General features: G+C 42.1%; 2 protein-coding genes across 2 annotated transcripts; both read left to right on the forward strand.

Annotated features, from left to right (window-relative positions):
* The first annotated feature begins 27,520 nt into the window (after positions 1–27,520).
* CHI3L2 (chitinase 3 like 2) lies at positions 27,521–42,839 on the forward strand. The gene is made up of 10 exons (XM_043962505.1): positions 27,521–27,587; positions 30,610–30,639; positions 32,620–32,821; positions 34,710–34,766; positions 36,291–36,441; positions 36,929–37,053; positions 37,668–37,797; positions 40,500–40,688; positions 41,547–41,663; positions 42,516–42,839. Exons 1-10 carry the CDS (start codon positions 27,521–27,523, stop codon positions 42,681–42,683), a joined length of 1,236 nt encoding a protein of 411 aa, XP_043818440.1. The 3' UTR covers positions 42,684–42,839.
* Positions 42,840–49,459: 6,620 nt separating this feature from the next.
* On the forward strand, positions 49,460–59,688 carry LOC122756139 (acidic mammalian chitinase-like). The gene is made up of 11 exons (XM_044005267.1): positions 49,460–49,484; positions 50,999–51,028; positions 51,126–51,327; positions 52,387–52,443; positions 52,815–52,980; positions 53,797–53,921; positions 55,312–55,435; positions 56,665–56,850; positions 57,393–57,509; positions 58,229–58,370; positions 59,453–59,688. Exons 1-11 carry the CDS (start codon positions 49,460–49,462, stop codon positions 59,686–59,688), a joined length of 1,410 nt encoding a protein of 469 aa, XP_043861202.1.
* The last annotated feature ends 12,206 nt before the right edge of the window (positions 59,689–71,894 follow it).

The raw sequence follows: 71,894 nt of genomic DNA on the forward strand, positions 1-71,894 counted from the left end.
CAATTAACTTGCTCATACAAGAGCATCATGTTAGATGGTAGCTCCCATCACCGTGGCATCAGCACAGCCCATGATTCAGGATGAAGGAGAAGCACCAGGATGAACTATAAATGATGGTGTACTCACAGCTATTACTATTACCTTCCCCACATGCCCCTGGGTAAGGTTTTTTGTTTGTTTGTTGTTTTGCCTTTATGAGCCTCAGTTCCTGCACCTCCCAGATTCCTTTTCTTATGTTTTATTGTATTTTAATTATTTTGTCAAATATTTCCCAATTACATTTTTAAAACAATTATTTAAAAACTTTTTGAGTTCTAAATTCTCTCTTTCCCTCTTCCCCTCCCTCACTTATTGAAAAGGCAAAGGACTATCACATTCATTTTACATGTAAAGTCATACCAAATAAATTTCTATATTAGCCATGTTACAAAAAAAAAAAGAAAGAAAATTAAAGAAAGTGAAGAACAATCTGCTCCAATCTGTATTTAGAGTTTATCAGTTCTCTCTCTGGAGGTAGATAGCATTTGTCATCATGAATCCTTTGAAATTGTTGGGTTATTGTATTAATTAGAGTCACTAGGTCTTTCATAGTTAATCATCATTATAATATTGTTGTTACTATGAGTAATGTTCTCCTGGATCTGCTGACTTCACTTTGTATCATATAAGTCTTTCCAGTTTTTTCTGAAACCACGCACTTCATCATTTCTTATAGCAAGATACTATCCCATCACTGTCATATACCGAAACTTGTTCAGCCATTCTCCAGTTGATGGGCATCCCCTCAATTTCCAATTCTTTGCCATCACAAAGAGCTACTACAAATATTTTTGTACATATAGGTTCTTTTCCTTTGATCTCTTTGGGATACAGACCTATGTGCTCACTACCCTTAGCTTCCAGTATTTGAATGCAAATGTCCTTTCCAACACAGCCTTGGAGAGGAAAAAGAGTCAAAATATGGTATCCTGAGGAGATGTGGGTAAGGTTAAAAATGCATCCAGGAAGTCTCAGCTTTGTGTAATTTGAAGGTAGAGAGAGGATTACGGGTCACTATATGCGTGCCTTGGGCTGCTTCCTCCCCTTCTGGGATCTGACTCACTGCCTGGTCCTCAGCAGCAGTGGCCTAGAAAGGATAGAGGTCCTAACTCAGGTGTCCCCCTTGGGTTCTGTGGTTACAGTGGTCATCGGAGACTGGGTACAAGCCTAGAAATGATCTTTGTTGAAACAAAGGTGCTTTCAGGTCTCTAGATAGGCTAGGAAGGTAAGAGGCCCCCCCAGATACCAGCCCACATCCTGTATGAGTGTGTTAGGTTCCCACGTTGGGTTTTTACCTCATAGCCACCTTATACAACATCTTTCTTATTCACAGTCTGCTCAGGAACCACCAAATCACTAACCCCAATAGGTCATCTAGGCAAGCTCCCCACTATTAACAAGTCAATGCTAGCTGTGTGGCTTTGAATGAGTCACTTGCAGCTTCTTGGCCTCAACTTTTCATCGGTCAATGAGGGGCATTGACCTAGATGAACTGCAATGCCTTTTCTACTACTGAATAGATTTGGTCTTGCTTTGAATTTATGCCTTTTCTGAAATAGTTGTTTCTTGCTGCTGCCCAGCTAATCTCTGGTGTATGTTCAAGATGCACGAGTTTACTTTAATAGGATTCTTAGCAAAGCACTCGAAGGAAGGCAAGTCTCCTTGGGGGGAAAATCTTTCTTTCCAAAGCCAACAAGAAATTCTTTGGATTATCTGCTGTTGAGGATAGTCATTGTCACTTTTCCCTCTTTTTAATTTTCCCTTTTACTTTATTTTGGATATTCTCTCCCCCTTCCAGAACCTTAGACCTTGTGCTTTTTCCTCTAGAAGTCAATTTCAGAACTGGAAGGAGGTGCGAGGATTATCTAGTACACACATAACTAACTATCCAGATGAAGATCCAGGGGCCCAAAGAATTTCTTAAAGCCACATTGCCTAAAGCACTGACCCTGGATTCAGGAGGACCTGAGTTCAAATCTGGCCTCAGACACTTGACGCATACTAGCTGTGTGACCCTGGGCAAGTCACATTGCCATTCCCTTCAGTTCGTCTTTATCCTTATTCAGGGTTGGATAACCAACATAATTCAGGTGCTGAGCCTTCCACAAACCACCAGAGGGTGTCACATCCTTCTGTTGTTAGACCTAGCGTCCCTCCCCCCACCCCCACTCCCAAACAATCGCTCTGGCTCACACTGGACAAAACCTTGGAAGACACAAGAACTTTATGGGAATTTTAAGGCAGAGGAATCCATGACCTGGCCCTGACCCTTACTCCTGGAAAGCTCTATCTAAAATCTGTGTCTGATCATACCACGGTTACTAGAATTGTGGGAAGAACACTCGGTAGAGGTGCAGGATGAGAGATATATTTTCACATGTAGCCAATATGTTACTTAAACTATTTGAATTTGTTACAAGGGAGGGTTCTTTTGGTAGAGAGCAAATTAGTGCATAGTGATAAAGATGCAAAAAAGGAAAAGGAAAAAAGTATCAATAAAACAAAAATATGCAAAGGAAAACCAAAAAATTCAAAGAGGGTCACAAAATGGAGCAATTTAGTTTACTACTATGTTGAATTTTATATATAATCTAAAAAACACACTTTATACCAGTTCTTGGTTTCATATACAATCCTAATTTTTGTTCTTTGTATACTGAAATGTTTGTGTTTGCTGATTACTATTAGGTTCACAATAATGGAAAAGAAGAAAAGAGAAAGAGGGAGGGAGGGAGGAAAGGAGGGAAGGAGGAAGGAAGGAAGGAAGGAAGAGAGGGAGGGAGGGAGGGAGGGAGGGAAGGAGGGGGGGCGGGGAGAACGAATAAGAAGAAAAAAGATAAAAGATAAAGAGGAGGAAGGGAGGAAAAGAAGCAAAAGCAAAAAACAAAGAGCTAATAATGAAGAGTCCAGGGACCTAAGTTTGATTCCTAACCCTGACACTAACTAGCAGTGTGACTGTGAGAACGTTTCTTCCCTTTGCTGACTCTCAGTGTGCTCATTGATAGAATAAGGGGGTAGGACTGGATGATGTCCAAAGTTCCTTCATGCTCTAAATCCTTTGATCCTATGTATGAGTGTCAATCTCCCCCCAAAGATACTGTGTCTTTTGTATCTCCCAACAACCCTCTCTAGAGCACTCTCCTGAGGAGCCAGGCTTCAGGGGCATAAACAGTGTTCTCTTGCCAGACTTCTCTTGCACCTTACCACAGGAGAAGCTCTCCTAGGCCTTGAGTTCTGGATGACCCAACCTAGCTACTGGTAGCCCAAAAGCAGTGAGTACTGAGTGGGACGGGGGAGGAGATGGAAATTAAAACAAAATTTTTCTTGGGTTGCCTCTGGGCTTAGATGATGCAAATCTTACACCCAGAGTAGGAAACGGGAAATTCTCTGAAAGAAATTGGAAAGTTGAGCACGAAAGGCAGCCAAACAATGGTCACTACCATGACATAATCAGGCACTGAAGTAGTTTTTCTTTTATTTCTATGTTAAAAATAAATAAATAAACACACCTGAATGAGCACACCTTACACACTTAAATCCTCTCTTTGAATTTTACTCTGTCCTTGAAGTCAGTGTTGTTGTTCAGTCATATCCAACTCTCTGTGACCTTCTAATAACCTCCAAAAAAGACTAAGCTAATCTATGGGGCTTCAGTGCAAGGAAAGAAAAATTACAGAGAGTCAGGAGATTAGTTCTAGTTTTGGCTCTGTCTCTAACCTCCTGCATCACCTTGAGCAACTTGTTTCATCTCTTGGGGGCCTCAGTATTCTTACCTGTATAATGAGGCAGGTTACACTACACGACCTTGTCTACCTCTAACTTTGCGATCCTGTAAGGATAGTTGACAATTCAGACTAGTCATTGATTTATTTCTTTTTGGGACAGCTTTGTTGGGCAGCAGATAGAGTACTGGGCCTAGAGTCAAGAAGACATGGTGGTACAGTGGATAAATTGCTGAGCCTGAAGTCAAGAAGAGTTCAAATCTGGCCTCAGACACTTACTAGCTGTGTGACCCTGGGCAAGCCACTTAACCCTGTTTGCCTCAGTTTCTTCATTTATAAAATGATCTGGAGGAGGAAATGGCAAACCATTCCAGTATCTCTGCTTAAGAAAACCCTGAAAGGGGTGACAGAGTCAGACACAACTAAACAACAATTTACTGATAGTAATTCCCTACTTTCTGATATTAAAACAAGTGGGTCTTTTACCAATGCATATATATGCTTGTATGTGTGTACCTATATTATATATACACGTACAGTGGCAAAAGATCATCTGTAGTGCAGGCCCTTCCTCAGCACTTTACAGGGTCCCTGGGTTATGCACAGCTCTCCAAGGACTTCTGATGACTTATCTGGGCCACATTACAAAGGAAAAGTGTTAGAGTATGGGATGATGGGTAAACAAGTGTATATATGTTGATGAATATATGGAAGTTTATAAACACACACACACACACACACACACACACACATATATATATATATATATATATATATATATATGTACCTTGGTTGGCTCTCTAAGACTGTCAGTTATTGATGGAAGGCTATCTGCATCATTGGAGAGGGAAATCAAAGAAATCCCAGGTCCTTGTGGCATTGATGAATTTATAGATGGAAGTGCATGGCTATCTAAGTACTTGACTCGAAGTTAGAAGCATGTAAAGTAAAGCAAAACAAATTCCTGCATTGGTTACATAAAAAAAAGGTCTTGACCTGCTCTCTGACTCAATCACCTATGAAGAGATGGGTACCATGCTTCATCCTGTCTACTCAGAGATCATTGAGCAAGTTACTCCTCCTCTCTGGGACTCAGGTTCCTCATAAATTAAGTGAGAGGTTTGGATTAAGTGTTCTCTTAAGTCCATTTTAACTCTAAATTCTATGAATCTATTACTATTAATAAGAAATTAGGAGTAAAAATAAAGCTAACTGTAGGTCCAGTAGAAATAAAAATAAAAGAATAAGAATAGAAATAAAATTAACTTTAGGTCCAATAGAGGTAAAGCATTTTTTTAAAAATCCGAGTTCATCAAAGAACTTATGCAGCTATATCTCTCTTTCTTCTGAATTATTATCATTTATAATTACATAGTCAAAATTTATTTTTGATTAAATCAAATCCTTTCACATCCTCTGATTACCATCTCATCTTTTCTGTAACAGCATGACAACCTTTAAAATGTTTTAAATTGTTTTTTAAGTATGAATGTCACTTCTTAGTGTCTACCCCCTCCCCCCATAAATAGAACTCTCCCTTTTAACAATTAAGTTATTGCTGTCTAGGGGAGGGGGGGAGGAAGGGAGAAAAATTTGAAGTTGGAAATCTTATGTGAACAAATGTTGAAGATTGTCCCTGCATGTAACTGGAAAATAATAAAATACTTTTATTTAATTAAAAAAATCAAATAAAAAACAATTAAGTATAGTTAAGAAGAATAAATAAATTAGCCATCTTAGACAACATACCCCTTATTCAGTATTCCAGTCAACTATTTCTTTTCTTACTTTAGATACATGGAGCTATTTTAGTTCATACAAAAAACAAACAAACAAACACTTCCATTTGATGTAATCAAAATGGCATTAATGTACAATGCAAATTAATTATGGGACAGGTATTATATTCCCATAGGATAAACAGAGAAATATTAGTATAAAAGACTCAGAATATACATTGATAGAACGTCTTAAAACAAGAGTTAGTAACTTAATAATGTTTGTTTTCATTCTGCTGGGAGGCTGTTATATAAAACTCAACAAAACACAAAGCAGTTTACAGTACTGCTGAGTAAGTGTTTTCCATTGCACTTTGGCTCTGCCATAGCGCCCTCAAAGTCCATGTCTTCTGATAATTAAGTGCAGGAACTTGGTCTCCTTCTGTCGATGATGATGGTCTCCAATAAAGAAACTCCCTGTTGCCAACAGTCAGCTTCACTCTGTGGACACAGGACTTTGAGACTTCTACTCACAGGGTTGCCCCAATCCTGGGTGTGTCTAGTTCAAGGCTGATGCTCAGTCATTTATTCAGGAAAGGAAACACAAAGCAGAATAGGCCATCTAAGGACCCAGATCTCCCTACTCTAGCATCAAAGCAGTTACATGCAGTATTTTTTTTTTTTTGGCAGGTCAATTGGGGTTAAGTGACTTGCCCAGGATCACACAGCCAGTAAGTGTTAAGTGTCTGAGGTCGGATTTGAACTCAGGTCCTCCTGAATCCAGAGCTGGTGCTCTATCCACTGCAACCCCTAGATGCTCCAGTTACATGCAGTATTAAACAGTAGCATTAAATAGCAGTTTAAAGATGGGAAAGGGCCAGTTTATCTCTTACCCTTCATTGGAAGTCTTGGAGGATAGAAGGAAGAGTGATCAGGAAGTTCTCTCTCTCTTTTTAACTAATGTAGACCCTTCCCCTCTTCCATTTTCATAGGAGTGGGGAAGGACCAAGGAACCACTTAACTGTGTTATGAAAGTAACAAGTACTTTCAATCACAAGTCACCACATGTTCAAAGTAGCCATTAAGTTCAACATCCTCAAAGGGCCCAATCAACGAGTCACCATGTCCCCGGAATCCTCAGAAGAGGAGCCCTACATGCAGACTCCGTAGGATGACCCCCGTAAATACTAATTCAACTTCTGTGCTGGGTTTGTTGAACACTAGGCTGCTATATTCTATTCTTCTGAATTTTGCTTACATAGTCTATTCTATTGGTAAAATTTTCTATTTTTTAACCATACCAAAGAATTTTAATGATTACTACTATATGATAAAGTTTGAGTTTCGGTGATGCTAGGGTTCCTTCATTTTTACTTTTTTCATTGTTTCCTTTGAGATATTTTAATTCGTTCAGATGAATTTTGTTATTATTTTTAGTTCTATAAAGAAACCCTTTGGTAGTTTGATTGGTGTGGTACTAAATCTATACATTTATATATATTACATACATGATATATACATTATGTTAATTTATGAATTCTTGTAAATTAATTTAGTAGTGTCTTTTTTCATTGGTGAAGTCTAACTATGAACAATATCAATCTCTCCAACTATAAGTCTTTCTTTACTTCTGTAAATAGTGTTTTGTAGTTGGATTCATGTGAGTCTTGAGTGTTTCTTTAATTCCCAGATATTTTACATATTTTGTAGTTATCTTGAATGGAATTTTCCTATTTCCTCTTCCTCCTGGATTATGTTAGTAAGATGCAGAAAGGGTAACAATTATGTGGGTTTATTCTATATCCTGCTATTTTACTGAATTTTGTTGGCTCTCTGAGATGTTCTAAGTAAAAGTTCACCAGTGTCTTTTTCCTGTCTTATTGCTGTAGTTGGCATTTCTAGAACTACATTGAACAACACCCTTGACAATGCACATCCTTGTTTTGTTTTCAAACTTCTTGTATTCCTCTATAACAAATAATGGTAACTCTTGGCTTCGGAGAATTTGTCATAGTAAAGAAAGGTTCATTTATTCCTATGTTTTTTAATACTTTAATATAAAAGAAAGCTGAAATTGTTGAAGGCTTTTCCTGTATCTCTTGATGGAATCCTCTTACTTTTATTTCTTATTTATTTGCCTGTTTGTTTGTTTAATTATTTGCTCATTTATTGATTTATTGATTTGTTCATTTATTCAATCTATTTACATATCTGTTTATTCATTCATTAATTTATTTATTAAATAACTCATTTGTTCATTCATTCATTTGTTCGTTCATCTATTTATTTACTTATTCATTCATTTATCTATATATCTATCTATCTATGTATGTATCCATCTATCTATCTATGCAGAGCAATGAGAGTTAAGTGACCTGCCCAGGGCTACACAGCTAGTAAGTGTCAAGTGTCTGAGACCGGATTTGAACTCAGGTTCTCCTGAATCCAAGGCCAGTGCTTTATCCACTGTGCCACCTAGCTGCCCCTGTTTCTTATTTATTAATACTAAAAAAAGGCAGCCAAGAAAACAACTACTGACCCTTATGGTATATAAGGATAGAAACTAGACCCATGATTTCATTGGTATCCATGGCTAGTGAAAAGACTAAGTAAATCTAAGAACTCCCCCACCCCAAACAATACAGAAATATTAGGAGTTAAGAGAACCTCTGAAAAAGAGACTATCAATCATAATAAGTAAGTGCCCAGAAAAGCACATAGATTGTCAACAGAGACTTCCAAGAATGGATGGGAAATATAATAAATAAATGAAGGAAGAGAAAAATGGAAAAATAAAGAAAGAGAAATCCTTCTGCCAGCACAGGTAGATACCTTCTCTGCAATTGATAATCTTACAGGGCTGACCACCATGGAGAGGTGAAGGGACTTTCCCAGAGTCACATGTCTAGCATTTGTCAATGGCAGAACTTGAACCCAGGTCTCCTGACTTCAAGGGTGCCTCTCTATCCATTATGCCATGTTGTCACACAGTGCTGTGTTAATATATAAATTATTTTTATAATGATATATAAGGAATTAATGATACATGCATATTGTTATGTAGGTAGTCTGTATATATATATATGTCTGTATATATATATGTATATAATACATGTATGTATACAAGGGAGTACACAGTACAAATAGATGAAGGTTTCGGCCCAGAATTAAATAAGAAGAGTGGAATGGATTGCCTTCAGAAAATTGAACATATGTATGTAGAGAGAATGTTAATATATAAATTGTATTTTATATATAGTGATATATACTGAATTAGTAATATATGGATATTTATATAGGTATGATTTGTGTATATACACACACACATATAAACATATATACATACATGTATATGCATATAGGGGATACATAGTACAAATAGATGAACGTTTGGGCCCAGAAGAGAGTGGGATGGATTGCCTTCAGGAAATTGAATAGCTCCTTTAGTGACTTCCAGCATCTCCTGAGGGGGACAAAAGACTTCTTTTTCATGACAATGTTCAACCAGTTTTGTTATATGACTGTAAAAAATGGAACATTATGACTTCTGAAGAACTGAACATGAGAATTACTAAGAGTCAGGGAGAGGTGCATAGTGGATAGGAGCAGGTAGAAGCATATAACTAAGAAAGGATTTGGAAAAGCAGGAGGATAAGATGCCATCAGGGAAATATATTGAAAAAGAAGATGGGCTCATAAGGAGATAAGAGTAAGGAATGAGTTGATAGCTTGAGGGTTCCAATGGCATACCTTCCGGATGTTGAAGGGAATTGAGTTAGGCTCTAGAACATTCAAGGGAATCCCTTTGACCACTTTTAGCAGTCTGTGGATAAGAGTCCAAGCACAGGATGAGCAGGCATGAATGGGTTGGGATGTGCATCAATGAGTGGATGAGTATTTGAGAGTACCTTTTCAAGATTTCTTTGAAGGTTTGAATTTTGTTTGGGCTTTTTGAACATGTGAGTTTAATGGTTTCTAACAATTTCTTTTATTTCTGCTTCATTTGTTGAAAATTACCCAATTTTTTCTTTTTAAAATTTTTGACAATTTTTATTTCTTTCTAAAAAATTAAAATAACCAGTGGTTTCTCTATTGGTCTTTTAGAAAATAGTATTTAGTTTTATTTACCACATCAATAGTTTTTATTTAGGTTTGTTTTTAACTTTAGGATCATAGATCAAAGGCACACAGGCAGGAAGTAGAAGATGGATTTAAACCCAAATCCAACCCTCTTCTATTCCTTTCCTAGGGAATTCCCTTTCTTCTTCTTCTTCTTCTTCTTCTTCTTCTTCTTCTTCTCCTCCTCCTCCTCCTCCTTCTTCTTCTTCTCTTTCTTCTTCTCCTTCTCCTCCTCCTCCTTCTCTTCTTCTTCCTCCTCCTTCTTCATCTTCATCTTCTTCTTCATCTTTTCCCCCTCCTCCTCCTTCTCCTTCTTCTTCATCATCTTCTTCTCCTCCTCCTTCTTCTGTCTTCTTCTTCTTCCTCTTCTTCATCTTCTTCTTCCTCTTCTTCTCTTCCTCCTCCTCTTCTGCCTCCTCCTCCTCCTTCCAAATTTTAGCTCAAGAGATCCAGTTTAATTCTTTATTTTTCCATTTTTCTCTTCCTTCATTTATTTATTATATTTCCCATCCATTCTTGGAAGTCTCTGTTGACAATCTATGTGCTTTTCTGGGCACTTACTTATTATGATTGATAGTCTCTTTTTCAGAGGTTCTCTTAACTCCTAATATTTCTGTATTGTTTGGGGTGGGGGAGTTCTTAGATTTACTTAGTCTTTTCACTAGCCATGGATGGCAGAGTTCTTCCACTGGCTTCTCTCTTCAATCTGTAGATTAGATTGATTATACTGATCTCCCAGCACAGAGTTCAGGGTAGTAACAAAGCTCTTTTCGAGGTCAGAAAGAAGCCTCAGTCTTCAGGCTGGAGTCAGGCAGTTGGATACCCCTGCTAACAGTAGCACTGGGGATCTTTCCCTTCACTGTGGTCCCATGAGTAAAAGTGCCTCTGGGCTCCATCCCTTCTACCTCAGGTCCAGATGAGGTGGAGACAGTAGAGTGCTAGTAAATAATTAAAAAGCCACTCTTCCCCCCCCAAAACATTAAAGATGTACTTTTAAGTTTAACCTGCATTATTCACAATTTTCTCCATCATTCTCTTAAGTCTAGACAATCAGCAAAACAAAAAATCCAGCCCTTGCTTTGTAATATTTGTTCATTTCTGAGTTGAAAATGCTCTCAATGAAAATATAACAAACAGGTCTCCAAGCCAGTTCCAGCTGGCTGTATGTACCCTGGATCTAGAGACCAAGGAAGGAAACTGGTCTGATCCAAGCCTTCCATTTCCCTCCAGGCCCCAAAACAGGGCAGAAGCAGAGGTGGCTGCTGAGTTGGAGACCACAAATGGGGCAGTTTGCCACTTTGTCTTTTGTTTGGGTAGAAATTGCTTTGCAGTACTTTCTTTTTTCTTTATTTTTTTTTAAATGTGTGGATCTTTTGTTTCTTCTGACTCACTTCCTTCTAATTTTTAAGACACTTTGGAAGGGTTGAGCTGGATTTGAATGGAAACTTCCATGGCACCATCTTTTCCATGATAACAGAAAGTTATTATGAATCCAGCAATGCTCTAAAGTTAATTTCTATTTTAGCAATCAAAATAGGCTCTCTATACAGCTTGAAATATTAATGGTATATGAGGGTCCATGACATATTGCTTATTCAGTCTATAGAATGCAAATCAGAATGACTGTGCTTATTGGACATAGGGATTTACAGATTGATTGCAACAAATTCCCTCCCATCCTAGGGTCTGTGGTCCTTCTGTTGGCAAACATTAACATAGGACTTTAAGGTTTACAAAACACTTTACATATGTTATCTCATTCAATCCTCACAACAATCCTGTAAAGTAGGTGTTATTATTATCCCTATCTTACAGAGGAGGAAACTGAGACTGAGATAGGTTAATTGACATGTCCAGTCGTGCAACTACTAAGTGAAGCTTACCTTTAATATCGGGTGTTCCTGAGTCCAAGAACAACACTCTACCCACTGCGCCACCTGGTGGTCAAGATACATGTTTGTACCTGGTATTCTTTTCTTTCACTATAAACTCTAAGATGCCACAGTTATTTTCTTTTACATGATTGTTGTCATTGTGTAAATTGTTCTAGTTTTGAATCAATTCATACAAATCTCCTCAAGTTTCTCTGAATCTGTCACATTCATAATTTCTATGATTTCTTATGGCACAATACTACTCTGTTTATATACTAAGAAAATAGAAATGCTCGCTGAATTTGTTCAGCTGTTCACCAACGTAATCATTTTCTTGCAAGTTGACTTCGCCAATTAATTCTTCCTTGTTCATCGGAATCAGGCCTAGGCTTGTAGATACCCTCCTTGATTCTTCTTTTTTCCTCTTCCTTATTTATGATACTTTTGCACTATCCTAAAAGAGATGGGGAGTCTTAGAACAATGACCGAAACGGATATGCAACTTGGGCCAGGAGCCCAGGATTTAACACCCACCCTTACTGGAAAGTTGGCCTCCTCCTACCAGGGAAGGTGTCAAATTTGACTACAGTATCACTACACTTGGGCAAGGAAGATAAATTTATAATTAATTTGCTTATTCAATTTCCTTGTGTAGTTGTTGAACTGGGGAAACAAGCAGCAAAATATCTGTGGAAAGGATAGTACTGGATAAATTCTGATGATGAATTGGTGCCTTTCCAAAGACCCAAAGGTTACCTCAGATCCCATCTTCCCCAAATAACTAAATATAACCAAGAGCAAGCAAGACCAATAATCTACTGCTTCTCCCTTCTTCTTCCATAAATAGCCCAGCTAAATGTGACTTTTGAAGACATTTGGGTCCTCCTTCTCAATGTGACAGCCACACTCCTATAATGTCTCTCTACACTTACTAGCTCTGTGGTTCATTGGTTCTTAGATCTATTGATTTTCTTAGTTATTGTGCTAACAGTGTTTCAATTCCAGGGAGGGGGAAAGTAGTAAGGAATTCCCAGGGTACCAGGCTATCAGGAAGATATCTTTATCAAGTGAAATGTCCTCATCATGGACATTTTCTACTAACTCCTGAGTATCCTCCTTCTTCAGACTAGTTTTGCAAACTGCTTAAAGAAACATTTTAGTGGCAGTTACTATTTTTATTGAGAGGCAGTATGGAATAGTGGATAGAAAGTTGGTCTTAGAATCAGGAAGACCTGAGTTTAAATCCTGCCGTGGTAGAGGTAGTTTTCATACTAGGAGTTCCCCAATTGGATGTAATGAGGTGTAGATTAAAATATTAGCAGCGAGCCAACTTCTGTCACAAATCCAAAGTATCCTGAACCTTCTCTTCCCTTCTGGCTACCACGTTCTCTAAAACCAATTCATATTCGCCTTTGGCTATCATTGTCTACAACTTCCTCATATTCCCCTGTGGCTATCACATTCTCTAGAACTTCATGAAGACAGGTGTCCAAATTGTAATTTATCATCACAGACTTAATTATCTGGGATGTTAAGTGTGGTCAAAGGAAAGATTTTAATTCTTCCCTGGAGCACACTGCCTCTTTCTCGTCCTATACATAAATGCATATATATGACACATTTAAATATCTATCATCCTATACAGAACAGAAGATCCTATGTACAGAGAGAGTGATCAAGCCTGACCTGGGCTGTAGGTTCCATAACTGAGTCTTTGTTCTTCACTGATCCCCCTGTTGCCTTCCCTGTTCCTGTACCTGGTTTAATGCTAACTGAGTGGCCTGCATTTCCTTTTGCAAGTGTTATTCCCAATTCATTAAGCCTGACACTTGCCAGTCTCTGACTCAAGTAGGATTGCCTGCTTAGTAATGCAAGGGCAGAGTGTTAAGTTTAGTTTAGTTTGGTTTAGTTTAGTTAGTTTTTACATATTGTGCCCTTAGAAAGAAGTAGACAGTCCTGCTGTAGGTGTGTTGTGTAATAATACTAATGGATCACATTTTCGCAGTACTCTAAGGTTTGCAAAATGCCTTATGTGTATCATTTCATTTGATCCCCATTTCACAGATGAGAAAACTGGTTGAGAGGTTAAGCAAATGATCATTTTTCCATTTGGCTATTGATAGCTTGGCTTTCTTCCTCTGAAAACTGTATTAATTTGACCATTTATCAGGTGGGGAATGGTTCTTATTCTTATACATTTAAATCAGTTCCCTATATATCTTGGAAATAAGACCTTTTTAAGGGAAACATTCTGCCAAAGATTTTCTCCCCCAGTTACTTGCTTCCCTTCTAATTTTAGCTGCATTCATTTCATTTGTACAAAACTTCTTAAACTATGTATAATCAAAATTGTCCATTTTAACTTCTGTGTGGAAAGTGCTTTGACGTAGATTGTCTCATTTGATCTTTACAACAACCCTGTGGGGTAGGTACTATTATTATCTCCATTTTACAGATAAAGAAGCAGAGGCTGAAAGTGGTTAAGTGACTCACCCAGGGTCACACAGCTAACAAGTACCTAGGACAGGATTTGAAATCAATTCTTTCTGACTCCAAAGCTAGAACTTTATTTGCTCTGTCTAGCTACCTAAAATTCTTCTTAATAATAATTAGCAATTATATATTGTTTTAAGGTTTAGCCAATATAATACAATATGCTGTTACTGTTCAGTCATATCAAACTCTTCATGATCCCATTTGGAGTTTTCTTGGTAAAGATACTGGAGTATCCAATATAATTTCTCCAGCTCATCTTACAGATGAGGAAATTGAGGCAAATAGGATTATATGACTTGGCCAGGGTCACACAGCTAGCTTACCCCATTTTGTCAGACTCCATTTCTCAATCTAGCTTTTGAGGCACAGTGGAGTAATATGATGACTTTGAGCCCCCAGAGCACTCACTACCTAATCAGTTTAAATGGGACTCTTGCCTATATTTACAGATCAACAGAGAACTAGCTTGTGTTAGGCCCTCACCAGGGGACTACTCCTCTGTCCTTTCATCTCTTTGTCAAAATCAGGGGAGATTTGGCTTCCAAGGTAGAAGCCAAAAGTGGGTGTGGGAGGAACCTGTTTGGGATGCTTCTGATTTTCTGGCCAAGCATTTGAGGCCCATTAAGAAATTAACATTCCTTAATTTCAGTCAGGGGGTATGATGAGCCACACCTGAAGGCCAACACACTTTCCTTAGCTGCAGACCAATATAAATTGGGTTAGGAACAACAGTGAGAAGTGGGATCACGCAGTCGTTGACTCTAAGAAATCTGTTTATTAGTTTTCCATCAGCAGAACATTTCCCCACTGTGGGTATGGCAAGTTACAAGGAGATCTGGCAGGGACCATAACCCCTGGGAAATAAAGACATAAATAATGGGTGCAATGCTTTCCTTCTCTTGGGACAGAGGGTATTGTTTTCAGAATAGGAAAGGCAAGTTGGGCTTGAAGAGAATCAAGATGAAGTCACCCGGAATTGGCCAACATCAGTCTCACTGGAGACCCCAGAGGGTGAAAGGAACTGAGGCCAACCAGGAATCATGAGGTTCATTCTGGGGTGGGGTTTCAGGCCAGAGTGGGACAGGCAGATCAGGAACATATAATTGGAGGGTGTCACCAGAGTGTGGTTAGTGTACTCCCAGAGGCCTACTAGGTCCAGACAGCTAACGGGGAACAAGGACTCAGAAGGAATAAGTGTTCACACTGGAGACCCAAGAGGGAAACTGGAAGGGATTCAGAGACCCACCCTAAGCTGAGACAGTTCTATTGGACCAGGGAACATCAGGGAGAATATCCTTGGCTGAAACAGAAAAAGAAGTCCCTGTGTCCACAAGAGAAGGGATCTTATTCCCTGTAATTTCTAGGGAGACAAATGAGTTGCCTCAAGGTTAGGACAGGAAGGAGAAGAGAGAGGTCTCTATCTGGCTGTCTCATTGGGGTCACTTTGGGATTCCTTGGCATGTCCACAACTGGATTCCCAGTTTGATTGTTGGGGCACTCGTTTTTCCATTGACCTCTTGTTTGACAACCGGTACAAACACCCTGAGGGAGGGAGTCCTGTCATCATTAGAGTGAATTATCTCTATTTGATATGAAGGCAGAGGCCTCTTAGAGAGAACACCTCAATTCTCTTCCGTTGCCTGAATTTGTAACATAATTAATTTCTCATTCCTCCTTTTTCTTTTTGTTTTCTCCTGGTGGAAAAGGTCTGAGGCCACCCAGAGGACTCCTTCCAGCGTAAAAGCATCTCTGACAGTCTGACTGACCATAGGGGTTCCCTGAGACCTTTTTGAGTAAATAGGAACTCAAGGACCTCCTTTTCTTCAGAGGGATCTCTCAATCTGCTATAGTTGTGGTAACAGTGTTGGAGGCCCACAAGGTAATCCCTTGAGTACTCATCATCTTTCTGGACACACCAATTTATTTCCTCCCAATCAATCTTCTGAGGAAAGAGCTCCATGATGTCTTCCAATACAGCTCCTTGAGCCATCGCTGTGTTATTGGGGTCACATGGAAGACTCCTAGATCAATCAGACATCTGGATTTGGACCCAGAGATCCTTCCCTACAATTGCTCTCATTAGTTGGTTTGTGTCTGCCCAGTTTTGAACAACATTTGCAACTTTCCAACTAATTCTCCTGGGTTTCCTCTGATTTGGGGGGAAATCAGCTCTCTGAGCATGTAGTTGAGAGAGTGATCAAGGGACATGAATCAATTGTGGAGGGTCATTTGGTTGGGAGAATTCTTGGAAGGGGAAAGTGGATGCTGTAGGGGTTGTCAAAGGGGCCCCATTTGGGAGAGAATCTGTCTTCTCAAGGTGGCATGGGGGAGGGTTATTTTGTTAGGAGTGAGCTCTGTAATCTCCACCTAGGGACAGGGATCCCTCTTCCTTGGCTCTTGATGCTGATTGGGTAATTGAGGGTGTGAGAGCAGAGGGGGCCACTGGGGGTGGTGGAAATGTAGGGCAAGAAGTTCAGAGATCCAATAAACCCTCTGGAATTGGGGGAGATTTGGTAGGTAGATTTTAATGAGAGAACTGGATAAATTGGAAGAGGATTTCCTGAGTTCTTTTTTGACAAATCCAGGGATTAAGGAGGGCAAGGAATGTTTGCTTCAAAAATTTGAATATACTCCTCCAAGCATTTTATCTTTATCATCTCTGGAGGAGATGATGGGATTAATCTTTTTTTTTTTTTTTTTTAGTGAGGCAATTGGGGTTAAGTGACTTGCCCACAGTCACACAGCTAGTAAGTGTTAAGTGTCTGAGGCCAAATTTGAACTCAGGTGCTCCTGACTCCAGAATCGGTGCTCTATCCACTGCGCCACCTAGCTGCCCCAATTAATCTTTATCTTAGTGGCCTCCTTATAACCACAGGAACAAAAAGTGACTTTTCTCTTTAGATTGTCCCCCTCATGGTAGGGAGGTAGAGATAAACCTTAGAGAAGTTGCTTAGTTAGAGGAGGTAGGAGAAAAAATAATGTCTCTGAGGAGTGCCTGGGTTAGTGGAGCTAAGTACAGGCAAGAATTTGCCTGAGCCCTCCCAAATTCCCTTCCAAACAAGGGATACCCCAAATTGAATTCCAGAGCAGCAGAGTGCACAAAAGGATAGGATGAAACAATTTATCTTAGACAACTTAGAAGGTCTACAGGAAATGTCTGTCTCATTGGGGTGAAAGTAGAGTACAGTCCATGCAGCTGGCTCCCAGGCAAGCCAGCAGCAGGCTACACTCCAACAAGCCAGTGCAGGTCTTGGAGATGGTGAATCAGCAGCAGTGATTTCCAGAGCTCTCAGGCTGAAGATAGTAAGGAGCCAGACAACTGGTCAGAAGGAGATTACAGTAGATGCTTTGCTGGTACTAGGTGCAGGAATCTGTTACATTGCCCATATGCAGTTCTGGGGCATAGTCCCTGGGTGAGAAGGAGTATTACAACACCAGAGCTTGTGACTGCAGGTGAACTGAGAGCCTGTTTACAGTTCCAGGGCAGAAAAAAATGTTGGTGGTCACTCACAAACCAGAGCACGGGCAAGGAAAGCAGTGAGTACACTTAGATCACACCACCTCAGAAGAACTAAAAACTTAAAGACTGCCAGAATTAGCTCTGAAAACAACATTATGAAAAACATGAAGCTTGGGACAATGCCTTTTCCACCCCAGGAGCAGAGCCCAACTTTAAAATTAAGTCATGGGGAAAAAAAATTAAGTCATGAAATAGACTGGGAAAATGAGCAAAAAGCAGGCAAACAAAAAGAACCTGACCATAGAAAGTAACTGCAGTGGCAGCGAAGATTGAAACACAAACTCAGAAGAGGACAACAATGTCAAAACAGTTACAGGCAAAGCCTCAAAGAAAAATCAGGAAGGACTGATGAATGAACCTACTGTTCCTCCTATCCTTGTGTACTGGGAAAAATGTGAAGATTATCAAATAATTGTAGAGCACAGAGGGCAGCCTGGACCAGATTAAAATGTAATTAGGGAGGCAGCTAGGTGGTACAGTGGATAAAGCACTGGTCCTAGAGTCAGGAGGACCTGAGTTCAAATCTGGCCTCAGGTATTTGACACAAGCTGTGTGACCCTGGGTAAGTCACTTAACCCTCATTGTCCACCACCACCACCACCACCACCACCCTGCCCCCATGTAATTAGGAAAATTTAACAAAATAAATAAAAAATACAACAAAACATAAATAATGTTACTTGTTTTAAACTGTCAATATGCAGTTCCCAGGAATCCCAATGTATGGATTAGTGGTCCTCCTTTCTGAATTTAACATAGCTGTTGTAGAGAGTGGCCAAAGGTACAGTGTCTCTTGGGAGAAGCCAAATTTCCACTCTTGCAAGATGATTTAAGGAGTGTAAGAGGAAGAGATCTCTTATAAATGGATATGTGTTAACAATAGAGGGGAATTACAAAAAGCAAAATGGAAACAGAATGGGAAGGGATGAGGTGGGTGGAGATAGGGGAGCAGAAAATGGAAGCAAGGGAGGGGAGTTTCCATTTAGGCGTATTTTATCTCTGAATCATAGTGATTCAAAGAAGAGGAGGAAGAGGAGAGGGTTTGTTAGCATTTCTTGGTATCCCTGGCATTTAGCCTAGTGCCTGACACATATTAGGTGTTTAATAAATGTTTTTTGACTTGACTTGAAATAGATCTCTTCATCCTTGTCACTACCAATATCTTAATTCAGATTTTTGTTACCTCTCACCTGAATTTCTGTATTAGTCTCCTCACCTCTATTCCTGGCTATTTTTCTCTTTCTGATCCAATCTTCCCTTTACACTGCAAGTGCAATCTTTCTAATATTCAACAATGATCATGTTCAAAAGCTCATTACCTACTGAATAAAATACAAGCTAGAAAAGATGCTGAGGGGCAGAAGAGTGGATTATAAAGTCATGCAAATGTTCTGAGTGTGCCAGGCAGAGCCCTGAATCGGTTTAAGAAAGGACTACAGGAGACCAACTCCAACAACAATATGCAAATTCAGCGTATTTACAGAATCCAACAGGACATGGTCCACAGAGTGTCCTCCTTCCCTGCACAGTAAGTTCTGGTCCCTTCATAGATTCATGGTTTCTCTATAATCATCCTTTGTACAAACAGTCAATCTGTTTATGTAGAAGAAAAACAAAGTGAAGAGGCAGGAATATACCAGGCAGTCAAATGAATTTGTAGCCAAGAAAATTGGGAAAAAGGGGAAGGGGGTCTTGTGAGTGCCAAAGATATCAGAGGAGGTTTTGAAAAGACGGGCGGGAAGAAAAAGAGAAACAAGTGTATCCCCAGGTCAGGGGAATGGGAAGAGAGAAAAAGCAAGAGCACAGATCACTGCCATGAGAAAAGCAGAGCCAGCATGGCATGGGATAGGAATGAGCTTTGTCATTTAGGGAAGGTTCATACTTGTGATTGTTGACCTTTGCCACCCACCCAAGGCAATAGATAAAAGTCTCTACAGAAGTATGAAGGAGGCCATGTGATCTAGAGAAGGAAGTAGTATGCCTTGTCATGGAAAGAAATGAAGATTTGAGGTCCAAAGACCTGGGTTCAAGTCTATGCTTAACCTCCCTAGGTCTTAGTTTTCTTTCTTTCTTTCTTTTTTTTTTTTTTTTGCAGGGCAATGAGGGTTAAGTGACTTGCCCAGGGTCACACAGCTAGTAAGTGTCAAGTGTCTGAGGCCGGATTTGAACTCAGGTCCTCCTGAATCCAGGGCCGGTGCTTTACCACTGTGCCATCTAGCTGGCCCCTTAGTTTTCTTAATATATAAAATGACCATAGGGTCAGATATCTAGAGAAGGGGATCTTAACCTAGTATCTGTGAATTTTAAAAAATGTATTTTGATAACTGCATTTCTATATAATCAGTTTCCATTGGAATCTTATGGATGTGGTTTTATGTATTTAAAACCATTCTTCTACACAGGTTTCACCAGTCTGCCAAAGGAGTCCTGCTGGAATGGACCTTAGAAGGCCATCTGGTCCAATATTAAGTGACTTGCCCAGGGTCATTCAGATAGTGAGGAAAGCTGGTAAGAGGAATATGTCATCATCTCCTTTATTTATCCCACACCCTACTCCTATAACATAAGCTTGAATATTCTCCGAGTCTTAGTCATTTTTTTTTTTTGGCAGGGCAATGGGGGTTAAGTGACTTACCCAGGGTCACACAGCTAGGAAGCATCAAGTGTCTGAGGCTGGATTTGAACTCAGGTCCTTCTGAATCCAGGGCTTTATCCACTGCGCCACGTAGCTACCCTGTTTTAGTCATTCTTAATCTGCTATTCTGAATTTATGCTCCCTCTTTGTCATTGTCACTTGCTACTGTGGCTTCAGTTGTCACCTCTAACCAGATGCTCCTCAAAGCTATGATTCAGCCTTGACCTTTCTCTGGAGTTTTAGCTCCATATTTCTAACTTCCTTTTGGACACCTCCCCTGGGATGGATGTCCTGCACACGCCTCAAAACTCACCATGTCTAAAAACAAACTCAGGGGCAGCTAAGTGGCGCAGTGGATAGAGCACCGGCCCTGGATTCAGGAGGACCTGAGTTCAAATCCGGCCTCAGACACTTAACACTAGCTGTGTGACCCTGGGCAAGTCGCTTAACCCCAATTGCCTCACTAAAAAACAAAACAAAACAAAACAAAACAAAACAAAACAAAACAAAACAAAACAAAACAAAAAACAAAACAAAAAAAAACCAAACTCAGTAGCTTTTCCCTAAAACCAGTCATCACTCCCAGAAACCTCCACTTCTGTTCATGGGACCAATGTTCTCCCAGGTGCCTGGGTTTAAAATTGAGAATTAACTTGAACTCCTTCCTTCACTTTAGACTAGTGAGTTGCCAAGTTTTGTTTAGTAGTTCTATATAATATCCCTTGAATCCAATAGTAGGTAGGTACCCCTTGCTTTTTTATCTCATTGTTTCCATCTACTTCAGGCCCTCATTACCTCTGACTATATCAATAGTATCCCTTTTTATTAAAGTTTTATTGACATTTTGGTTTTGTATCAATCATTTTAAGATGTACTCATTGGGCTTTCCCATATATACCCCTGTGAGCCTTGCCTAGTAGCAAAGAAAAAAACCCACACATTTAGGGAGCAGCTAGGTGGCGCAGTGGATAGAGCACCGGCCCTGGATTCAGGAGGACCTGAGTTCACATCCGACCTCAGACACTTGACACTTACTAGCTGTGTGACCCTGGGCAAGTCACTTAACCCTCATTGCCCCCCCCCCAAAAAAAACAAAAAACCCACACATTTAAGAAAAACCAACCAATACACCAACCATGTCTACTAATATATGCAAATTCACATTGTTCAGCTGTGTCTCTCTGAAGCCCTCATATTCATAATTTCTTTTATTCTTTCATTTCTTTTTCATTATGAATTCAATAATTCTTTGTAATCACAAGCATCCATAGAAGACCAGGGCAAAAAACCTTGAACTTCTACCACATAAAGTATTAATGTCTGTTATCCCTTTATAGAAATAGTTAATTTAAAAAACCTCAACAGCAGAAAACCAAAACATAGTGTTTTTTATAAAAATGTGTGTGTATATACACATGCAAATATATATCTTCATATTAGTGGCCCTCTTCTCTGAGTTTAACATCACTGTTTCAGAGAATGGCCAAAATCCCCACTCTTGGAAGGTGGTTTAAGGAATGTGGAAGGAAAAGGTCTCAAAGGGAAAATATGTTAAGAGTAGAAGATAATTGTAGATGTCACTACGGAAGGAGAGGGTAGAGTAGGCCAGGAACTCTACTGCATTTTACATAATTGTGTATTGCACTGGGACAAACAAATTACTGTGCTGTATCTCCTCCAGGCATTTCCTGGTCCTTCCCTTTCTAACTTTTAAATTCAGTTTACTGATACTCCTTTGTTTACACACCTACCGCCTAGCTTCCCACAAGCACAAACTTTCTCTCCTAACAAAAATGTACATTGGCCATATCTGAAAATGCATGCTGGTTCTATTCCAGTGGTCTATCACCTCTCTACCAAGAGAGGGAAGATGTACTTCATCATTAATCTTTGAAATTATGACTCTACTTCAGTCAAAGTTCTGATGTCTTTTAGTGTTGTCTCTCCTGACATTATGGCAGTAATAAATTTTCTCCTGGTTCTGCTCAGTTTACTCTGTATAGTTTATACATGTCTTTCTTTTTTTTTCTTTTTCTTTTTTTTTTTTTTGGTGAGGCAATTGGGGTTAAGTGACTTGCCCAGGGTCACACAGCTAGTGTTAAATGTCTGAGGCCGGATTCAAACTCAAGTATTCCTGAATCCAGGGCCGGTGCTCTTTCCACTGCGCCATCTAGCTGCCCCCATACATGTCTTTCTATATTTCTCTGAATCCATCATAGGCATTATTGCTTATGGTGTAATAAAATTCAATTGTATTCATATGTCATAATTGACTCAACCATTCCCCAATCAGTAGGTACCTATTTTGATTCTAGTTTTTGCCACAACAAAAATTGCTGCTATAAATATTATTACACATATCCTTTCCTTCTGGCTCTAACTTACTTGGGATAGATACCTGGTAGTGGTATCACTGGATCAAAGGGCATATACAGTTTAGTGAATTTGGGGAAATACTTCCAAATTGTTTTCCAGAATGATTGAACCAAATCTGAGCTCCACCAATAGCCTACTAATGTGTCTACCCTCTCACTACCCCTTCAACAATTCCTGTTTTCCTCTTTTGTTATCTTTGCCAATCTGCTGGGTGTGAGGTAGAACCTCAGTCTTTTTTATTTATATTTCTTTTATAATTAGTGACTTTAGACTTTTTTTAATAACTTGCATTATTTCATTTGAGAATTGTCTATTCATGCTTTTTAACAACTTATCTAGTGAAGACTTGCTTTTATTCTTATATAGTTACATCAATTCTTTATCTTTATATATCTTGGATATTAGGCCTTTATTTATTTTTCAAAAATAATTGTTTCCCTTTTGACTCTAACTGCACTTATTCTTTTTTTAACAGAAGCTTTTTAGTTCATGTAATTTAAATGGTTTTATTTTTTCTTTTATTAACATCTCTAGGGGGCAGCTAGGTGGAGCAGTGGATAAAGCACCAGCCTTGGATTCAGGAGGACCTGAGTTCAAATCCTGCCTCAGACACTTGACACTAGCTGTGTGACCCTGGGCTAGTCACTTAACCCTCATCGCTCTGCAAAAAACAAACAAACAAACAAACAAAAAACCAAAACAAAACATCTCTAACCCTTGTTTAGGTAAGAATTCTCCCACTTATCATAATTATGAAGAATATATCCTTCCTTTTTCCTCCAATTTTTTTTATATATCTCTTTTTATTTAGCCAATTCATCCTTTTTAGTCCCTTATAGCATATGGTACAAGGGTGCTGGCCTAACCCTAATTTCTGCCAGCTTACTTTCCAGTTTTTCCCAGTAATTTTTATCAAAATGGAAGCCTTTTAAACCAGGGGTTTGTGTCCCTAAACTGAAACACTATCCTACTATATACATCTGTTTAATTTATTTACCTAATCTAGTCTTCATTTCTCATTGGGTAGTAACATTCTATTACATTCACATATCAAAATTTGTTTAGGGATTCCCCAGTTGATGGGCACTCACTTCCAGTCCTTTACTATGACAGTGTGGTAATGAATATTTGGGGATATATAGAATATTTCTTTGCAATAGTTTCTTAGCTTGCTTTCTGTTTGATTTCCAGTCCTTTCTCTATCCTCTGATATCCTATAACAATCTTATGCATCTTGCCAAAGTAATTGTCCTAAAATATAATTTTATTTTATTTTTGGCTCAAAAACATCCAGAATCTTTCTTTCCATTTGTTTCCGTTTCAGTTGTGTCTGACTCTTTATGACCCCATTTGGGGTTTTCTTGGCAAAGATACTATAGTGATTTGCTATTTCCTTCTCCAGCTCATTTTACAGATGGGGAAACTGAGGCAAACAGCGGCTTGCTCAGGATACAGCTAATACGTGTCTGAGGCCAGATTTGAACTCGGGAAAATGAGTCTACCTGGACTTGGTGCTCTATGCACTCTGTCACACAGTTGCCCTATTTTTTGTTTTGTTTGTTTTTATTTCTATTTTTTCATAGCCCACATTAAAAAAAATCTAAGTACTTTAACACTAGAATCATTGAGGTCCTTTACAGCAAAGGTGGTGAACTCAATTCCTAAGTGGCCAGCAAAACTCCCAAGTGCCCCACAACCAGACTAAAATGTAATTAGGAAATGTTTAACAAAATAAATAAAAATACAACATAGATTGTGTTAATTTGTGGTTTTCTAAGTCAACACACAGCCTTCAGTGGGGCAGTTTCTATTTGAGTTTGACCCCACTGCTCTACAAAGCAATCTCCACATATCTCTCCAACTTGATTTCACATGACTTCCTCACAGCAACCCACCCATCTTTCCAACTATCCAGAGAAATCAGAATTCCCTGAAACACCTCTCCAGAATCTCTTCCTATGCAAATCTTCCCATGATAGCTTCCCTTCCTGGAATGTCCCCCCCCCTCCCTCAAATCTGAATCATGCGTTTTCCCCAAGGTGCAGCTCAAGTCTGCATGTCCTCCACAAAGCCCTCTGTGACTAGCTCAGCAAGAAGTGCAAAGGGAAAGATATTTCGTGTGGGAGGTGATGGAGGAGAGAGACTTTTGCTTTAGAGAAATTAAAAGATCACCTCATCACTGAGCAGGTAGAGACCTTGGAAGAAATCTGGTCTAACCTGTAACTGACCACTAATCCCTTCTTCAACATCTCTCCGATAGGTGGTCACTAGCATGCCCTGGGAGACCCTTAATGAAGAGGCACCCTAAGGCTCCCAGTATTATTAGGGCAAAGCTGTAAGGGAGAAGTTTTAACTTAGATGGGACCTTAATCTCCTTCTCTGCACCCATTGTTCCTCCTTATTTTATTTCCTTTGTGAGCAAACAAAACAAATCTGATCCCTGTAACGGCCAAATTCAGGCATGCCCTGGGAGAAGCTGGGTAAACTCCATTACTGTTTTGTGTCTCCCTCTCAAGGTGTGAAATTTTCTCTTCTGATGTTGACTTGGGTTTATGTCCATTTCATAAACCTGAACTATAGCATTGGGCTTGGCCTTTAAAAGATGATGAACAAGGGGGCAGCTAGATGGAGCACTGGCCCTGGATTCAGGAGGACCTGAGTTCAAATCCGACCTCAAACACTTGACACTAGCTGTGTGACCCTGGGCAAGTCACTTAACCCTCATTGCCCCCCCCCACCCCAAAGAAAGATGATGAACAGAAAAATGAGGAGAGAGGCTAACACAAACACAGATGTTCTCTGGATAGAAATCTGTGTATTCCCTCTAGCTCCTCTAAGATCTAGGCTCCCCAGCAGGGGAAACCCTGGGTCAGGGGGAAAAGAACTCAAAGCAAAATCAGAGAGGCTTCTGAAACTGAACCAGGCCACGTACGCCAAAAGGTTTGGTAATGGCCCATATCCAGAGGTGTGCTGTAGCCAACTGGCATCTGCTCAGGACTGATTGTTAGAATTTCAATATAAGCATTTGTACCTTGGAATTAGACAAAAGCTAACACTCGGGATTTGATTTATTGTTTTATTCAACATCTAGACTTAAGAAAGTAATGGAGAAAATGTTAATCATGTAAATTAAACTTAAAAGTATGTCATTTATACATTTAAAAAATATTATATTCCTCTTGCACATGTAGTTCAGCTGTTTTCAGTTGGGCCTGACTTTTTGCAACCCCATTTGGGATTTCCTTGGCAAAGATTCTGGAGTGGTTTGCCATGTCCTTCTCCAGTTCATTTTACAGATGAGGAAACTGAGGCAAATAAGGTGAAGTCACTTGTGCAGGATCAGACAGTTAATAAGTATCTGAGGCTAGATTTTTGACTCAGGAAAATGAGTCTTCTTGACTCCCAGCCAGTGCTCTATGCACTATGGCACCACCTAGTGCCTGTGCATATAACAGCCCATCAAATATTTAAAGGTAGTTGATATGGTTTTTTTTCCCCAAGATAAACCACCCCAATTTCTTCAACTGATCCTTGAGTGACAGCATCTGGAGGCCCTTTACCCATCATGTCCACCCTCCTCTGCTCACTCTCCACCCTATCTATGCCCTTCCTAATGTGGCACCTAGAGCCAAACACAATACTCCAGATATTGCCAATCAAGACAGAGTACAGGAAGATATCACCTCTATTACTCCAGATCCTAAACATCTCTTTATGTGGTCTAACATCACATGAGCTCTGTCGATAGCCATATCATATCATTGACTTATTTGTTTGTTTGTTTTTTTGTTTTGTTTTGTTTTTGCAGGGAAATGGGGGTTAAGTGACTTGCCCAGGGTCATAAGCTAGTAAGTGTCAAGTGTCTGAGGCCGGATTTGAACTCAGGTACTCCTGAATCCAGGGCCTGTGCTTTATCCACTGTGCCACCTACCTGCCCCCCATATCATTGACTTATAATGAGGTTGTAGGAACCTCCAGATGCTGAGGCCATGTGCTCAGGGCTGTAACCAAAAATGTTGGCTCCCATGGAAAGTAGCACAAAATGTTCCCTCTAGTCACCTTTGTAACTCATGATGTAAAGATAATAGGGGAAGGGGATAAATACTTCCAGTGTGTCGGGCACCATGCTAAATGCTTTTTACAAATATTATCTCATTTGATCCTCATGATACTCCTGTGAGTCGTTATTATCCCCAATTTTATAGTTGAGGAAACTGAGGCAGACAGAGGTTAAGTAACTTGCCCAGGTTCACAGCTACTAAGTGTCTTAGTCTGAAATTGAACTCAAATATTCCTGACGTCCAGCCCATCACTCTCATCTACCATGCCACTGGCTTCTATGCTGCGAAAGAATGCATATGAGGAAAGCTTTTGGATCTCTTCCTCCTCTGTCGCTACTATTGCTCCTACTGGGGACAGGGACGTCTGGGAATGGAAGAAAAAAAGACACTGGTGTAAAACTGTCAAGGAAACTGGTTATAATTTGATCAGCAGCTGAACAGCTGAGAGAGAGAGAGGTGGAAGAAATGGGAAATGCAGAATGGAAGATGGATTTTTTTAAGAGACAGTTCTTTAAGGAAGAATAGAATCCACAGAGCTTAGGTGAGCCAGGTAAGGGCTAGAGCAAATAAACTATGTGAGTAAATGATGAAGAGACAGGGCTTCTTTGGCACTGGCCTAGAGAACAAAGGCTACCTATCTACTGCTTTACAGAAACATCTATTTGCAAAGGGTCCCCTTGAATGCATGTTGGGAAGACCCAGGGCCTTGACTTTAGAGTAAGACACAAAGACTAGGGAGGAGGCCAGAGTTACAGGAGTATCTCAACCCTATGGGGCTGTCCCTTCCAAACCCTTGTGACATGTTGAGAGAAAACATTGCTTAAGTATATCCTGATGTCAAGAGAATTGCACAAGGTAAGTGAAGTCAGGGAGGGGTGATGGGATTGTCCGGAGGATTGTACAGCTTCCTTTATGCAAATCAGGCTTTTAAAATCCTGGGATATAAGAGGACCCAAGAACATGAAGAGGACTGAGAAAGCTGGTGAACTAGGAGTTCCCGCCATGGGCCAGAAGTTCCTCTCGTGGGGTGAGTATGGAGCTAACAGACTCATAAAGCAGAGGATTTGGGTCGAGGTAGGAAATAGATGGAGATGAGAGAGGATGTTCTGTGCACAGATTAAAAATGAGCATTATGTTCTACTGGTTCTGGAGAGACTAGTCGAATAATTGAGCCAGAATTTCATCTCATCTCATTTCATCTCATCTAGTTAGTTCAGTCCATTCATTTTTTTTTTTAATTTTTTTTTTTTTGCAGGGCAATGGGGGTTAAGTGACTTGCCCAGGGTCACACAGCCAGTAAGTGTCAAGTGTCTGAGGCCGGATTTGAACTCAGGAACTCCTGAATCCAGGGCCGGTGCTTTACCACTGCGCCACCTAGCCACCCCCCTCCATTCATTTTTATAGATAACAAAAATTAAACCCAGGGAATTGAAACCTCTCCTGCTCTTCTTAGGAATAAAATGAAGAGATGTGGCCTAGACTACAGTCATTAAGTAGATTCAGAACTGCTTCAGAGGCTTGGCCCGTAAAGACGAGATGTTTTATCTAGTACAGTACTCCATGTACATGCCTTTTCCATGAACTATTGAACATTTTTCTAATCAGGAAGTTGAGTAAGGGTTTGGATGGCATACTAATCAAATCTGCAAATGGTACAAAGCTGGAAAGAATAGCTAATGCATTAGTTCAGGATCTTAAAAGATTTGGACAGGCTAGAGCACTGAGCCAAATCTAATAGTGTGAAATTTAATAGGAATAAATGTGAAGTTGTAGGATCATTTAATTAGATGGGATTTCCTTAGGGAGTAATGGAGCTATATCTGGAAAGTTTGTTCAGAAAACTGAGTTTCTTATCTCTTTCTAACAAAAGAGAATCCTTGTGGATGATGACAGTGGCTCGGCCTCCTGGAGAGGTGCCCACATTGTGCAAGAGAGATTGTGGCCCACTTTGGTTGGGGGCCACAGAATACAGGTTATGCATAGAAATTGAGAATGAGAAATAGAACAAAGAAAGCACAGAGAGCCTATGGGTCTCAGTTTCCTTATCTTTAAAATGAGGGAATTGGACCAGATGAACCCAAAGGTCCTGTCCAGTTCTAACATTCTGTGGATCTGTCCTGAGATATAAGGAACAAAGATGTCCTGCTCTGATTATCTGCCCTCCTCTCTTCTCTCTTCATTGATGATAGTAAGGACTGGGAAGACTGCTAAATCGGTGGGAGTAAATGAGAGGAAAAGTCAGGTTGGCAGAGGTGGTGCTGCCACTTCTTGACTTCTATTCTCTTTCCCTTCACAATTTCTAATTATGTAGCTATCCTCATACCCACCAATGTGCCTAGTACCTCTATGGCCTCTAAAGTATCCATCCCAGGCTCATCAGCAAAGTAGAAGCTAGGAAAGCAGCCATTTTGGAAATGACCTCTCCCTTTCCCCTTATATCTTCTTGAGCTACTACTATGCCATCTTTCTTTTCCCTTTTTTTTCTTCTAAATTTCTTGGAGAAAATCTACACCTGATACTTTGACTTCATTCATTCATGAATCCAATCAACTCCCACTCTTTCCTCAACCTCTTGTGATCTAATGTACATTACTACTCTACTGAAGGGGCAGCTAGGTTGTGCAGTGGATAGAGCACCTGCCTTGGATTCAGGAGGACCAGAGTCCAAATCTGGCCTCACACACTTGACACTTACTAGCTATGTGGCCCTGGGCAAGTCACTTAACCCCAATTGCCTCATCAAAAAAACAAAACAAAAAAAAGGATCATGAATGACTACTCTACTAAAACCACTCTTTCAAAGATCACCAGTGATCTTCTAATCATCAAACCTAATGTTTTTTTTTCTTTAATCCTTATTTTGCTTCAGCTATTTTTTGTGGTAGTTGACCATTTTCTTCTAGATGGTCTCTTCTCCACTGGCTCTGGAAACACCTCACTCTCCTAATTTACCTCTTACCTCTCTGGACTCTCTTCTGTGTCCTTTGCCAGTTCTTTGGCCTCTTTTCAGCCCTTTAAGATATGTGTTCTCCTGGGATCTATCCCTAGCTTTCTTCAACTGTTGCTCTCCTCTTTCTGCTTTGATAATCTCACTCCCACAGTTTCAGATACCACCTCTATGCTGATATGTAGCAGACATTTAGTAAATTCTTTTTGCATTTTGCATAAAATACTCAGGCTAAACCAGCAAAGGGAGTGGAAGCTGGACCTTTCCCTGTGAGTGGGAGGGTTCCCATGGCCAGCTCCTTGAGCATGGGAATTATTCTTTCCCAGCATGGTTGGGTGTTAGGCTAGGAGAGATGAATGGCACCCATTGTCCAAACCATAAATGCTACTTGTTCCCTCTTCCCACTAATCTCCCAGTCACAGAGTTTAAGGAAGGAGCTCCTTCCCCAGTAATTAGAAAAATTTGTTACTCCCCTCTCCCTGGCCTGCTTCCATTTCCTCATACACCAATGGGTATCTCAGGCTAGTTAATTCCTCCCTACCTCCACAAGCAATCTGAAATCATTTGCAGAAGTTCAGACTCTGGGACAGACATGAGGTACTCAGATCCCTGCTGCTCTATCAACTTTCAGGAAATATGAAAAAATAGAGGTGATATCATAGTCCAGTCCCAGAGAGGAGATGCTGCATTTGCCCCTAGTGAGAAAACCACCCTTGGTTAGGACTTAATGAATGCTCCCAAGGTCGCAGTGACCCAGGGCATTGAAGGATGCAAGGTCTGAAAGCTGGAAGAGAGAGGTGGAAGAAATGGGAAGTGCAGGGTGGAGAATGGATTTCAAAAGAGGGTTCTTTGGGAAAGAATAGAATCCACAGAGCTTGGATGAGCCAGGTAAGGGCTGGAGCAAATAAATTATGTGAGTAAATGATGAAGAGACAAAGCTGAGAGTGCTATCTTCTGGGGTCAGAAAGTCCTCAGAGGAGCTGAGAATGACTAGCCCAGTGCATTGATAGTTCTTGTCATAGTGGTGGGTCATACCATGGAGGGAAGGAAGGTTTCCTCTCTGGACTTATAAACAACCCCCTTTTGGTCTTTACTTCTCCAGGTTTTGTGGCCTTGGTGCTACTTCAAGGTGGTAAGTAGTGATTCTCTTACATATCTTGCTCTGGCTTTCTGGGTCTGGCCTAAGGGGTAGAGGGATGAATTTGGAGTGAGGAAGACCAAAGTTCAAATTCAGTTCTCTGTGCTACTCATTTAAATTCTCCTAGCCTCAGTTTCCTCATTTACACCATGAGGATTATGAAAGCACCTACCTCACTGAGTTGCTAAAAAGATAAAATAAGATAATATATGTAAGGGGCGGCTAGGTGGCGCAGTGGATAAAGCACCGGCCCTGGAGTCAGGAGTACCTGAGTTCAAATCTGGCCTCAGACACTTAACACTTACTAGCTGTGTGACCCTGGGCAAGTCACTTAACCCCAACTGCCTCACTAAAAAAAAAAAAAAAAAAAAAAAAAAAAAAAAAAAAGATAATATATGTAAGCCACTTTGCAAACCTCAAAGCACTAAATAGATACTAGCGATGATGACAACGACAATGTCAATGGTGGTGATGGTGCTGATGATGATAATGGTGTGATGTCCCTTTTCCTGCCTCTACCTCTTGGCCTCTCTGTACTTCTTTCATTTTTTTCTTCCTTTCTTTCTTTCTTTCTTTCTTTCTTTCTTTCTTTCTTTCTTTCTTTCTTTCATCTTTCTTTCTTTCTTTCTTTCTTTCTTTCTTTCTTTCTTTCATCTTTCTTTCTTTCATCTTTCTTTCTTTCTTTCATCTTTCTTTCTTTCATCTTTCTTTCTTTCATCTTTCTTTCTTTCATCTTTCTTTCTTTCATCTTTCTTTCTTTCATCTTTCTTTCTTTCATCTTTCTTTCTTTCATCTTTCTTTCTTTCATCTTTCTTTCTTTCATCTTTCTTCCTTCCTTCCTTCCTTCCTTCCTTCCTTCCTTCCTTCCTTCCTTCCTTCCTTCCTTTCTTTCTTTCTTTCTTTCTTTCTTCCTTTCAGCAAACGTTCCTGGAACATTTACAATGTGAAATGCCCTGAGTTCTAGCTGTAACAGTTTCTTTGTTTTGACAAGTTTCTCCGTCTCTAGCTCTGCCACTATTTTGAAAAAGAAAGTCATATGTGTCAGGACCAAGACTTGAACCCAGGTCTTTCTGGCTTTGAAGCTCACTCTCTAGCTATTATGGAACACTAATTCTCAACTGCATGACATAGTCATCAAAAATCGAATCATATCTTAGGCTGAATGAATAGGGGCCCAGTCTCCAAGACCAAGGTTGTTAGAATCCTGCTATAGTCATGCCAAATTTGGAGTATCGTGCTCCCTTCTTGGTGCCACATTACTGGGCAAAGGACAAACTTAGACAAGATGGAGCCTTTTCAGAGGAGGGTGACTAGGATGGAGGGACTGGGAAGGAGTAGAAACTGTGCCAACAAGAGGAGCAGTTAGAGTAATGGGGCATGTTTAGCCTGGAAAAGTGCAGGCAATGGGGATGTGACCACTATCTTCAAGCCCTTGGAGGTCTGGCCGTTGGAAGAAATACTGTGTTTAACATGATTGTAACATCTAACCTATATCAGATTGCTTGCTGGTTTCAGGAAAGGGGTGGGAAGAGAGGGTGGGAGAAAAATTTGGAACTCAAAAAATATCTTTACATGTAATTGAAAAAATTAAATAAAATCAAATTAATTTTAAAAAAGAGATATTTCACCTGTTCTACTTGGCCTAAAGGGGAGAACTAAGAACAATGGGGGAGGAGGGAGGAGGAAGACAAATTTTGGCTCGATGTAAGCAAACATTTCCTAACAATCAGAGAGTGAACTGAACTGCCTCAGGAGGTAGTGAGTTCCTCATTCTATTGAAGCTCTCCCAGTAGAGACTGATTCATCATTTGTATGGTGTATGGTAGAAGAGGTTCCTATTAAGATATGGCCTGGGCTAACTGACCTCTGGGGTTCCTTTCAATTAGAGATTTTGTCATTTGTCTAAGGAAGAATCTGACAGCTGACCAGGACCCCACAAATGGTTCTGTGGACTTTCTTCTTTCTCCTTTACAGGCTCTGCTTACAAATTGGTTTGTTACTTCACCAACTGGGCCCAGTACCGAGCCGGGCTGGGATATTTCATTCCTGATGCCATTGAGCCACACCTGTGTACCCACCTTATCTACTCCTTTGCCAATATCAGCAACAACATGATCACCACTATGGAGTGGAATGACGCTACCCTGTATCACACCTTCAATGATCTCAAGAAGAGGCCAGTGGGATAAACATGGGCATGAATGGGGTGGGGAGAAGGTGTCTCAAGCCATTGGATTAGGTGTATCCATCTCAGGTTGATCCAGATCCTTGCTTGCTGGTCCGAGGCAGGATGAGAGGAAGATGGTAGAGCCCTGACATTGGGATTCTCACATCATCCAGGAGGAGGGGTGGGGTGGGGGCAGAGAGGAAAAGGTGAAAGGAGAGTGCTTCTCATTTTTCTTCAGTGGCCTGGTGGCCAGCAGATAGCACAAAGCTTGGGCAAAATTGCATACTAAGTGGTTATCTCCATCATCTACTACTGGCTTCCATTTGTTCAATCCTAATTCTTAGGCAGTTATTTTCATCAGAGAACGTTTGTACCTCCTTTTCCATTTGGCCAATTTGACTTTTCAAGCTGTTGACTTTTTTCTCATGTCTTTCCTGCATCTCCCTCATTTCTCTTTCCATTTTTTCCTTTACCTCTCTAACTTTATCTTCAAAGTCCTTTTTGAGAACCTCTATGGACTGAGACCAATTCATGTTTTTCTTGGAAGCTTTAGATGTAGGGGCCCTGATGTTGACATCTTCCTCTGAGGGTGCCCCTTGGTCTTCCTTGTTACTGAAAAAACTTTCTACAGTCCTCACCTTTCTTTGTTGGCTCATCTTGCCTTTCTTTTACTTGACTTTTAGCTCCTTAAAGTGGGGCACTGTTTCCAGCTGCAGTATCCCAAGCTTAAGAAGTCCCAGGGGGTATGATTTAAGGAGAATCAGGTTCTTCACTCGCCCAGCCTGTTCCCTGGTCCTTAGATGACCCCAGACCAACTTGCTAATCAACCAGTTTTGTGTGTTTTGGTTGTTAGCTCTGATGAGCCTGTGCCCCTCCCCAACCTGGACCATTTGCTACTCAAGCCTACCACCTGGTTCTCAGTAGGGGTGTAAAATCCAAGTTCTGCCTTAGCACCAGCATAGACCCCTGTAGTCTCCCCCCTGCCCAGGGCTCAGCCCTCTCACCAGACTGTGAGCTTAGTTCCAGATGACACTGGCACTTCAGCTGATTCAGAGGCTCTGGGGGTCTCCTTCTCTGGTGAGGACTTCCTGGGACTGGATCTGTGTCAGGGTGACTGTGGGGTTGGGCTCGACTCCTGTATCAGCACAGCAGCTCCCTCCTTCTGACCTTCCAAGCCGTTCTTGGTTAGAAGATGATTTCAGCACATTCTTCTGTGAGTTTTGCTGCTCCGGGCATTTTCCTATGGAGTTATTTGGATGTTTTTTGGAGTGCCATCATCTATTACTTTTCCTTCTTCTCTAGTCCCATTCTTGGTGTCCTTAGACTGACCCTGGCTGCTTAGGACACCCCACAACTCTAATTCTAGCCAGGACTGCCCTCTCGAATTCAGAAGCTCACGGGCCTTTACACCCTTTTCCTCCATCAAAATCTGCTTGTCTTCTGTCCCAGTTCCTCAAAACCACAGTCGGGTATCTAATCCCTGCTAATGTAACAGTGGGTGGTGATGAATTAATGCTTCTCCTCCTTAATCATCATGAGAAGAGGCTGTTAAAGAGATTACTGAAAAGGTGTGGGTAATCCTAGCAAAATTTATGTCTCATATGGTTGCTGAGACCATGACAATATGAGCTGCAGATAAATTATCCCCAGCTCACTACATCCTGCACACACCATCTCAGCAAAGAGTAACTTTCAATTCTGGAACTAAGTAAAAAGTTATCTGGATATTTAAAATGCAGAAAGATTCAATGGTTATTGCAAGAGTCAATGTTAATAAGGATCTTCGAGAAACACAATGTCTAAATTCAAAGCAGTGTTTCTAAGGGTGGAGACTTGGGGTACTATGATAGGATGGTAATGAAGCCCTCAGTGAATCAAACTCATCTTTCCATTGCAGAAATCCCAACCTGAAAACTCTCCTGTCCATCGGAGGTTTCAAATTTGGTTCCAAAGGGTAAGCACATAGCTGCTATTATTTATTTCAAAAAGTCAGCAAATGTTTACTAAGCCCATACTATATACCAAGCATTGTGCTAACCTCTGGGGATACAAAGAAAAAATAAAATAGCACCTGCTTTCATGGAGATTATATTCTAATGGATTAGCTATATTAATTCCCTTGACCAGGGGTGGGTATTCTCCCAGTCAAGGCAATTCCTGTATCCTTGAGTCTTTTTGTTATATTATAAATGTCAAGGTTTATAAAGCATTTTACATACATTATTTCATTAGAAATTCCTAACAACCATATGAAGAAGATATTAGAAGAATTATCTGCATTTTACAGATGAAGAAACTCGGGCAAGAGGAGGTTAAGTGAGAACCATGATTACCCAGTTAGGATGTATCAGAGGGAAGATTTGAATTCAGGTCTTCTTGACTTTATAAGGGCATTATCAGATATAGACAATCAGCCTTAGCACCAAGAAGTTAAGGATTTAAGTCCCGTATCTGCCACATGCTGGCTGTGTGACCCTGGACAAGTCACTAGATCATTGTCAGACTTCTAAATAGCTCTCTCTCTCTCTCTCTCTCTCTCTCTCTCTCTCTTTTTTTTTTTTTTAGTGAGGCAATTGGGGTTAAGTGACTTGCCCAGGGTCACGTAGCTAGTAAGTGTTAAGTGTCTGAGGTCAGATTTGAACTCAGGTACTCCCGACTCCAGGGCTGGTGCTCTATCCACTGTACCACCTAGCCACCCCCTAAATAGCTCTCAAAGACTACAAATTGCAGAGAAGTGTCTGGCCAGAATTGATAAAAGGATTTCCTCATCTGGTCCAGTCCTTATACCTTCCTGACACTATGCTATGTCTAGTGGAAAGAGTATTGCTCCTCCAGCTAGACTGAATGGAGCTCAGATCTTATCTCCAACATTTACTAGCTGGGTGCCCATGGCTACATCCCTTTACCTTTCTGAGTCAGTTTCTTCATGGGTAAAACAGGAATAGTAATGTCACAGGCTTGTTGTGAAGATGAGATGAGATGAGATAATGTATGCAAAATCCTTTGTAAACTTGGAAGTGCTGCATGAACACCAGCTATTATCAAAGGATGGGGAGGATAAAATGAGTGAATGAAAAACCTTATTAAGTATTTACTATGCACTAAGAACTTTGCTAGGATGTAAATGAAAAATTATATTGTCCCTGCCCTCAAGGAGCTTACATTCAAATCAGTAGAGATCACACATAGAGGGGAGTGGTGTCCAGTGAAGCCTGTTTTGACTTAGATTCCAGGAATTCATAGGGATACAATAGGCAGTCCCTTGACAAGTCTTTTCCAGGTTCAATGATAGTGTTGATTTGACTATAGTTCTTGGAGCAAGAGGTGGAAAAGGGGAAAGGATTGGAGCTCAGACCTGAGTGGTTTTTGCTCTGCTCAGGCATGGTTTCTGGAGGTCCTTAGACTATAGAAATGAGACTCTAGGATGCTGACCTCTTTATTGGTTCTTTCCAAAAGACATCAGACTTGTTTCTACCAGGTTTCATCCCATGGTGGAGTCTTCTGAATCAAGATCAACATTCATCAACTCAGTGATCCCATTCCTGAGACAATATAGCTTCGATGGGCTGGACATAGACTGGATCTACCCCCAGATGAATGAAAAGCCTTTTTTTGCTTCTCTGATTCATGTATGGCCAAGTCCCATGGAGTAGTTTGATTCCTTTCCCCACACTGGGTACTTCAGAAAGCAGGAGCCAGCCTGCTCAGCTTCTGGCATCTCTCACTCTATTGGAGAAAAGCCAAGCCCTTCCCTCTTGGTATGATAGAGCAGAGTAGCTCCTTTCTTTGGCCAGCTCCCAGAACAACAGGGGAATATAGTCTCAGTCCAAGGGCTAAGGAGAGGGCGGTTGTGAACCACGTGGGGTTGAATGGGAAGTCACCCTCTTGGTCCTTTCCAGCACACAAGAAGCTTGGGGTAGACACTGTTCTAATTCAAGAGGCCAGGGAAGAGTGGCCCACATGGGTGGCACTTGGGGGACTGTTCTTTCCTAAGCAATAAGATCCCTGGATTCTTAAGACTTTCTCAGGAAAAGAGAATACTTGTTTTGTCCCATTCCCCAAGCCTCAAGATAGAGTCTTGTTCTTAAACTCTGACACTCTTCTTATGTCCCATAGGAGTTAGCTGTTGCCTTTCAGGAAGAGTCCAAAAACTCCAGGAAGGAGAAGCTTCTCCTGTCTGCTGCGGTGGCCTCAGGAAGGCAGATAATTGACAACAGCTATGAGATCAAGGACTTGGAAAGGTGAAGATAATGAGTCATCTGATTGATCTACTCCTCTGCCTTTAGCCCAGTTTGGACAAATGATCTAAAGGGTGTGGGACGTGAGGAAGAGAAGGATGCTTCTTGTTTTTAAAGATTTTTTCTAGAAGACCTTCTTTAATCACCTGTGCAGACCCCAAACTACTCACACTCAAAAAGTTTTTCCTTCTATCAAACCTCAATTCCTCATGCTTAATGAGAGATTAAACTTAACGAATATTAAAGCTTAATAAATGAGTGAATTAAAAGCACTTAGTAAGCACTATGTCCTCACTTATTAAGCCTAATATTCATGATCCCTGATAGCTTCTTATGGATTCTCAGGGGAAAAAAACACCCCCCCAAAAAAAATTTTGTATGGAATCCACCAATAGAGAATACCTTGCAGATTATAGGTACTCAGGGCTTGATATCTCCCAAAATACCATACTGGGCTTGAAGTTTGGCAGATTGCTTTCCTGAGGCGCAGAAAAGTTAGGAAATAATTTCTATGCTCAGTACGTAGGGGAAATTTGGGGTAGAAGAGGTATGGAACAGCCTGTTTGCTCTAGAGAAACTTGCAGATTTTCACTTCCTTTGCTCTCTGGTTTCTTTAGGGATGTGGATTTCATTAACCTCCTGACCTTTGACTTCCATGGATCTTGGGAGAATCCCCTAGTTACTGGCCACAACAGCCCTCTGAAGAAAGGGAGCCAGGACCAAAGGAACAGCAATTACTATAATGTGGTAGGATTAAAGAGCTGAGGCGGCAGCTAGTGGATAGACCACTGGCCTTGGATTCAGGAGGATCTGAGTTCAAATATGGCCTCAGACACTTGACACTTACTAGCTGTGTAACCCTGGGCAAGTCACTTAACCCTCATTGCCCTGCAAAAAATAGATGATAGATAGATAGATAGATAGATAGATAGATAGATAGATAGATAGATAGATAGATAGATAGATAAGAGTTGACAGGGGTGGCCAAAGGGGACTTTTTAAAAAGCATTTTTTATTAATCATTATACAAGGGGCAGCTAGGTGGTGCAGCAGATAGAGCACTGGCCTTGGAGTCGGGAGGACCTGAGTTCAAATTTGGCCTCAGACACTTGATACTTACTAGCTGTGTGGCTCTGGGCAAATCACTTAACCCCAATTGCCTCATCAAAAAAAAAATCATTATATAATACACATTGTGAAGTCTAGCACAGAAATATGATTTATAACTATATAATTTATATATGATATATGAAAGTCCATAGTTTTCCTCTTAATTTCCCCTTCAAGTGAGAAATATGATTTGTAAATATATCATTTATATATGGAGCCCCCAGGTGGCCCAGTGGATTGAATGTTGGGCCTGGAGTAAGGACTCATCTTTGTTAGTTCAAATCCAAGCTCAGACATTTCCTAGCTATGTGCCTCTGGGAAAATCACAACCCTATTTGCCTCAGTTTTCTCATTTGCAAAATGAGCTGGAAAAGGAAATGGCAAACCACTCTGGTATCCTTGCCAAGAACCCCCTAAATGGGGTCATGAAAAGTTGGACATGCCTGAACATTTATATATGATATAGAAAAGTTCACGGTCCTTGTGGTTTCCCATTCAAGTGAAGATAAGTCATGTCCTCAAGACTTACAGGTGTCCCCTCCCCAAGCCTGTGAATAAAGAGAAAATGCTTTGAACGGGGAAAGCAATAAAGCTGCACCTGGAGAGGGACAGAGGATGCTGACCAGTCAAGTGCTATGAGCCCAGTATCTCAGGAGAGAAGGGAATAAGAATTTATTGAATGTCTAGTATGTGCCGGTACTTTATGAATATGATGTCATTTCATCCTTACAACCACCCTGGGACATAGGTGCTAAACATACCCCTTTTACAAATGAGGAAACTGAGGCAGGTGGTCAGATAGCTAGGCTTGGCCAGATTTGGACTCGGGTCTTCCTAACTCCAGGCCCACTGCTCCAACCAATGTGCCACCTAACAGCCTCTTCACAACTGTGCCTGTGGCACAACCAGGCATCATCTTCACCAAATGACAAAGTATGTACTGGCTCATTCTTCATTTCCCAATTTGAACATCCTATCCTGACCCTGTCTGCTAAGTAACAATCATTCCTAACCCCAGCCCGCCACTAAGTCACCATATTTTACATCACATTGACAAAAGTGGGCATCCTTTATCTGATTTGATCCAAATGATAACCATTTTACATGGGCAAAAGAGGGATATCAACAGGACAGTGAGGAAATTGACTTATCCAAGGCCAACTATAGACAAATAAAGGTCTGGGAGAGGTGATCCAGAGAAAGGTTGGGGAAAACCCCATACCTTTTACCATTACTCTGACCCCACTTTACCCCCCTTTTTTTTCAGAACATGACATTTTTCCCCCTGGAGATTCTTTTTGTTGGGGGGGGGTATTGGGATGTTTTTTTGTTTTGTTTTTTTCTGAAAAATTTTCCAGGTCTTTACATCTCTCTTCATTTGACTTCTCAGCTTGAGAAATGGTGTGATGATTAATTTGTGTTTTCCCTGCTCCCACTTAGTTTCTATCAAATCTCAGTTTGGTGCATTACAAGGAGTACTGGATTTATAATTGTGGGGTCTGGGTTAAAATCCTGACTCTGGTTTTTATTCCCTGTGTCTCTGGGCAGGCCACTTTGGCTCACTGTATGTTCATTTCTATATCTAAAATCTACATCTGAAAACAATTGTCAAACCAGGTGATCTCCAAGGGCCCTTCCCAGCTCTGAGTCTTATGATTTAGAGTGTTTTCCACTGTAGGGGATTCCCCACATCAGGTGCCTACTCTCCCACTTCCCATCAACCTGCATAATTCATTCAATAAAATTTCATGAGCACTCACCATGTGGGAGGTACTGGGAATAAGGAGAATAGGTTTCATCTCACAATTCCTGTCTGACCTCTAACTGTAATCCAAAGATAGAGAAATACTCCTACCTGTTCAAGATGGTGACTTTTGTTTTGGAGATTAGAGAATAATTAGTTCCACTCCATCCCTATCCCCAAGACAAATGCCATGAACAGTCAACAAAATGGGGATAGGATGAAACTGTCAGCCTTGATGACAAAGACCTATATGGTTAGTTGTTTAATTTCTTCTTAAATTCCCTGCCTAGGTTTTTGTTTGTTTGCTTGTTTTTTTTACTTTTAAATATTTATTTAAAAAAATAATATCTTAGTTTTTTTAGGGCCAGAGAACCACATATGAAGGCCAATTAGCAACTTATTGCCAAGGATCAAAGCACACTCTTTGCCCTCCCCAAATGAAACGCGATGTCTCTGTGTACCAGTGATGGAAAAGCTGAAGTTTGGAGCAGAAAGGGATCTCAATGTCAGGGGTGGAGGCAGAGACATGCTGGGCCCCTCCATTTCTCTCCACACTCAGAGCTCAGTTCAGTCTCAGTTTGCCTTCCTTCCCTAGGAATATGCTGTGAACTACTGGAAGAATCAGGGCATGCCAGGGAAGAAGATCATCATGGGTATTCCTATGTATGGCCGCTCCTTCACCCTCCCCAACCCTGCATCTAACACAGGTGTGGGGGCCCCTGCCAAGGGTCCTGGCACTCCTGGCCAATTCACTGCAGAAGGCGGCTTCTTGGCCTACTATGAGGTACCCAAGAATTTTCACCTGCACTAGATTTCCTGCCATATTAGTCAGGTGGGATGTCCAGCTCAGAGCAGACCAGGGGAAATAAATCCCCAGACCAGTGTACTTAGAGGGCTTCAAGGTTCAGGCCATTGGTAATCTATGCTGCTTCATAGATGGGGGTGGGGGGAAGGGATCCCTTGCCTCCTTTCAATCTTCCCTATAATACATGCAAAAAAGTGCAAATGACCCTGAAAGTTAATGAATCAATCATTCAACAAACATTGAGAACCTATTATGCACAAGGCATGGTAGGGACCACAAGGATCAATAAAACAATCCTTGCCCCCTCTGGCCTTATGATGCAGTGGGGAAGACAGTACATGACTGGTTCTTTTCAGACTCAGAGGCTGAACTAGCAGTAATGCATAGAAGCTGTTGATTCAGATATCAGTGGCTACAGGGGAAACTTAACAGTGAGAGACCATCCAAAAATAGAATGGATGGTCTTGGAAGGAATCACCTTCACTAGCAGACTTCAGGTGGCCTCTTGTTGGGAATTCTATAGCCAGGTGTCCTTGCTTAGGTATAGGATAAAGTTTAGAGCAGAGTTTCTTAGCCTTTTTTGTGTCCTGGGCCCTTGGGAGTCTGGTGAAGCCTCAAGGTTCCTTCTCAAAACATTATAAATGCATAAGATGAGATACATCAGATTGCAAAGGAAACTAATTAACAAAATATTAAAACAAAACAAATCCACAGATCCCCCTGGAATCTATTCAGGGATTGTCTGTGGGTACCAGGCTAAGAATCTTTACCTTAGAAAAATCCAGGGCTGACTGCTTTCTCTCCCCCTCTCCCCCTACCTCCTCCCTGTTCTCTTAGGTATGCCAGTTCCTACAAGGTGCCACAATAAAAAAAATCCCAGAACAGCAAGTCTCCTATGCAGTCAAGGGCAACCAATGGGTTGGATTTGATGATATAGAGAGTGTGGAGACCAAGGTAAGTGTGATCAAGACGAGAACCCAGGACAAACTCAGGATATAAAGAAAGGAGGCATAGAAGCTCCCAGGTGTTTCTCAAATGAAGTTCCTGTGGTTTCTTTCGGCTAAGGTAGATAGTTAGGCTGAAAAGGGAGCCTCTGAAGACATGAGGAATAGGGGATTGAAAGGGGGGAAAGAAAAGAAGAAAGAGAAGAGCAAGATTCAGGAAGAAAGTAGGAAAGAAAGAAAGAAAAAAGGAAGGAAGGAAAGCAGAAAGAGAGAAAACAAAAGAAAAAAGAGAGAAAAGTGGTGATGATGGTGGTGAGTGCTGAAGTTCCCTCCCTCTTAATCTCAGGAACTTTTCTGGACTTCTACTAGCACCCCCAGTTAATTGTCCCTGTTCTGGGGGGGGGACCAGTGGAGACATTTCTCTTATTTCCATAGCTGTCAGTTCTACTTTTGCTCCTCACAGCTGGCATCACCCATTTGACCATGTCCAAGGCCACTGTAACTGAAGCAGTCCCCTTTCCATGGTCCATGATTCGAGAGTTCTAAGCACTCTCAGACCCCCTGGGGATCTTGTCAGTGTCTGCTCAGTTACTGGAGCATTATTGCAAAGAGGAGGAAGTGAAGGAAAGGGATGAACGTATTTACCCCATCCTCTAAGGATGTAGACTCTGCAAGCTCCCTCAGTTGCCCCTTCCTTCCAGGAATTCCTCTTCTCTGTCTATTCTAAATGTTTGCTGCTAAATCGTTCATCTATTCCCTCATCTGGACCAGAGTCTAGTTTGGAGCCATTCCCAGAGACCTAGACAGACCCCTAGGTGCTTTTTGCAGCCTCCCTGCCCACATGCTGGTATGTTTCCTTTAGGTCCAGTATTTGAAGAACTCAGAATTGGGAGGGGCCATGATCTGGTCCATTGACCTGGATGACTTTACTGGTGAATTCTGCAAAAAGGGTCCATTCCCCCTCCTCCAGGCCATCAAGAAGACACTGGGCTCTGCCAATAAAGGTGTCAGAAGCACCCATCAAGGGTAGCTATATGAAGTGAGAAGGGCTCCAGACTTTGAGTCAGAAGCCTTGAATTCAATTCCAACTTTGTTGAATACCAGCAGTATAACATTGGTCAAGTCACGTACCACTCAAACTAAGTTTCGTTGTCTAAAATGAGGGACTTAGGCTTGAAACTTTCAAAGATGCTTTTGGGTTCTGACACTCTACAATAGAAGATTGGAGGAACAATATACAAATATATTTGGGTATTTGCATCATTAGGCCACTAAGTTGGCACCATAGTGCATAGAGTACCAGGCCTGGAGTTGGGAAGACTCATCTTCATGAGTTCAAACCTAGCCTCAGACACTTCCTAGCTGTGTGACCCTGGACAAGTCACTTAATCCTGTTTGCCTCAGTTTCTTCATCTGTAAAATAAGCTGGAGAATGAAATGGAAAACCACTCCAGTATCTTTGCCGAGAAAATGCCAAATGGGGTCATGAAGAGTCAGATATGACTCAAAACAACTGAACAACAATGACATTTGCCTTGTTATACAGCCATTTCATTCCCTTAAGTTTCATCTCTGTCCCAGTGAAGTTCTTCTGGACTGTGTTCTGATCTCTGATTCTCCCAGGCTTGGCAAACAAACAAAAAAACCAAGACGGAAAAAAAAAAAACCACAGCTCTCTGACAGAAGGGTTCCATGAACTATTCCTCAAATTCCAATACCCTATTTCAAGAGCAGAGGGTCCTGGTTTTGATTGTTCTCTTTTTATTTACAAATTAAACTAGAAATCAAATGTCTGGACTTTCCTCTGTCTTGGAAATGGGCACACGTGGATGCCCTAAGGCTAAGGTGGGTGTGAGAAACCCCATTTAAAAATTTCTGGGACTCAGTGTTGGAGAAGTATCAAAGGTCTTTATTTATACATTCAAGAGAATGGGCCAGCTCCCTAATGGAAATGGCATCGAGTATGGTACTGGGGAGCCCTTTTATCTCAACCGGCTGGCCCCTGCCCTTCTTCCTCAGTTACAATTTTCGAGCCAAGACACTGGTGCCAAACGCTAGCCAATCGGAATGCAGTATAGTCAAAGGGGCGGCCCTCTAAATTCCCCCCTTCTTCCTCAGAGGCAAGGAAGGAACAGCCCTCCTCCCCCATGTGACCAGCCTTGGGGTCTCTCTCATCATGTGATCCTGATTGCTAGGGTGGGGGGAAGGAAAGGAGCCATTAGTAAACACCCTTCTCCCAGCTGAAATTCACCTCCCAGACATTAATTATTCCCCCTGACAACTTCAATCAGCTTTTGAGGGGGGCCCATGTTTTCCCACAGTGGGTCTCCTTGCCTGCCTTCCTGTCCACTCCACCAGACAGCCTCACTTCATTCTCAAGCTGCTGAATGAATAAAATATAAATGATTCTACCTGAAAAAATTGAGAGCCTTGTTACCTTTACAATAGCATTTTGTCTTTGCATTTAAACAGCCTCAAACCTATTGGGGCTCAAGTCAATTAACTTCCTAATTTTAGACCAAACTACTTTGCTCATTATCTCACTTAACCTCCAATTTCCATCCCTGCTTTCTGAAATGTTATCCTGCAGGGCTAGAAGACATTTTCCTGGGTGTATCCATCACTCACTATAGAAAAGTCTTTTACTTTCTTCCACCCAAGGCTTGCGGGTGGACTCGAGAAAGGAAGAAAGAACCAATATATTAATTTTGCTTCTTAATGGCCACATAGAGGAAAGTAATCAGCTCGAGATCGATCGATGGACCTCCAGAATTCACTGGGGTCTCTTCCTTGGGCCTTAGACTGTAGTCCACGGGACTGCCCCTCCCTCACACCTGCTTCTCAGGGGAGGGAGGAGGCATTTGCCTTGTAAACATCCTGGAGGAGATAAGGAAACCTGGGGGTGGGGCAGTTTGACTTAGAGAGGAGTCTGACCTAACCTTTTCTTCCAGTCTCACTGCCCTGAGGACAACCCAGGATTGTTGTTCATGGGAATAAGGGGTCTCCCCAAAGGGTGACAACCCTGATTCTTAGAGACAGTGGTGGTAGTGATAACCAACAAGGGGGCAAAGAGTGGAAGAGCTACTTGGCTTGGAATATTCACAAGACTGGTCAGTCAGTCAACAAGCACATTTATTAAGGATTACTATACCAGGTTTAGGATACAAAGAAAAGCAAAAACAACCCCTGTCCTCAAGAAGCTCATATTCTTTTTTTATTTAAGAGCTGGAAGAGACTTTATTTTAATTTTTTTCAATCTTAATAGTATTTTTTTTCAGTTACATGTAAAGAAAGTTTTCAAAATTTGTTTTTATAAGATTTTGAGTTCCAAATTTTTCTCCTTCCCTCCCTAAGACAGCAAGAAATCTGATATAGGTTATATATGCACAATCATATTAAACACTTCCACATTAGTCGTGTTGTGAAAAAAGAATCAGAACAAAAGGTAAAAACCTCAAAGAAAAAAAACACCAAAAAAGTGAAAATAGCATGCTTTGATCTGCATTCAGATTCCACAGGTTTTTTTCTGGATGTGCATAAAGAAGTTCACATTCTAATGGAGGTGATGACATGTAACTAACAAAATACATAGAGAGTAGAAGGAAGTGTCACGGAGAAATAGGTGATGGGGGCCCTTAGGTATTCCTCTGTAAAGAATTACAACTCTCACTCACAGTCCAATTATTTGGGCACTAGAGAAAGTGACAAAAGGAAAGTTGAAGACTTAGCCTCAAAGGAATTGAAGGGAGGCCAAAGCTTTTATAGAGGATAGATGGGGTGACCACCTGACAATGGAAAGTTCCTTTTGAATGTGGGGGTGGGGTGGGAAAAGCCTGAATGAGGGACGGTGGTCCTGACCTCAGGAATTATCTCTGTCCCTGGGTACTACTCTAGTAGTAGCCACACCTAATGGATTTATCTCCCTTACTTCTTAGGTGTGCCTGTCCTGATATCTAGTTGGTCAATTTAAACTTTAATAGTCCCTTAATTCCTCGATATGTTCTAAACACAAATCAGAAAATAATCTCAGAGGGAAAGTACTACGAGCCTGGGGACTGGTACTCTATTCTGGCTGATCCCAGTAAGTTTAAATTGGACCCAGTCTGAGTCAGGGGTCCTGGTTAAAGGAAATTAAGGAAGAGCAGGTATTTGGGGGCCATGAATAAAAAACAGCCTTGGAGTTACCAATCCATTCTAAATCACCAAAGATCCTATGATTCTGGAAATATGAGATACATTGTAATGTCTTTCAAGGACTCTGATTTCTATTTGATAGGTCTAGGCCAAAGATATCGAACCAAACCATCTTGCAACTTGGTAGATTTCCCAGCTGGTCACTATTGGTTTCCCTCCCTCCTAGGACTTTTATCAAACTTCAAAGAAAGGGATATGGAAGAAGCAACTGGTTTGGGAGATAGTTTGATGAGGCTTTGAAATCTATTGGTAGAACCTGATTTCCCGGCTGGGGTTGGGTGTTGGCAGATGGGAGCCAGACAGGGATAATGTAGCAAAATGTGATTACAAAGAACAGCTGAAACCAGGAGCAGGAAATGAAGTAGGGGTGGATTTAACTGATCAAATTGATCGTGAGGCATCCCAAAGAATTACAAGACTCGGTGACTCAGTTTCCTAAGTTTTATACTGTGATGACCACAGGGAGAAGAACCCAGGAAATAGGTGTCTCAATTTGGGAGATGGAAATGATTATATTTATAGTGAGGAAAAGTAGGTTATCTCCTTATTTTCCTCTTTGTGAGAGGTTCATGGGAGGTACTATCCTAATTTGGACTTCCTGGGGTCCTAATACAACCCCCAAGGTAGGTACCTTTTTCCTTGGAGGTGTGTTTTTGGGGTTTACACATCATAAGGTGAACCTAAGGACATGTTTGGTCTTTTCTGTGCATCTTCCTAAAGACATGCTAAAACCTGTCAGACCCAGAGGGTCTCTGGGTTGATGGTATCTCTTTACTTAAAATCTGGTTTCTAGGTGTCCTATCATCTAGGAATATTAATGGCTATTAATGGTTAATGGTCCCTAGTTACTGTTTCTGTTGATGGTGAGAGTTGATAGGAACTTGAACCCTCTTGGTTACTATAAGAACACAAGCCTTAGTCTCTCTGTTAACCCTTTTAGGTACTATTGATAAGAACTCAAGCCTCAGTTTATCTATTAACCCCTTTTAGCTACAGTTGATAGGTTATCTGTTAGCCCCTTTTAGTGCTTGGGTCTTAGAGCTCAGATCTTAGGTTGTCTGTTAACCCTTTTTAGCCTCCTCCATCAAAATGACAAATGGAAGAAGCACCATGCTTCAGTCAAAGCAAGGCAAGAGGCCAACGGGTCATGTTGTACATATAAGATCAGACAATATAAAAAATTTAGAGTGAAAGAGTGTAAAGGTCATCTAATTCAAACCCTTCCTTTTACCTATGATGACACTGACAAGTGGAAGTAGGGAAGTCACTGAGTGCTATTCCTGTAGTCCCTGTGTCACTATCTTCTTGTATACTTCAGTAGCCTCTCTCTCATTCATCCCCATTCCTGCCCCTCCATTACTACTGCAAAGGTAGGACTCCCAAGCCTTTCTATGTGTCTGAAGCAGGACTTACTTTTTATATATTGTCTCTCCCAATTAGTGTGAGAACTCTTGACAACAGGGACTGTCCAATGTTCTCTCTCTCTCTCTCTCTCTCTCTCTCTCTCTCTCTCTCTCTCTCTCTCCCCAGACACTCTTTTAAGCTTCCTTTTATGTGTTTCCTTCCCCATTAGAATGTCTTTCTTTTTGCTTGTATTTGATTCTCAGCACTTACCACAGTACCTAGCATGAACTCAGTACAATAACAAATGCTCATTGACTATATTTGATGGGGGAGGAGAGAGGGGGGAGAGGGTAACATATATACAGATAAGGAAGCACAAAATATATGAAGAGTAAATACAATGTCACCCCCAGAGAGCCAGGGGAAGAAACTGGCAACTTGGGGAATCAGGAGAGGCATCTTCTAGGAAGTGGTCTTTAGGAAATGTTGGGAGGGGGCAGCTAGGTGGCGCAGTGGATAGAGTACTGGCCCTGGAGTCAGGAGTACCTTAGTTCAAATCTGGCCTCATACACTTAACACTTACTAGCTGTGTGACCCTGGGCAAGTCACTTGACCCCAATTGCCTCACTAAAGAGAAAGAAAAGGAAATGTTGGGAATGTTTCCTGGGGCTGGAGCAACTTCAGGCATCAACAGGAGCCCCTGGTTTTCCAGTTGGAAAGAACATCCAGAGGTCATTGGTCCTATTGACCTGTCTCCGTGACAGGGAAGACCCCAGAGTTTTATTTCTAAGCTAGGGACCCAGGAGACACAAGCCATCAACAACACTTGCAAACTCTCTTCTCTCCCCTTCAGAGCTCCCCAGTTCTCCAGGCTCTTCCCACCAGATCCAGCTACTTTGAGAGATGTGGGAAGGTACCCAAGCCAAAGTATAACCAGGACTTTCTCTGTCCCTGTGTTTTTCATGGGAGTCATAGTGGCAAGTGATGTAGCTCAGCTCCCTTATTTTGCAAAGCCTTGAGGCCTCGGGAGGTAATGTGTGATTGCCTTTTTCCTTATTTGTTTAAAGTCCCTAGCTTTGTAGAACCAAACCAGAAGAAAATGATGCCTTCCTACTGCAGCATTTTCCCCCTTTTCTTTATATCTTCAATGCTTAGCACAGTGCAGGGTGCATAGTAGGTACCTAATAAATGCTAGCTAACTTACTCATGTCCATGTTTCTAGAGTTCCTAGTTTTGTCCTCTAGTCCTTAAAGTCACAGTAAATCCTTTACCAACCAGATGGAGAAAGTCTATCAAAGGCCATGCCTTTGGTAGGTATAGACTGGTGAGGAATCACAATGCCCACAGGGATTTTTAAAGACAGTGTAGGTGGTTTCCCACATAGTGAGACTGAAAGAGTATTGAGGCCATCTCTAACTCAATATGTCCCCCCTTTGACCTGTTATAGTCCTATTACCAGGCCTAAAATCCATTCCCACTGTCCCCACCCGAGTTGAGACCTCATCACCTCTTCCTTAGATTGTATTAGTCCCTTAACGGGTCTCTATGTCTCCTGTCTCTTCTTTCCCATCTGTCCTTCACACTGCTTCCAGAGTAATCTTGTTTAGGTATGGATCTGATGATGCCACTCTTCTGCTCAAAACTCTTCACTGGCACTCCATTGCTACCAAATAAAGTCCAAACTGCTTGGTCTTGCATTTAAACCCTTCTATGACCTGGCACCAACCCACCTTTCCAACTTCATCTACAGGGGCACACCAAAGGAGGACAGTCCTAATTTCTCTTACTTTTCAGTTATGCCAAAGGATAGACCCACTGAGCATTTCCCCCAACAGCTAGGAAGAGTAGACCCAATGAGGAGCCTAGCTCCAGCTTCACAACCCTTCCCAAGCTCCCAGGTGCCCTGGGAGGGTATCCTTCTTCTCATGCAATGACTCTGGCCCCTTGAGTTGGCCTCTTGCATGTGACTGCTTTTCCACCACACTGGTCGGTAACTTCAGTCAACAGCCAAAGTTGCTTTAGAAGTTTCCATTTTAGTGTTCCCTATACTTTGGGCTAATTACACAAGATGAAACACATAGATAAGATTCAGAGGAGATGGAGGGAAGCCATGTGTAAGCTCATACCTCTATCACCCCACCATGCACACCACTGAACTTCACCCCAAGGTAGTGGGTGGCGGCAGGAGGCGGGTCATCATGACTCCCTACAAAAGTCAGTCAAGAGCCCAGTTGGGCCAGGACCTTGTAGTAACAACCCAGCATGAAAATGGGCAAGCTGCTGATCCTCACTGGTGAGTGTATCTGGGTGAATGGGCCAGTACTTCCAAAGAGAGCTGCTCTTTCTCCTTCCTTGGAAATTGCCTGCCCAACCTTTTCTTTCTTATATATCCTTCCTTCCCTCTATCCATCCATCCATCCATCCATCCATCCATCCATCCATCCATCCTCTAAGTTGTCACTGCTACAGCCTGGCACTTCCTTGTCTATGACTTGTGTATTTTGGCTTATTGGTGAGGGAAGAATCTTTGAACTGGGCATATGCTAGGGCATGGCACTATCCTGAGGGCAAGGTTGCTTTCACTCCGGATTCCCTGAAATGCCAGGCCTGGTGCCAGGTACTCAAAAATACTTGTTGATCGATCCATTGATTGAATGAATCAATTGATGATTGGTGGGACCAAGGTAATCCCACTGGGGACTAGTCTACCAAATGGAACAAATAGCAGAGAAACATGGAGGTATATTTTGATCTGTAAAGTTCTCCTTACATGGGAGAAAAAAGATAAGCAGAGCTAAAAGAGCAGCATCCTGAGTACTTAACTTGGAACTTGGAAGAGACATACTTGGGCTCCTAGGAGAAGAGAACTCACTGAGGTTCTGTCACTGAGCACAAAGGAGCAGAGTTGACTGTTGGGTTGGGGTTTGGGAAAGGGGCTGAAGAGTTAAAGGAAAGGAGGAAGAGAAAAACCTTTGACAAGAAGTACAGACAACTGATTGCTGAGAGAGGCAAGGTACTAACATCTCAAGGAGACAGAAATGGAATTAGGAGGGAAGACTGGAGAAGAGAAGACAGTGGGAGGATAGAATCACAGCTTTTAACTTTCTGAAGGGCTATCACCTGAAAAAGGGATTAGACTTGTGTTCTTTGGCCCCAGAAGGCAGAACTAAGAATAATGGACTAAGAGATTTGGGTTTTAAACAAAGAAAAAAACAATTAAACAACTGGAGCTATCCCAAAATGGAATACAGGCTGCCTCAGGATAGTGGATTTCCTGTCATTGGAGGTCAATCATTCAGTCAACAAGCATTTATTAAGCTCTTACTATGTTCAAGGCACTGAAGCTGAGTTCTGGAGATATAAAGAAAGGAAATAAAAACATGCTCACTTGTCAGAAATGTTGTAAAATCATAGGATGCTTGTTCAGATAGGGACAGGACCAGAGAGGGTCTTTAAGAATCCCTTCTGTGATCCTTTGAGAAGGGTTTCCCGGGGCCACTCTATGCTAGGGCTAAATGACTTCATTTAAGCATTGATATTCCCAGTCTTTCCCGCTGCCCTAATTGTTTCAGAGAACTGCAGATCTGATCGTTGGGCTTCCTTCCTACTCACACTGAATCTCTCTTCTCCAAGGAGATTAGACCAGACACCCAGTGGCAGTGGTGACCCATAGAGCAAGTAGTGAGGCACCTGCTCCTCTTTACCCTCTTCTCTTTACTGCCCATTTGGAATTTTAGCCCTCCTGCCTTCCAGCCAGGTAAAGGGCATGCCAAACATCCTCTGATGAGACTCTCCTTCCTTCTTCAGGTGTGGCCCTCCTGCTGCAGCTGCAGCTGGGTAAGTATGTTTGCTCCCAGGCTGGGAAGGTGGGTGAATCAGGGAAGGCAGGTAATCAACTCATGTAATTCCCATTCTCCCTCTTCTACAACTTCAGGCTCAGCTGTCAACATTGTCTGCTACTTCACCAACTGGAGCCAGTACCGCCCCGGGATTGCCCGCTATATGCCCGAAAATGTGGACCCCTGCCTTTGCACCCACATCATCTATGCCTTTGCCGGCATGGCCAACAACCAGATCAAGACCATCGAGTGGAATGACGAGGCCCTCTATGCTGGCATCAACAATCTCAAGACCTAGTAAGTCCTAGGCTGGGTTCTCTGCCCATGTCAGGAAGTCCTAACTAAGGAAACAGAAGGGTGCCAAAGAGAGCTAGATTTTAGATTCTATCTACAACCATACAACACTTTAACCCCTCTGGGATTCTACCTTATGTAGGCTGCTAGATAGCACTCAGACACTTACTAACTATGCGAACCAGGGCAAGCCACTTAACCTTTCTGTCTGCCTCAGTTTCCTCATCTGTAAAATGAGCTGAAGAAAGAAATGACAAACCACTCCAGTATCTTTACCAAGAAAATCCCAAATAAGGTCCCAAATGGGGTCACATGACTGAAACAACAAAAGTTTATATTTAACTACTTTTGTATTTATTTCCTTCATATTTATTCTCCTTATAGTTCTGTATGCCCTTTTTGTCTTCCTTGTTAGAACAAATGCTCCTTCAAGTAGGGATTATTTTCTTTTCCATATTAGTATCTTAGCACAGTGCCTGGCAAACAACTTAATAAATACTCATTGAATAAAGCACTGGCCCTGAATTCAAGAGGACCTGAGTTCAAAATCTGACCTCAGACACTTGACACTTACTAGCTGTGTGACCCTGGGCAAGTCACTTAACCCTCATTGCCCTGTAAAAACAAACAAAAAAATTAAATAATCAAATAAACTAATTAATTAATAAACAAACAAACAAATATATAAATGCTCATTGATTGATTGACTAAACAGCCTTAAGAGGAACATAGTAAAACCATCTCAAAGAGACTGAGCAACTTTTTCAAGGTCACACAGTTAGGAAACATCTGAGGTGGGATCCAAACACAGCTCTTTTGACCCCTGGACCAGTGTTTTATTCTACTCCACTAAGCTCCTAGACAGAAGAAAGGTTCTGAGCCGGTGAATCCCAATAGCTGGTGGTGATGGTGGTGGTAGGGATGGTGATAGGGTGTACCATGAGGTTGTTTGCCTGAACATATGGAGGGATTACTCAAATACAAAATGCCCTTTTGCCCATGGGATGGCTAGTTTCCTTTGCCAGTGGCATTTCTATAAACTAGGTAACTTTCTATCAACAGCAACACCGAGCTGAAAACCCTACTGTCTGTCAGAGGCTGGAATTTTGGAACTCAGGGGTAAAGCATACGAATTCTGGTACCAGTAGCTACCCCCCTCCCCCAGTTCTTCACCCCTTCCCAACCCAAACCTGGAGAAAATGTCTTGGAGTCTCTCTAGAGCAAGTGTTCCCATGGTGCTGCTGCCCAAAGCTGTTATTGGTCAGGCTGTTAGACATTTCCCCATCAGCACCTTGTCAGGGATCTGGGGCAAGGCTGGACAATATCCTTAGAACAGACTGGACAAGTCCCCAGGATCCCTGACCACTAGGCCTAGGCTCTAGGGGCTCTGGCCCTTTGAAAGTAAGCAAAGACTATTTCACAAAGGAAAGGGTTCCTTTTCATCTCCTGGGAGAGTTTAAGCCTGTCATCATTTTTTATGCTGGTTCTAGATTCTCTGATATGGTTGCCACTGCTGCAAACCGCCAGACCTTCATCCAGTCAGCCATCCAATTTCTGAGGAAGTACAACTTTGATGGGCTGGACATTGACTGGGAGTACCCTGGCAACCGTGGCAGCCCAGCAGACACGCAGCAGCTCTTTACTGTCCTGTTGAAGGTAACTGGGGCTATTTTTTTTTGGTGAAGCAATTGGGGTTAAGTGACTTGCCCAGGGTCACACAGCTAGTAAGTGTTAAGTGTCTGAACCCGGATTTGAACTCAGGTCCTCCTGAATCCAGGGCTGGTGCTCTATCCACTGCACTGCCTGTAAATGGGGCTATTAAAAAGATATGGCACTGTTGTGCAATGACAACAGTTTTGATGCCATTTGAATAATATACTCCCAAAAGACCCATTCCCCAAACCCAGTTAGTTCTTTTATATAATATCCAAAGGGGTTCTTCACAAAGTCTTTATGAGCAAAAACTCTTTCTGGGTTGTAGCAGGGTCTTATCAGCTAGGTGTTCGCCTTTGCTTTGTGTGGGGACCTGTATCTGCCAGAGGTTCTTCTGCCCCAGCCAGGCATCGTTCCTTGACCTATCAGCTCAGAATCCAAAAGACTAGATGTGTATGACTTTTAAGGAATATTCCTCTGGACTGAGCTCTCCAGCCACAATTCTGCTCTCCATTAGCCACCACGTCTCCCAGGAACTTTCCAGATCTACTTTCATGCTCTCCCAACCATTCACCTCCTCGTACTCTGAGGCCATCGTTGACTGATCTAATAACATACAATCATTTTCACTAAGTTAAACTTTCAAAGGCTATGCCAATGGAAAACAAATTCTAACTGGTCTCATCAAGTCGGAAGGACTTTGGAAACCCAGTCTTTGTCTTAGTGGAGTTTACAGACACACACACACACACACACACACACACACACACACACACTCACCAACTTTACAATATGAGACCTGTGCCTTCTATATCCCAGGAAATGTATGAGGCTTTTGAGCAAGAAGCTACTCAGAGCAACAAGCCCCGACTCCTAATTTCCGCTGCTGTGTCTGCCGGCAAAAGCACCATTGAGACAGCCTACCAGATCCCTGAGATGTCCAAGTAAGTGTCTCTCAACCCCATAGTAGTCCTCATGTCAGGGGGATAAACAGAGGGAGTGGAGCTGCCCACGTAGGCCCCCACCAAGGAGAAAGCAAACCAGAGCCTCAGAAGATTGCCAACCTGGCAGGGGCTCCCATCCCAGGGATAGTCTGAGAGTGGAGACTTTGATCTTATTTCTAGAGATATCTGCAAGATTCTCTGTAGCAAATAGACTGCTTCATAACTTCTACCCCAAATTTCCCTTATGTCCTGAGCGTAGAAATTATTTACTAACTTACCTGCTCCTTAGGAAAGTAATCTGCCAAACTTCTAGCCCTGTATGGTATTTTGGGAGATATCAAGCCCTGAGTACCTATAATCTGCAAGGTATTCTCTGGTGGTAGATGGATTCCAATTCCTGCCCTCAAGATCCTAACAGGTTGTTTTTGTTTTTAATAAAATTTTATTGATATATATATATATATTTTAACCTTTCCCATAAATTTTTTTAATTTCCTGTAATACGTTTCCTCCTCCTCTCTCTCAGGGAGCTATCTCATATATGTTCAATTGTTTTCAGTCGTGACTCTTTGTGACCCCATTTGGAATTTTCTTGGCAGAGATACTGGAGTGGTTTGTCATTTCCTTCTCCAGCTCATTTTACAGATGAAGAAACTGAGGCAAGCAGGATTAAGTGACTAGTGAGTGTCCGAGGCCAGATTTAAACTCAGATTCTAGGGCCAGCACTATCCTCTGTGCCACCTAGCTGCCCTATCTCAAAAAGAAAGAAAGAAAGAAAGAAAGAAAGAAAGGAAGGAAGGAAGGAAGGAAGGAAGGAAGGAAGGAAGGAAGGAAGGAAGGAAGGAAGGAAGGAAGGAAGGAAGGAAGGAAGGAAGGAAGGAAGGAAGGAAGGAAGGAAGGAAGGAAGGAAGGAAGGAAGGAAGGAAGGAAGGAAGGAAGGAAGGAGAAAAGACAAAATCAGCAAAACTGATCCATTTATTGAAAAAGTTTGAAAATAGGTGCAATATATACCATACTCATAGACCCACCTGCAAAGAGATGGATTAGGAATATCTTGTCCCATCTCTTCCTCAGAGCTAAGAGCCAAAGCTCTTCATCATTTTCCAACACTCATTTTTGATGGTTTTACTGTAGCTGTTCTTCCCATTTACCTTATTGTGGTCATTGCGTCTCGTTTTTAGAAGCCAGCATACAAATACATGCCACAAATTTGAGGAAAGTTACAAAGCAACCCAATGGGTAGAAGTCAGGGAAGGTCGAGAGGGTCTCGGGTAAATGGTTTAAAGGTGAAAAGACCTCACAATGGTCAAGACCTCGAGAACACAGGCCTGAAGGGGGCGGGGTATAATCCACACTTGGGTTGCCTTTCTCTTTTCTTCCTCACCCTAAGGTACATGGATCTCATCAACGTGATGACTTACGACCTGAGGGGCTCCTGGGAGGGCTTTACTGGAGAGGACAGTCCTCTGTTTGCTGGACCCAAGGACCAGGGTGACTACATCTACTTTAACGTGGTAAGGGAAGCTTTGTCATGAGGGCTCAGACACAGTAGCCACCTTGAGCCTTTGGACTGGAATAGTAATGAAGGGGAGAGAAGGCACCACTGGGCTTCCGGGAGACCGAGCTGAGGGTGACTGAAGAAGGCATAGGTCTCATCTCACAGATGTAGACCTGGGAGCAACCAGAGTTCATTTAAACTTTTATTAACTGAGGCCCAGAGGCTTAAAATAATTTGTTCAAGATCTCATGTGCAGTAAGGAGCAAAGTTCTTTAAATCAGGTGTCACTGCACCACACCATCTCCCTTTTCCCCATTTCTTATCTTCTTATCCCTGCCCTCAAATTCAAGATTAACTGCGTTCAACCCTCCATTCTTTGTGCTTAAAAAGGGAGAACAGTAGAATGGATATCTATTCTAGCAGATAGTCCAAGAATTATTTTTTGCTTATTTCAGGACTTTATGATATGACTTCCGGGCCCCCTTACCACTTCCCACAATGAGAGAAACCTTTTAAATTTCTGTCTGAGGCCAGTCAGAAATGCACTGAATGTACATAAAAAGCCAGTTTAGAATTTTTAAACTGGATAACAATCTGAAGGGAAATAAACTCCACACAGATAATGGAGAGTGATTTGTATGCTCTGTCAGACACCAAAAGAGAAAAGAAATGTGTCCCTTTGGGGTCTTCAATGGTCAACATTAAAGGGAGAACAAGAAATTGCCAACATCTGCTTTCCAAAGTCATTCCCTTAATCAATATTTCTGTTAATACCTCATACATACCTCTTCTGAGCTAGGTGCTAAGAAGGATAAAGAGATAAAGAAGAAATGGCTTCTTGCCCTCAGGAAGTTTCCTGTCTAAATTGTGAGTTCTTCCATTAGATTGTGAGCTTCTCAAGAGCAGGAGCTTTCTTTTGCTCTTTTTTCTTTTTATCCCTACATTTAGCACAGTGCCTGGCATACAGTAGTTACTTAATAAGTGCTTACTGACCATTGGATGGCAAGCACAATGATCCTCTTTACCTAGGAAACTTGTCCCCCTGCTCCAAAGGGGAGTGTCTTGCTTCCCTCTTTCCCTTTTTGGCCAGGCTACTTTGTGTCTGTGGGCTGGCCAGGACCTGCACCCAGATTTAAAAGTGTTGGTGTGGAGAAGTGCAGACAGGGCAAATTAGCTGCAGGGCACAAACCTATAGCTGTCCCAGCTTGGTGGCTCTCTCACTGCTTCCCCTCCTTTGTGCCTGAGGACTATGCCATGAACTACTGGAAGAACAATGGGGCCCCTGCTGAGAAGCTGATGGTCGGGTTTGGTGCCTATGCCCGGACCTTCACCCTCACCAACCCCTCCAACCATGGCCTGGATGCTCCCACCTCTGGTCCTGGGACTGCTGGACCCTACACCCAGGAGGCTGGAACCCTTGCTTACTTTGAGGTAAAGTTCACAGGGGGTTCAGGGGGCTCACGGGGATGTCTACGACATCTGCTCAGCTGGGAAAACACACTGTGAGAGGCTCCACTCTGTCTCTTAGAGTGCCAAGTTACTGCTTTGAGTGAATGTGGGCATATGGGCACAGAGAGGGGTGGGGATGGAGCTGTTGAATTCAGTTCAATGATTTCATTAAGTGCCAAACTTATTAGGCACCAAAAATGTGTGTACAAAGCACTGATAAGATCTCAAAGACAAAAAAGAATCCCTCCCCTCAAAGGGCTTACAGTCTCCTGAGGGATCCATCAATCCTTGTTTTGATAGCAGTCCCTTCCATTTAAGCTTTACCAAGCACTGTCATGCCCATGCTCCCATGTCAGCCTCCTCACTGTCCTGCCATGAGCACAAGGCAAATTCTATCATTTACATAAAGAAACTGACACCTAAGAATTAAGTGACTTGATCGAGGTGACCCAACTATAAAACAGCAGAGTCAAGTCTAGAACCCAGTTCTCCTGACTCCTGGCTTTTGTTATTTCCTGTTCTAGGTCTGTGGCTTCCTGAAAGGGGCCACCAAGGTGTGGAATGCCCCTCAAGAGGTTCCCTATGCCTACAAAGGAAACCAATGGATTGGCTATGACAATCCCAAGAGTTTCACTATCAAGGTGGGTCCTGCTTCTTTCCCCTATACAGTTTGAGGTAGGAGCAGAAGATGCACAGATCTAATGCCCACAGGAATCACTAGTGGCATTCTACAGTCCCTCCATCTATGCTGCATTCTTCTATCCTTCTCTCAAGTGTTTCAAGTCACTTTTTTCTCTTTCTCCCCTTTCTTTGGTCTTAGTGATTCATTGCTATTGGCTAGCTTTGCTGGCATCCCCCAGACCAAAAGAACTGAGTCCTAAGTAGCCTGGACATGGTTCAATGATTCATAGGGTAGTTGGGTATCCCACTGCATCTTCTGTTGTCCCAAAGGCCCTTGCTGGCATGAAGTTCTAAATCAGGGGTTCTTGACCTTTCTGTGTCATGGACCCCTTTGACTGGAGTTTGGGGAAGACTCTGGATCACCTTGCAGAATCATGATTTTAAATGTGGAAAATAAAAAGCAAAGGATGACCAAAAAAACCCCAATTCTATTCAAATAAAGATGTCCTTTTTCCCATCCAAGTTCACACACTTGGAGCTCCCAGGATACCCAGATGCCCCAGGTGCTCCAGATTAAGAACCCCTTCTCTAGAGCAAATCCTTCCCTCCTACCCCCAGATAAAAAATAAAGAAGACAGAAAGCTCTCTTGGGTCCCAAGCCTAAGCTCTATCCTTTGGATTTGGCTGTCTGGAACACCCCACTGACCATGCCCTCTATGTGCCTTTGATCCCCCATTAGGCAGACTGGTTACTAAAGAACAATTTTGGAGGAGCCATGGTCTGGGCCATTGACCTCGATGACTTTACTGGCACTTTCTGTGGACAAGGCAAATACCCACTCATGAATGCCATCAAATCTGCCTTGGGTGTCTCCACTCCCAGTAAGTAGTGATCCCACCCCACCTCCACCAACCAGGGACCCACAAAGCAGAGAGGATGCTGAAGAAGAGCATCAGTCTGGAACTCTTCCCTCGTTGGTTCTATTTTAAAGACCTTTAAAACTATTTTTCTACTTGCCTTAGAGTGTCCAACCTGGAATTGGCAAGGGAAGACCAAGAAAGTCTTATGACATCATAGCTTGTTGAGTGAATGTCCCTTACGAAAATGTTCTCCTTGGGGACAGCTAGGTGGTGCAGTGGATAAAGCACTGGCCTTGGATTCAGGAGGACCTGAGTTCAAATCCAGCCTCAGACACTTGACACTTACTAGCTGTGTGACCCTGGACAAGTCACTTAACCCTCAGTGCCCTGCCAAAAAAAAAAAAAAAAGAGAAAATGTTCTCCTCTGAGAGAGGGCTATAAATGGGTTTCAATAAAATGAGCCAACCAGATATTGGATTTGAGGGGAGGGGAGAAGCATTCTCTTTACACTTTAATTACTTCCAACCCTGCCACTGACCACTGGAATTGATGAGAAGACAAGAAAAGTCAGGGAGAGCAAGGCGGAGAGAGGATGATAAGACTAGCACAAAGCAGAGAAGTTTAGGGGTTGAGGGGAGCAAGATGGGCCCTGTAGAGCAGTTTGCAGCTCTTAGGAAGTGAGGGAAAGGAATTAAGCTGGTTTGAATCAATTTCCAGTGTAAGTGACATGACAGCAATAAGTGTTAGGAAGCTAGGAGAGAAAACTGGGTTTTGAAGGATCATACTTAGACTACAGGGCTTTGCTGCAAGGTGCTGCGAGTTTGGGGGAGGGTTTGCTGATCCCTGCTCTGGAACCCACTGGGGAATTTAGTTTCTCTTCAGGAAGCTAGGAGGCACCATAGTGCACAGAGCACTGGTCCTGGAGTCAGGAAGACCTGAGTTCAAATCCAGTCTCAAACATTGACTAGCTGGGTGATCCTCAACTTTATGATGGGAATAATCTCAGCATCTGTCCATCAGGGTTGTTGTGAGGATTAAGTGAGATAATATTTGTAAAGCGCTTAGCCTCTTAGTAGGGGCTTGATAAATGCTCATCCCCTTAGGTTGCCGAGTGCCAACCTCTACTCTGGGCACAAGCATTGCCCCCATCGTCACAGCAGCCCCTGGTGGTGGCAGTTCAGGAGGCAGCGGGTTCTGTGCTGGCAAGTCCAATGGCCTCTATGCAAATCCCAAGAGCAAGAATGCCTTCTACAACTGTGTGAATGGGGTGACCTACGAGGAGGCTTGCCAGGCTGGCCTGGTCTTTGATAGCAGCTGCTCGTGTTGCAACTGGTCATGAGTTTTCATGAAGGAATAATCATTAAAGATATACTTTGCAACTAAATCCCAATTTGTCTGTCTTGCTGAATTAGGCACCTGGGCATTAGTGACCTGCAATGAGCAGGGGAGTGCAGTAGACACTGGGTGGAGGGCTCTGTCCAGACACTGACATTTGGAGGGGGATGGGGAGGAGGAGGAGGATGAACTTTCTGGAGGTGGGAGACTTTCTTTCCATGGTAACCATAATCCCTACCCCTCACCTTTCAGTCTTTCTCTCTGGGCTACTACATCTTTCCTTCTAACTCTTACAGAAGTGAGGGCCAAATTTCCCTCTCCCTCAGATCAAATACACCACCATCATCTTTGCCAAGTCCTCTGTGTAGCAGCTCCAACACTTGGTGGCCCCATTCCTCATGCCAAGCTATTTTTGTCCTATGTGACAAAACTCCAGGTAATGCCTCTGATGGGCTAAGACTTCTCTTCCCTCCCCCTCCCCCTCCCCAACTCCCCATGGCAATTTGCCATCCCTGCAGTGCCCTTGACAGCAGGGGGCGGATGGGAGTTTATCCTTTGCCCCTTTTTTAAGGTAGCTGCAATGGCCTGGCCCTGTGAAGGCTTTGCCTAGTGGCCTAAGGATTTTCTTCACCTGGTTGAAGGAGGTATTCTCCCCCTCCCCCAGTGAGTGATACATGGAATGGGAGAAGGAGGAATTGCACCTTCCACATCTATGAGTAGTCCCCTAAATTGGTGCAGTGGTTGGAGAAAGGAAGGAGACTGAAGTGTTGTAAAGAAACATCTATTACCTTAGCATCTTTTATTAGCTGAGTGTGGGGAGGGAAGGTATCAATACTCATAACAGTGATGGTCATTGGGCCACAGAAGTGGGACTCAAGTTCAATTCTTTCATAGTACACTTAAAAGAAGGAGTTGGGGTTTTTCAACATTATAGGTACACCTATATTTTACACAAGTAAAAATATCTGGGATGTACAAAAACCATCAACGAGAGAGTGATTTTTCCCTTTACAGAAGGTTTTATCATGGGAGGGGCTTTAATAGGCACTGTCCTCATGCTTTGAGAATGATTCAAGTTTTTCAAGTAGAATTCTAGGTCTGCTACTCACCATGTGTGTATTTATTAATCACTTGCTATGAACCAATCACTTAACTTCTCTTGATCTTGTTTTCCTCATTCGTAAAATGAGAGACTTGATATTTACATTTCCTTCTACCATTAATCCTATGATGCTGATTTTTCAAAAACACATCTCCTGAGTGAGACAAGGAACACATCAGAATCAAACCTTTCACACACACACACACACACACACACACACACACACACACTCACAATCCACTTTCATTGATCCGTTTTAAGGGGAGGGAACCAGCTTCATAGACACATAGCTGGAAGGAACCCCAGAATCTAATCCAACACCTTCATTTTACAAATGGAGAAAGTGAGGTATGGGGAGATTAAATGATTTGCCCAAGGTTATAAACTAGGAGTCAGAATTTGAACGCAAGTCTTCTGACTCTAGAACTCATATTCTTTGTACTTCTCCCGTGAAATTTCAATCCTATACAGCAAGCATTTATTATGCACTTGCTATACACGAGGCACTGAAACAACAACAAAAAAATAATAATCCTTTCCCACCAAGAGCTTACATTCTACAGGAGCAGGGAAACAGTTTTGCACAGAGAATTGAATACAAAACATAAAACCATGTCCCAAGGCCCTCCCCAGACTCTGGGTTCACATGGACTGGTTCTAATTCTGGAAGTGACTCAGAAGGCTCATTTTCCCTTTAGCTCATTGTCTTGGAGCTTGGAATTAACCCTGGGAAATTATACAAATATATTTCATGTCTAAGTTTCCACAGATTTGGATTTTTTAAAAGTTCTCACTTCTTATAGAAACATCCAACATAACAAATGCATATTATTAGAAGCAGTCTTTATTTTATCCTACTGAAAATATAGGGGCAGCTAGATGGCGCAGCGGATAGAGCACTGACCTGGGAGCCAGGAAGACCTGAGTTCAAATCTGGCCTCAGATACTTGACACTTACAAGCTGTGTGACCCTGGGCAAGTCACTTAACCCCAATTGCCTCCAAAAAATATATAGAAGGTGCAAAGAATTTAAAGGAGCCCATCATCATTACCACCACCACCATCATCATAAACAGCAATAGCAACAGCGGCAAAACATAAAGCTCTCACTGTAGTTCCGCTCAGGAGGAGCTGATCTTGGATTTTCCCTAGCAGCAACATTCTGACCACCCCACACTTCTAGTGCCTCCTATAGTTTAAAGTCCTTCCCATCCCCCCCCACCCCCCCAGAATAGAAGCACAGCTGGGGGCTATTGGATAGGTGATCACTTTCCTATCAGACCCACAATGTTTAAATGTCACTATAATAATGGTGGCGGTGGCATGATCTCTTGTAGCCCCTTTCTACCATTTTATACCTTTAATCCTTATGTAATAAGGATGATGATAATATGAATGATCCTCCTTTCCTCCAATAAGTAGACAGGAAAGGAAATCCCCTTCTCTCTTTAATAATAGCTAGCATTTACTTATATAACACTTTGAGGTTTTCAAAGCACTTTATAAATTTTTTTTTCTTGCGAGGCAATGAGGGTTAAGTGATTTTCCCAGGGTCACACAGCTAGTAAGTGTCAAGTGTCTGAGGCTGGATTTGAACATAGGTCCTCCTGAATCCAGGACCGGTGCTTTATCCACTGTGCCACCTAGCTGCCCCCTATAAATATTATTTTATCCTCACAACAACCAAGGGAGGCAGGTCCTCCCTTTACTGATAAAGAAAATGCAGAGATTAAATGATTTGCCTGGGTTCACACAGCTAGTAAGTGTCTGAGAATGTATTTGAATTCAAATCTTCCTGACTCCAGTTATAGCTCTCTATCCACTGAGTCACCCAGCTGCCTCTTTAGAGATTTCGCTTCCTAGTTATGCCTCTGGTGGACTAGGGCTTTTTGGCATAGCACTTAATCACCCATGCAGTGCTCTGGGAAGCAGGGGGTGAAGATTGGAGCCTATTCTTTGCCTCTTTTCCAAAGCAATTATAATGGGCTGAACCTGCCTAGGAGCCTAAGGTGTCCTACCTGGTTGGAGTAACTTGGGTTGGCTACTCACAAGGCATCCTCGGAGGTGAGAGTTACACATACTGCTCTAGAATAAAAAATCCTCCCAATTCTACCACTTCCATTTCAATTATCTTAGGAAGATTCTGAAAATCACTGGTGAGATAAAGTACTGGATGCTGAGGTCCTTTCATGAGCTGAACTGCCAAGCATTCAAACTCTGTTGCAGAGAGCACAACCCCAATGAGCTGGCCGTGTTGATTGAATGCCAAAGGTATGCTTGCTTAAAAGACTATTTTTTTTAAGGCAATTGCCTCAAAAAGTTAAGTGACTTGCCCAGAATCACACAGCTAGTAAGTGTTAAGTGTCTGAGACCGGATTTGAACTCAGGTCCTCCTGAATCCAGGGCTGGTGCTCTATCCATTGGGCCACCTAGCTGCCCCTTTAAAAGACTATTTTATGGAGAATTCAGAAAGGCAGATACTTAGTGGTCAGAAGAAGTGATACAAAGTCACTCAAGATTTTGCTGAAAAACTCTGGTATTGATCGTGAAACATGGGAAACACTGACACAGGATCGTCCAGGATGATGTACCCACATCAAAGAAAGCAACATGCCCTATGAGCACAGCAGAATTGTAATCGCTCAAAATAAACATGAGATGTGCACATGTAGAGACAACATCTCCCTTCCGAATGGTCATATGGACTATTGTGCCCAACCTGTGGTAAAGCCTTCCAACCTCATATCGCTATGATGCCATTTTGGTCCTCTTCAAGGACGAAGGACTAACAACACACAGGAGATTAGGGTTGAGGAATGTTCTTCACAAACTTCTCTCTTATCTCTGCTTCTACCATGTATTTCTGCAAAAAACCCTGCAATTTCTCTGGCTGCTTTTCCCTTGGGTTAGGAAAGTCCATTATCAGGAACTCTTCTCTTATCTGAATTTGCTGTAGGTAAGCCTTGACATGGAAATTCAAATAACAGGTTACACTAAAAACCATTTCTATTTGGCCTTTGAATGTATCACTTAACAGCATCTGTGGTGTAACAGAAATCAGAACACCTGTGTTTAATTCTCAGCTTTACAATGTGTGACCTTGATTAAATCGTTTAACCTCTGAGTTTTAATTTATTCATCTGTAAGATGAAATAGTTAGCTGAAAGAAATTATGAGTCCAGGAGAGAAATGAACTAGAACAGTGGCCATGTGAGTGGACAGAAGAGGACAGGTTCCAGTATGATTTTAGAAATAGCCTTGAGAAGACTTGGGAATTGATTGGATATTGGGGAATGGGGAAGAGAAGAAAGACAAGAGGGAGTCCTTGGTTGTAAACATAGGCTGACTGAAAGAATGGTAGCACCCTCAGCAGATACAGGAAAGTCTGGACAAAGAATGAATTTTGGAGGTAAGGTAATGAGTTCCATTTAGGACCTAGTGACTTTGAAATGCCAATGGACATCCAAGTGGAGCTTTCCATCAGGTAGTTGATGATGTGGGACTAGATCTCAGGAGAGATTAAAATTCTATGCAGAAATCTTGTAGTCATTTGCTTAGAGGCAATAATTTAACACATAGGAAAGTGATGAAATCATAACAGAGAGGCAAGGAGAGGAGAGATAGAGACAGAGAGAGAAACAGACAGAGATAGACAGACAGACAGACAGAGACAGAGATGGAGACAGAGACGGAGACAGAGAGGAGAGGAGAGGAATGAAAACAAGAAAGAGGGCCCAGGACAGAGCCTCATTGTCCACCTGGCCCAAAAAAATGGCAGAAGCATATACTATGGCATAATACAGGGAATTTCCCCAAATAGCAGTCCCAAGGAACTTATATAGTCTTGAGGTCTTTACCACTGTGATGCACCAAACTTCCTTTGGTCCTTTTTTAACCTTGAGCCACTATCCCACAATAGTTGTTTTTGCTCCTGTTTCTTTCCTGACCATTTAGTCATCCCAAAGTTTCTCTGGGAAAAGGTAGCCTGGGACTCGATCAGAATGGGTATTGATCAGAATGAGACTGGACACCATGTTGACCATATATGGGAAGTCAGTGGTTTGTGGCTGAAGGGTTCCCAGTCAGACTCTGTGGTTATCCTGTGGTTGGTGTAGTCCACATCTTATCCTCCTGACTGACACCAGATAACCCCACAAGAGCAGAAGTATCTTGACAGCCCAGCTCCTCAGAACAAGTCTTTCCAGATAATGTTCTGTCAAGATGCATTAATGTAGCCCCTTTTATTACTACTCACCCATCATCATCACCACCACCACGTTCTAGTTCTGTCATTTGTTGGGTATGTGTGAACCTTTTAAATCATGCCTCTTTTAGGATATTAAAATGAGGGGTAAGGAGGAAATGGACCCTATATCTTTACAGAGAAGCCCATTCCTTGCTGAAAGTTAGCATCAATAGTGAACTGAACATTGAACTTAAGAGTGAAATGGCTGGAACTCAAATATTCTCTGCCTGTAATCTATGTGGCCTTGAACAAGTCAGAATCTCAATTTTCTTATATCCAAAAAGGAGATCATTAACATCTGCCTAACATCTGGAAGGATGTTAATACTTGTCTTACAGTAATGTCTGCCTTACATTTCATATCATCACATGATGATCAAATGAGAAAATGTTTGTGAAATCCCACTTTGAGCTGTCAAGGACTACCAAGATGTCTGATTCAACTCAATTCCCCAAGCATGAAGTTCCTCATATGTACTAGGCACAATACTAGGCATGGGATACAAAAACAAAAATAAGGTAGTACCTGTCACATACACACAGACACATTTATGTGCGTGTGTATATACACACATATATGTATATGTGTATGTCTATATACACATATACATGCATATGTGTATATATGATGTGCTATATGTAAACAACAACTATATAATACATGCTAAGTGCATACAAGAGATATCTGTGAAATCCAAGGTAGAAAAGCCATTTCTAGCCAAGTGAATGAATAAAGGAAGAAATTAAGATTCAAGTTGAACTTTAAAGAATTCATAAGACTTCAAAACAGAATAGAGATATAGCTCTAAGAGGGCATTCCACACACTGGAGACAGCATAAGCAAAATCACAGAGACAAAAAGTGACAAGGTGCACTATGGGAATGATGAATCAAATCCTAAAGCAAAGCAATTTTCACAGTGATCATGATGTCCTTTACTCAGAAATTAGAGGCTTCCTACTGCATATAGGGCAAAATGCACACTCCTTATCCTCTCATCCAAAATGTGCCCAGTTCATAAATTTGAGTGGCTCCCTATTTCCTCCCAGAGCAAAAATGAAATCCTCTGGCATTTGAAGTTCTTCACAACCTGATCCCTTCCTACCTTTCCAGTCTTCCAGTTACTTCTTATTTTTCTCCTCTCCATATACTCTCTAGGATTCAGTTACTGTTATTCACAGAGGTTTCATTTCCCACCTGCATGACTTTGCATGGACTGTCTCCAGTGCCTGGATTGCTCTTCCCTCCTCACTTTCACCTTTTAGTTTCCCAAGTTTCCTTCAAGGCTCTGTTCAAACCTTACCTTCTTCAGGACTTTTCTAGTCCTCCTAGTTGCCAGTGCCTTCCCTTCTGAGACTGATTTCCATCTGTTTTCTATATATATTTTTGTTTTGTTTTGTTTTTGGTGAGGCAATTGGGGTTAAGTGACTTGCCCAGGGTCACACAGCTAGTCAGTGTGAAGTGTCTGAGGCCGGATTTGAACACAGGTCCTCCTGACTCCAGGACCGGTGCTCTATCCACTGTGCCACCTAGCTGCCCCTCTATATATCTTTTAATGTACCTAGTTATTCAAATATTTCACCCGTTAAAATATGAATTTTTTGAGGGCAGGTACTACTTTTGCCTTCTTATTTATCCCCAGTGCTTACTATAATGCCTAGGACGTAGCAAACGATTAATAAATACTGGGTGCCTGACTCACAATTTGTTCAAACCGACTTTTTAAGACTTATTTTTCTACTATTTCCCTTAAAGGAAGTTGGGTGGGGGCAGCTAGGTGGCGCAGTGGATAAAGCACCGACCCTGGATTCAGGAGTACCTGAGTTCAAATCCGGCCTCAGACACTTGACACCTAGTAGCTGTGTGACGCTGGGCAAGTCACTTAACCCCCATTGCCCCACCAAAAAAAAAAAAAAACCCACAAAAAACAAAGGCAGTTGGGTGATACAGTTTATAAAGCACTAAATCTAAAGTCAGGAAGATCTGAGTTCAATTTTACATCAGACACAAAGTACTGTGTGACCCTGGGCAAGTCACTTAATATCTGGCTGGAGTCATGGCCCAGAGTAAAAGCTGTGTGAAGAGCAAAACAAATGTAAGCTGGGATTCCAGATTTAGTTGTTCAAGAGTTGGAACCACTGAGGTCTCGTGATTGGAAGAATGACAGGGTAATTTTTTCTTGCACATCTTTCCAACCTCAAAACACCAAAAGAAATAGGTTGCAAATGAGAATAGAGTGAAGTGATAACTTTGTACAACTCTGCCTCATTTAAATCCAATTTGAGTGAAAGTCAAGATATCACCCTGTGATGTCATTGGGCCTCTTTAAAAATGAAGGATAAACAACAGGGGAGTGGAGGGAATTTATGGCCAATAGCATCTATTTTCTTACAGAAATGTGAGGTGAAGTTTTCAGTGAGAGGGTAGTGGGTGGGAGTTGTGTGGGGCACTTGAGGAATGAAATAGAAAATCATTTGTTATTATTAATAATAATTTTTTTCCTTAATGAATTGTTTCAGTTGTATCTGACTCTTTCATGACTCCATTTGGGATTTTCTTGGCAAAGATACTGGAATGGTTTGCCATTTCCTTCTGCAGCTCATTTTGCAGATGAAGAAACTGAAGCAAACAGAGTTAAGTGACTTGTCCAGGGTCATACAGCTAGTAAGTGTCTGAGGCCAGATTTGAACTCAAGAAAGATGAGTCTTCCTGACTCTAGGCCCTGTGCTCTATGCACAATGATGCCACCTATCTGTCCAAATTAATAACAACTAGCATTTATTTATCACTTCAAGTTTATAAAGTGTTTCACAGGGCAGCTAGATGGCGCAGTGGATGGAGCACCGGCCCTGGAGTCAGGAGTACCTGAGTTCAAATCCGGCCTCAGACACTTAACACTTACTAGCTGTGTGACCCTGGGCAAGTCACTTAACCCCAATTGCCTCACTAAAAAAAAATAAAATAAAATAAAGTGTTTCACATTTGAGTAACAACCTGGTGAAGTAGATACTATTATCACTCCCATTTTACACATAGGGAACTGAGGATGAAGCGGGTTAAGAGATTTGGGCAAGGTCAGCTAGCCCCTTACATATGGTACTCTGATCAGGCAAATCAGGCAAGATTTGAATACAGGTCTCACTGACTCCAGGTCCAGGACTGTATTTGCTATGCCATCTGGCTGCCTCTAGGGAAGCATAAAAGAACTGCTTTGTGGCAATGAAGGCCCGGTTGAGATTAGATAACCTAAAACCTTTCAGTAAAACACGTGGAGGTGCCAAGGAGGCCAAGAACCTCCTAAGTGATGCAGGGACTTCCTCTTCTTGTGCCTCCCAGTTGCACTATGGAGCCATCTGTTATCCCCTTGTCCCTAAGTGGAGTGGGATGAAAGGCATCTTTTTGCCTTGTCCATCTTGTGTTACAAGCGGGGTGCCACAACAGGATGAATGGATCCGTTACGACACGTTCCACAGCATGAAAATATTAAGGTTGTCATCCGGGCCAACAACATTAAACTCATCCAGCAGTCCCACAAAGGCATCGTTCATGAAATTCTTCAATACCATTGGACACTGGCCGGTCCAGAGGACACACAGCTCACACTTAGGAGACTCTCTGCCCTTCCTCATCTCCATCCAGAGTTCTGACAGGAGTGTAGCACCCCGCTGTAACCTCTCGGGGTTTTCTGATCTGTTTTTTTTTCTGTCCAGTAGACTGTCTATTCCTCATCCATGCCCCATGGACCCTATTCTAGCCCTCTGGCCCTTTCTATCTGTCCTGACCCTCCACTCTGAACCCCCATGACTAGAACCTTCTACCCTAGGCAGATTGGTGCTTTCCTGGCTATGACTAGGAAACTAATTAGCCTCCTTTGAATGGTGGTATTCCTCCCCTTCCTATAAAATATCCAAGTAGCTCTGGTCCAGGAATGACCCTGACCCTTAAGCTGAATGAGCTGCTTTCAGGTACGGACCCCAGAGTGCCAACAAGAGCCTGGTTGGTACTTGAGTTGGTACAAGGATACCAAGCAGACACCAAGTCTGAGAGAAGCTCCCTGAAAGACCATCATAGAATCTCTCCTCCTGCTAGGGCTGTCATGGTCAAATCTCCCTGGTGTCACCTCTGGTTAATGTACTTTCCTCAGTCCCGATGTAGAGAAACCATCCTCCATCACAGTTTGAGAGATCAACAGGGTGTCCGAATTTAGAGGTAGGAGTCATGGCTCCATTACCAAGGGGTCAGTGGAGTATCCTGGTGCCCTTTTCTCCAGCTCCCTTGGGTATGGTTGGTTAAGGGGGTGGTCCTTTTGGGACCTCCCCTTAAACACAACAAATTAAAGGGCCCATAGCTTTTGGTGTTGATTAGCTCATCTAATTCCACTATATAGCACCTTTAATCCCAGCAAAAGATACTGACACCCACCCCCCTACACACATAGACACACATCCACACTTTAGTCAACACAAGCTTGTAGCCACCTATCTTTCTTAGGAACAAAAAAAAAATGGCATCCCTGATGCTCATCATTATGGCCAAATAAGCCCCCCTTTCCTATTTTCTTTAATATAGAAACCTATAACTCTGCCCTCTCTTGGTCATTCAAGGCATACATCATTCCATGATGGGTAGTTTTGGGGGGAGAGGATCTAGTGGGAGAGTAACAGATCTGTAAGGGGGGAAGGAAAGGTTTCATGCAGAAGGTGGTTCTTGATCTGAGATTTGAAGGAAGCCAAGGGTTCTGGTTCTATGAGACAGAGATAAGGAGGGAAGGCATTCTTGGCATGGGGGAGAGCCTGTGCAAGGACAGAGGCAATTGGCAGAGTACCATAGGTAAGGAATACAATGGAGGCCACTTTGGCTGGGAATGTATATTTGATCCCAGAAGCAATAGAGAGCTTATTGAGTAGGGGAGTGATCATAAATACAAGTCTGAACATGTCACACTCCAACTCAGTAAATTTCAGTGGCTCCCTATTACCTCTAGAATTGAGTATCAAATTCTCTGATTGGCTTTTCAAGCTCTTCAGAACCAATCCCCTTTCTGCCTTTCTAGTCTCTTTACAACCTTATTTCCTCCCTATCCTCTATGATTGCTGACAAGAACCTCTCCCAGGGGACAGCTAGGTGGTGCAGTGGATAAAGCACTGGCTCTGGATTCAGGAGAACCTGAGTTCAAATCCAGCCTCAGATATTTGGCATGTACTAGCTGTGTGACCCTGGGCAAGTCAATTAACCCTCATTGCCAGGTAAAAAAGAAAAAAAAAAAGGAACCTCTCCCAGACTCAACAATGAGAATGCCTATCCTGACAGAGGGAGCAGCTGTCTTGGAGATACAACAGTAGATGGTGGAAACAGACCTGTTCAGTCTCTAATGCACCTTATCTTCCCCTCACCCTTGACACCCTTGACAGTCTCATCCAATCTCCACATCTCCTACCAGCATTCCAGTTAGATTCCCAGAGCTCTAAGGGACCTTAGAAATCAGCTAATCCAACTCAGTAATTTTATAGGCGAGGGCACTGAGATCCAGAGAATCTGTCACTTGCCCCAAGATGCATTGCTAGCTGGAGCAAGAAAAGACTTTAGAGATCAAGTCCCCCTCTGTCTCATTTGACAGTTTAAGAAACTGAGGCTCTGAGAATAGATGTACATTTTCCAAGTTCACACATATGAGCTTGTGAAGCGTCTGGAACTAGAATTTGGGCCTCCTGACCCCAAGTACAGGGCTCTTTCCCCCTGATATTAAATTCAAACATAGTAGTGTGGCTTGAGCCTTGTATTTTTCCACTGATGTGGCCATTTGGCTCTGTCCCATGGTGGAGGACAAATGTCCTTCCTCCTCACTGCCATTGAAGGATTCCTCTGGAACAAACAAAACCCTGATTAGGCAGGCTCAGCCATGCGTGCTTTCCTGGGGCCTCTGGCAATGGGGATCAGAGGTTTTCAAAACAACAATATCAATCTCCTGTGTTGAACTAACAAGAATTTACCCGGAGCTCTTCTTCCTTACTCTCCTAGATGAGGGGAGGAGGGGAAACCCTCCTGCTATACTTCATTGTGGGAACCGAAGGGAGCCAGTGGTAGGGAAGGGTCCCAGAAATCTAATGCATGACTGTAGATTCTAGACAGAGTTCCCTGGCTCCTGAGGTTTAATTCCCTGGAGAAGAGGGTCAGGGGCAAAGGGGTGGGGGAAAGAAGAGCGGCTTAAGGCCTGGTATACGGGAGGTAGGGCATCTAGGCAGACCCATAGTACATAGACTGCCAAGCCTGGAGTCAGGAAGATTCATCATCCTGAGTTCAAATCTGACCTCAGACACTAACTAGCTGTGTGACCCTGGGCAAGTCACTTAATCCTGTTTGCCTCAGTTTCTTCATCTGTAAAATGAGTTGGAGAAGGAAATGGCCAACTGCTCCAGTATCTTTGCCAAGAAAACTTCAAATAGGGTCACAAAGAGTCAGACATATCAACAACAACCTTCTCAATTTCTAGCCTTAGAGAAGTGCTTAAGGTGCTAAGAAGTTAGGTAGCTTTCTGAGAGCCACACAGCCAGTCTTTCAAAGGCAGGAGTTGAACACAGGTCTTCCCAGATCTATCCACACCACACAGCCTGTCTTTATTAAGTAGGCACTTAATCAATGCTTGCCGATTGATTGATGGCTTGATTGATTCAGCAGGCAGAGGCAGGGGTAAGGAGGTGGGTGACAATTGTTAAGGCACAAAAAGCCATCCAGCTTAGCCAGCCAAGGGAGGGGGCTCCCTTTTACCTTCTCAGCAGGTGTGTTGGGCCAGCAAGAAGAGAAGCTGCCCTCAATGCTTTCATCACTGAGAACTTTACCCCAACCTTCTTTGTTGTTTTTTGTTT

This window comes from Dromiciops gliroides, chromosome 4 (genome assembly GCF_019393635.1).
Source record: "Dromiciops gliroides isolate mDroGli1 chromosome 4, mDroGli1.pri, whole genome shotgun sequence".
Taxonomy (NCBI): Eukaryota; Metazoa; Chordata; class Mammalia; order Microbiotheria; family Microbiotheriidae; genus Dromiciops; species Dromiciops gliroides.

What these genes read in the sequence shown, in the direction of transcription:
- CHI3L2 (XM_043962505.1), top strand. Translation starts at nt 27,521, where the DNA reads ATGAAGAGGACTGAGAAAGCTGGTGAACTAGGAGTTCCCGCCATGGGC. An exon ending in TTTTTGCTTCTCTGATTCAT is followed by an intron (nt 36,442 to 36,928) that starts GTATGGCCAAGT and finishes TATGTCCCATAG; the next exon opens with GAGTTAGCTGTTGCCTTTCA. An exon ending in GCTTCTTGGCCTACTATGAG is followed by an intron (nt 40,689 to 41,546) that starts GTACCCAAGAAT and finishes CTGTTCTCTTAG; the next exon opens with GTATGCCAGTTCCTACAAGG.
- LOC122756139 (XM_044005267.1), top strand. Translation starts at nt 49,460, where the DNA reads ATGGGCAAGCTGCTGATCCTCACTG. An exon ending in TGGAATTTTGGAACTCAGGG is followed by an intron (nt 52,444 to 52,814) that starts GTAAAGCATACG and finishes TGCTGGTTCTAG; the next exon opens with ATTCTCTGATATGGTTGCCA. An exon ending in CCAAGAGTTTCACTATCAAG is followed by an intron (nt 57,510 to 58,228) that starts GTGGGTCCTGCT and finishes ATCCCCCATTAG; the next exon opens with GCAGACTGGTTACTAAAGAA.